Source organism: Lepidothrix coronata, unplaced genomic scaffold, assembly GCF_001604755.1.
Source record: "Lepidothrix coronata isolate B3197 unplaced genomic scaffold, Lepidothrix_coronata-1.0 Scaffold66, whole genome shotgun sequence".
Taxonomy (NCBI): Eukaryota; Metazoa; Chordata; class Aves; order Passeriformes; family Pipridae; genus Lepidothrix; species Lepidothrix coronata.
In genome coordinates this window covers 859,823-931,911 of record NW_016690246.1, presented here as the reverse complement: position 1 = coordinate 931,911, position 72,089 = coordinate 859,823, and the positions used below count along the sequence as shown (strand labels likewise).

The following is a 72,089-nucleotide window of genomic DNA, read 5'->3' as shown; positions in this document are numbered from 1 at the left end:
CTGGCACTAGTCTGCACAACAGCCATGGTCAGCTAATTTTTTTCTACTATGCTATCTTGGTGAGACCAATTACAGCAATGGAGAACTACAGACAGGTACACTGGAAGGGCTGTGAATAAACAGCAATTTCAACATCATAGAATCATAGAATCATTAAGGTTGGAAAAGACCTCTAAGAACACTGAGTCCAACCATTAAAAATATGTATTCTTGGACCCCAGTTCATGACTGTCATGGTACTTCAGGGCTTAAACTCCTACTGGAGCCCAAAGTCTCAGCTTTTCCCGATTGCCTACATGTTGATCATCTTCTACACCTCCCCTGGAGAGGGTCAGCTAGATTCCCATCTGGGAAAGGTGAAACATGTGGGGAGTCCTGGGTCATGCTTGAGCTTTTCTACTATAAGTAATATGGATGCAAAATGGCCCAGACTCCATGTCTCTGAAAACAGAGACATGTCACATGTGGCACCTAGATGCCAGTGTGGTTATAAAAACTATGTCAGAAACATCCTTAAAAATGTAATGAGTAAGCAATGATAAAATAATTTACTCGTCAAAATATATATATTGTACTTTCCGTATATTGTAGCTAATGCTTTGTTGGGACTGGGGAGTTGTAAGCTGCAGAATAGTTAACTGCTGTGTTACTATTATAAGTTGACTATCCTGCAACTGGCAGTTCCCTAGTTGGCAAGATAAAGTATTCTGCTTTGCTGAGCACGTATACTATATCCTGTTTTTCTAAAAATATTATCTAAGTGTACTCATTAGAAAAGGAAGAAGAGAACAAGGATCAGGGAGTCAAGGACAAAGATGACAAAGAAGAGCCAAAGAGAACATCTAGACACCATTCCCATACCCAGCTCCAAGGACATTAGAGCTAATTAAAACTACTGATGGGAAGTACCTGGCAATTAAAATGGGCCTACAACAGAACCAACCAGAACGAAGCCCGCGAACTCAAGCCCAATGAAGAGCTAACAAGTGACGGCTTGCAGGCCGTTGGAGGAGCAGAGGTGTCTCCAGGCCGCCCAGCGCACTGATTTGCTTATTTGCACTTTATATAAATCTTGTAATAAAAATTGCTGCTATATTTTGATTTGGTTTATTTACCTATAACAGTTTTGGTGCCGTGACTCGGATCTGAGCTTCTGGGGCAGTGGGACCCCCTCTGGGGCGGGCACCCCATCGCTTTTGGATGGTCCTGGAGGGAGTCCTACAGCACCAGCTCTGAAATTCCAACCGAAAAGATTTAGAAAAGGCAAATAAGCAAATAAACTATTGCAGTTCCCCATAATCTCTGTGCACAGGCCCGGACGTGGGGTTGTTTTGTCCAGTTGGGGACTGTTCAGTGAGGAACTGAACGAAGACTTACTTGAGGAAGGAAGGTAAGTATTTGTAGCCCCTTTTGGTTGGGAGGGGATCCCGGAGTGTTAACGATTGAGATGTCCAGTTGAACGAGGCGAGTGCAGGCCCTCTAGTAGTGCAGTTCTCGTAGCCCGTGAGGGAGCGAGTCACGAACGAGGGGAAGCAAGTGAATTGAGTGAACGTGTGTGTGTGAAGGTATTCCGGAAGATGGGACAGAAGAAGAGTAAATCTTCTGTTCCCATGGGTGGCTGTAAAATTATTCAGGACAGTCCTAAGGTTGAGGAAAAACCTGAAGAGAGGGCTGAAGTAAGTGCTCATAAAGAAAAGTCACAGGGTACTCCGCAAGATAGGAAAAGGTCAGAAAATGAGTTAGTGGCAAGGTTACCGAGCATACCTCCAGATAGTCCTTTAGGGATCGTGATTAAGTATTGGAATGAATATCCCTCCAGAAAAGGAAAATCAAGAGAAAAAAAAAATGGTGTATTATTGTATGGAAATATGGGGAGGGAAGCAAATAAGGCAGGATCACCTGTATTGGCCAGTATATGGTTCCTTTGAGGACTGGATATGTCAGGCTTTAAATGTGTTGGTTTGTGCAGGGATCGTGGGAGGATATTAGAAAGAAAATTGAAAAGTTGGAAGACTGGCAAAGTAGAGAACTAGATGAGTTGTTAAGAGAAGCTCAGCAGGTGTATGTAAGAAGGGATGAAGAAAAGGAGGAGGAAAGGCAAAGGAGGGAAGAGGAATTACAAAGAAGGCAGGAAGAAATGCAGAAAAAGCAAATGGAAATGCAGAGGAGGCAGACAAAGATTTTAGTAGCAGCTATAAGAGATGGACAGAGGGAAAACAGAGACCAGAGACAAAGGATCCCTCGTGGGTCCAATAGACGTGAGTTGTCAAGAGAACGTGAAAGACAACCTCTAAGTGAATTAGAGTGCCATTACTGTGGGGAAAAAGGATACGTAAGAAGAAACTGCAGAAAAAGGCTGCAGGATGAGTAAATTTTTAAGGAAGAATGAAGAAGTCAGGGGCTCTACCTGCTGGGGACCCAAAAGAACACCGAGCCCTTGATAAAACTTAAGATAGGTCCCCAGCAACAAGAACTCGAGTTCCTAGTGGACTCAGGGGCAGAAAGATCAACTGTTCAAAAACTACCCTGGGGCTGTATGGCTTCATCAGACACAGTCCAAGTGGTAGGGGCTAAAGGAGAACCTTATAAATTGCCTCTTATTAAAAATGTGGAAAAAGAGGCCCAAAACAAATACGCGTTAGGAACATTTTTGTTAGTTCCTGAGGCTGAGTATAATTTATTAGGAAGAAATCTGATAATAGAATTGGGAATAAATCTAGAAGTAAAAGAGCAGAAAATACAAGTTAAAATATACTCCCTCACAGAGGAAGATGAAAAGAGAATAAATCCTGAGGTATGGTATACCTCTGATTCTGTGGGAAAATTAGATATAAAACTGTTTGAAGTCTCTATTCGGAATCCAGGGGAGCCTATAAGAGTGAAGCAATATCCTATCCCAAATGAAGGGAGAGTTGGACTTAAGCCCACCATAGAATGACTTTTAATGCAAGGATTGTTGGAACCATGTATGTCACCTCATAATACACCCATTTTGCCAGTAAAGAAACCTGATGGGTCATACCAATTAGTGCAAGATCTAGGAGAAGTAAATAAATGGACAATTACCCGGTTCCCAGTAGTAGCCAACCCTTATACTTTATTAAATCAGCTATCCCCTCAACATAAATGGTATAGTGTAATTGACTTGAAGGACGCTTTTTGGGCATGTCCTCTTAAAGAGGACAGCAGAGATTATTTTGCTTTTGAATGGGAAGACCCTGACTCTCATAGGAATAGCAAAAAGAATTCTTGAGGGATGTTTAACTTGTCAAAAAGTAAAATAAAAGACAATTGAGAGAAAAAGTCCAGGGAGGACGAGAATTGGCTAAAAGACCTTTTGAAAAGATACAGGCAGATTTTACTGAATTACCCAAGGTGGGGAGGTATCAATATTTATTGGTTTTAGTCGATCATCTTACTCATTTTGTTGAGGCTTTTTCTGTTGCACGGTGCACAGCCAAAACAGTAATCAAAATTCTGTTGGAAGAAATTATCCCAAGATATGGTATTGTGGCAGTGGTGGATTCAGATAGGGGAACACACTTTACTTCTAAAATAATTAAAGAAGTGATGGAACTTTTTGGAACCAAATGGGAATACCATACCCCTTGGCATTCACAGAGTTCTGGCAGAGTAGAGAAAATGAATGGAGAAATAAAAAGGCATTTGACCAAATTAATGATAGAAACAAAAATGAATTGGGTAAAGTGTTTTCCCTTAGCTTTATTACATATTCAAACCCAGCCACGGACAGATACAGGAATTTCTCCTTTTGAAATGATGTATGGAATGCCATATGACTTTGGGACTCCCATAGAAAATCCAAAACCAGAAGATACTCTTTTAAGAGAATATATTGTTGAATTAATGAAAGGAGAAAAGAATTGAGAAAGAAAGGGATGGTGGTACAGAGACCCCCTTTAGATATGACAATACATAAGTTTCAGCCTGGTGACTGGGTATTAATTAAAACGTGGAAAGAGTCCTCATTAACCCCTCGCTGAGAAGGACCTTTTATCGTTCTCTTAACCACAGACACGGCAGTCCAAACGACTGAAAGAGGGTGGACTCACGCCTCACGGGTCAAGGGACTAGTAAATGCTCCCAAGTGGACAGTGACTTCAACAGCAGGGGACCTCCGAATGACAATAGAAAGGACAAGGCCAGTAAATGAATGACTATGAAAGTGATGTAAAATCCAGTCTGTATCAATTCTTCCAGATATCCCTCGAACAAAAGCTACGGAAAGTTCATTATTCATCGTGGAGAGAGGAAAGAATTCTAATCAAACTGGAGGATCTGTACTATATAAAATAATTGGGACACCTATTGTATTACCCTTTTTTTGTGAACTAGAACTTGATTTCCCAGAACCTCCTAGTCCCCTTGGAATACCTTGTGTTAAACATCCCTATCTTGGTCATTTTAGTTGGTTGATTTGTGAATGCATAAAGTGTAATAGGCAGTGGCGTTGTTTTTCACTTAAGGGAAATCCACATTGCCCATGCTGTAGAAGAAATAGAACTGAAAATATAGATTGGAATGGATTTGGCAGAGAATTGTTAGCCAAAGCAAAAGACCACAAAATATTTTGTGGGTGGGAATTATTAGTACCTGAGACTTGGGAAATACATGAAGCCGATTGGGAGGAAATATTAGAAAGGTGTCGTTCAAGGTTTTCCTGGAAATTAGGAAAACCAGGCTGGAGAAGATATTTAGGGTTGCAAGGGGTGCTTGACAAACTTAATAATTATAAAATCTCCTCCTAAGTGTAGGAGAAGTCCCAGGTTTTTTTTAAGAAATAAAACACATGGGCAATGCATGCATAAAAATATGGAATAAACCAAGAAATAGCCTGAGACAGTGGAATAGAATACGGGAAGTGTTTGAAATTGAGGTACATTTCACAGGCAACCAAAGGCTACTCAATTAGTAGATATTAGTGGAAGTTTAGCTTGATTAGAAATTGAAGCCCAAGTTCAGAGACAAGATTTGCTTGCTATAATAGAATACCATATAAGGGGTTTTATAAAGGAATTAGAAGAAAAAGGTATAGAGTTAGGATATGAGCCTTTAGTAATAGAAGATTTTCTTAGGTGGGCTCCGGTCTGGGAACATGATCAGTGGGAAAAGTGGTACATTACTGATGCCCGAATAGTGAGACCTTAATTTCCTAACTCACACATTAAAATACAGAAGTCCTATTCCCAGTTGCAATAAGTTTGGCAAATAAACTAGCATTTCAAGTTTTAATCAGTGGCAGAGAAATATTACAGGCACAGTCCTGAAGAATATCTCTGCTGCCAAGAAGATCTAATACCCCGTTGCTCCTTGCAAAGGAGTAGACGAAGGGAAGGCAGAGAGGTAATACGGTGGAGTTGATTTGCCTGTAATTGATACCACTGATATTGAAAGATTAAAATGGCCAAACTCCCTGTCTTTGTCGTGATCCTGATATTTTTAAGAATTACAGTGGGAAATTCTCACCAACCATGGAAATGGAGCATTATCTGGTTAGATGACACGAAGATTATTAAGGAATTGGTAACTACAGGTACCCCTAAATTTCAGTTGAACAGTTGTGAACTAGTAAAAGAAGTAGAGACTCATTGTAAAATTTTTCAATGAAAATATGAATAGCAATATAAAGAGAGAACAGTCTCCCATGTTAGAAGCAGCGAGAGGAGTTGTCGCAAGATTTGACGAGCAAATTTATGAATAAATAAAAAAGGGGGGAACTGTAATGAGTAAGCAATGATAAAATAATTTACTCGTCAAAATATATATATTGTACTTTCCGTATATTATAGCTAATGCTTTGTTGGGACTGGGGAGTTGTAAGCTGCAGAATAGGTAACTGCTGTGTTAACTATTATAAGTTGACTATCCTGCAACTGGCAGTTCCCTAGTTGGGAGTATTCTGCTTTGCTGAGCACATATACTATATCCTGTTTTTCTAAAAATATTGTCTAAGTGTACTCATTAGAAAAGGAAGAAGAGAACAAGGATCAGGGAGTCAAGGACAAAGATGACAAAGAAGAGCCAAAGAGAACATCTGGATACCATTCCCATACCCAGCTCCAAGGACATTAGAGCTAATTAAAACTACTGATGGGAAGTACCTGGCAATTAAAATGGGCCTACAACAGAACCAACCAGAACGAAGCCCGCGAACTCAAGCCCAATGAAGAGCTAACAAGTGACTATGGGAGGGGAGTTGAAAAAAGTATAAAAGTTACTGTTTGTCTCTGTTGAGCTTGCGGGCCGTTGGAGGAGCAGAGGTCTCTCCAGGCCGCCCAGCGCGCTGATTTGCTTATTTGCACTTTATATAAATATTGTAATAAAAATTGCTGCTATATTTTGATTTGGTTTATTTACCTATAACAAAAAAATGTGAGCAAAGCAGTATCTTACAGCCAGAATAAGACAGAAACCAAGCACAGAGACAGTAATTTCCTTATAAGTTCATAAGCACAATTAAACACAAAGCCCATGTGACAAAAAAAAGAGGCTATGGAGGCATACGCATAGGATGCTTGCAGAATTATTTGGCATTGGCATGCATCTTTTCTCTTTGCTCCATGAATCCATTTCTAATTTAAAATAATTTTCAGTAATATAAATGAGATGATGCAGGATTTGTGTGGAACAACAGCAAATGATTGCTAACACATTAGAGCTAAATCATGGGTATGTTGTCAGGACACTACTCACGCAAAAGTCATTGTTGGAATATAGGAGGGGAAAGAGTAATTAAGAATTGGGTTTTTTTTTGTGACATTAGTAACTTCTGGTTTAATTGTGAGTTAAGACTAACATGACTAACCTCTATTAAATAGGGAAAATGAAGGATTTAACTGAGATTAACTTGCCCATGAAAAATGTATTTGGTTGTCAGATCTCTGTCCTAGGGGACGTACATCTGTTAATTAAACCCCCCATAGTTCATCAGAATGGCAGTCCTGCAGCAGAACTGGAGTGTGTGCTGGGACTGATGTGCCTTAGCAGGATCTCTGCTCCCAGAGAAGCTGCTTTGGGCTGGACTCTAGATGGCTGAAGTGGCTTGGAAAGATGTCATGGTGCCAGGAGTTTCCTTCCTTTGTGTGAGGAAAAGAGAAATATTGCTTTCAGCTGCTATTTTTCATCTCTAATAAAGCTTGAGCTGGTAACGAATGCTCTTTGTATTTTCCAGAGCCAGAAAGGAGGCTCATGCTCTTTTCACAGGCTCTTGGATTTCCTCACCATTTTTTTCACGTTCTAACAGAAAATGAAACACCATAAATGTCATGTAGTAATTGAATAACAGTAATGTGCAGAGAAGAAATAAAAGAAGAACATAAAGTAAAACGAAAAAATGAAAAGCTTTTTTTTTTTTTTGGTAGTTAATTGCAATGACTGATGTTATTAGACAGAAACGATAAAAGATCACTTGCTTAAAACAATAACTGAATGTCAATGAATAGTTCTGTCCTTACATGTTTGTAAGCCTGGGCTTCCTTCCATGTTGTTCTTCTACAGAGGAAAGGAGAAAAGCCAGCCCATGACAGACACTGATCTTAGCGACTGACTTCAGTTCCTGGTCCAAGAAGCCCAGATACCTGAAATGTTCACATCCTTAAGGAGAGAGGTTTGACCTCAAGAGGAGGTCTCAAATGGAGATAAGATTGTGTGGAAATCTTCCTGATGGGAACCAGGACTGGGAAAATGACAGAAGAGAGAGAAATCTCGTGGAAATTAGATTTGAAAGTTACCTCTGAACAAGATAGGAAATAAGTCTCATTATAGATTTGTGAACTGGAGGTAGATGGATAAGCTGTATTGGATAATCCTTAAAATTTGCACATCAGAAAAGTCCTTTAGAGGTGGACTCAGGACTCAACCGGGAACTTTGGACCTTTAGAGCAGGAAAAAAGAACAGGTAGCAGGAGAGTAGGTGATTTGTAGATGAAAGAAAACTATATCTACGCTTTTCCAAAGAAGTCCTCTTTCCTGTAAGTTAAGTGAGACCTTTGGATATCTGGCAGCCTGCTCATGGCAGCAACAGTAGCTTTAATCTTGTTGTGTATCTGAACATCTAAGTGACAATACATATGCATATACAGAGAAGCTCTGTCATGGACACACAGTAAATGTGATGTGCTTTACACACTAAGCACTTGATTTGCACCTGCACAGTAAATACAGCACATTCTAAGTGCTCTTCTACTGCACATATGCACAATGTCCATGCAGAACACACATTGGAGAGTCTACTCCTACAAAACCTAAAAATACAACTTCTGGCAGAAAACTTCTGGTATTACCTTTTGCCTTGAATGCCCTAATTTTGGATGAGGACATACACAAAACTGTCCTGGCTTCCTGATCCTCTCCCTGGAGAAGACTATGCCCCTCATCCTTCCAAACCCCAGTGCTGCACCACTCTGTTTTGTGGATAGAAATGTTACAGTTCTCATTATGTGGCTAAAATGCTCATTTGTAGTTGCAGAACCTCAACAGGTGGTTCTGTACATCATTTGTGTTACTGTAGTATAAGGAGGCTAAGTCATGAACCATGTCATCCTCCCTTCCCTATGCAGGTACCACATAGACACAGGACTCAGCCCTGCCTTACCCAGCTTGTTGATGAAAGAGGAGATGAGAAACAATAAATGGATAGCTACTGTAATCTAATTTTATTTAGTGTATAATCTGTTATTATCTGGTACACTGTACATGATGCTGACCATTGTCTAAAGCTTGCGAAATCTCCAAGAACTGGACAACTATTGAAACTACAGTTTTGTTTGCTTACATTCTTAGTGCCTAAATAGAACAACTAAGCTAGGTTTAAAAGTAGTTTTTAAAGTAGTTAAGGCTATTGGAGAAACACTCGTCAGTAATTACTATTCCTAAGCAACAGGTAATTTAGGGTAAGAATCAAAATGGATACTCAGCCCTTAAAAAAATTGCCTGTTATTTTGCTATGATCTGCATGGGTGCCTTTTTTTAAATAAGCAAATGCATTTGGAGTTTCCAGGATGTGGCCATATACAAAATTTATCTTAAAATGCATTATTCGACCGCATTCAGGAGCTGACTCATAAAAATATAACAACTTCTATTTCGCTGAAAGGTGATACTCTAAGCATTGGAAAAAAAATAGGTTGTTTGAATGACTGTCATGGTCAAACAGAGGACAAAGCCACTGTAACAGATTCACTGTAATTCTTATCTATAAGTCCAGATTTTTAAGAAAAGAAATGTGCTCAGAAAGAAACATATTTTTTTCCCTGATTATCTCCTCAAAAGTCAGCATCTCTTGTTAAAGAATTGTTTCGAGTTGAGGTTAAAAAAAAATTTGGTGCCATCAAGTGGAAATATTCTGTATTGCTGAGAAGAGCTGGCAATGTGGCAGTGCATGGATTTCATTAGACATACATACCAGCGCTTTAAACTATTGCAGTGGAAATGTTTTCCCCATCATACACGTTTATATTCTGGTCTCAAATTGGCAAGAAATCCCACCTGTTCACATGTTTTAGGAGTTAGCATCCTCCTCTCTTATGCATGGCAAAAATATCTTGGTTTTTGACAAATCCCATTTATGGCTGTCACTAAAGGCTATTCCTCTCTGGGTTTGTGATTTTCCTGCTGTCATGTAGCACTGTGCTGCTGGCAAGAACGTTGCTTGTTGCAAGAGCACAGTGGTCGCTCTGAGGAAGCTCTTCTGCAGAGCCAGCCAGCAGTCAATGCCATGTGTTGAATTTGTTCTAATGTCACATTCCTTTGCATTTCTAAATTTTTCATGGTAGACATTTTTCTTTAAATGCAAGATAACCTGACAGAATTGAAACTCTCTCTGACAAGTCCCCTTGCAGTGGTCCTTATTGTTTCACTGCTGTTCTGGAAGTACCCTACTTTCACACTGGAATTGGCAGAGCATAGCACCCCTTGGAGATGGATAATGCATGACATAGCCTCAGCTGCTTATTCACTGAACACCAATGAAATCCCTCGTCTCCATTTTAGAGAGGAATTGCACAGGATAAACTTCAGATCAGCATAGTCAGAGGTTTCAGAGACCTGTGCCACTTAAAAATATATTCATTTCCTGCCCTCTGGAGGCTTTGTTTTCAATATCAAGACATCTGGATTAACCTAAGTAACTCACGTGTTATTTTTACTGAGTTTTTCCATGGCTACCCCAAATTTTTTAAAACCCAAACTTTTAGATATTTGTTATTTTAAAAACTTTCATTTATAAAATCAAGTAATTTTATTTTGGAATGTTAATAATAATTCAAAATAAAAAAATAATTTTCACTTTTGCTGAACCAAGATTATCTCAAACTGAATGATCAAAGTCTTTGAACCGTTTTGGTAAGTGAAATACTGGAATATAGCTTTCACTTTGGTATTTTTTTTTTTTCAATTTCTGAACCGTTATTACGCCAAAGTATGTTGTTTCTGTTATGTTCAAGGAGACCACTCTTGCCATCAGTTATCACATATAAAGTATAATGTATTTTTAATGGTTGGACTTGAAGATCTTAAGGCTCTTTTCCACCCTAAATGATTCTTTGACTCTGTTGTCAACTACCATATGTCTTCCAGGAAAGTAAAATTGGTGGATTGTATTATTTTAATTAAATTCAGAAGACGGTCTCTCTGTATGCACAGTGCAGACACTATACATATATACACATATGTATGTATTTATTAAAAAAATATTCTCGCCACAGTTTGGGAAGCCTGGCAAAGTGCTCTCCTGAAGCATTACAATATTCCATCAGATGTAGGCCAGAATATTATGTTATATTCTGCTCTGGAAAACAAACTCTTGTGTGTCATTGCCATGTTTTCATCCCCTCAGGCACATAGCAAAGGGTCCAACTCATGGATAAGGGTATCACTTATGCTTTTGTCACCATAAAGTTTAGCTCCTGCTTTTTTTATTTCTCAGTGATTTTTGTGGATGTTGTAAATGTATAAAGCACTCTGCGTGAGGCCTGGAAACCAGAACACAGTTCTAGATCACCAGATGCCAGGTAAGCTTCTGGAATGCTCCTGCTCTGTTTCCTGGCACAGGGCTCTGGGGAGAGGGATGCCATATCACAGTACTGTATCAGAAAAACAAACTCCTTAGACAAAGGTTGCTCTCAGAGGGGCTGTTTATATACATTTGAAGGGTTTTAGAAGTCCACTACATTGCAAAGTGGTTAAAAGGATATAGATAAAACTGAGAATTGGGCCCCTTGGATCTCAAGGGAACAGTATGACTGTACTTGAAACACTAATTTACTTAAGCATTTCGAGCATTGTATCTGGAGCAGAAACTAACTGTATGTAGGTATTTAAGGAAAAAGAGCAGATAGGACATGATCAATGCTTCAAAGGTCTCATATGAAATGTATTTAACTGTGTATTTATTACTTATCCTTGCCTTCAGTGTCTTACTTATTGAAGTCTTCAGGGATATTGCTGTAAGGAAAGCATGTAGTTGTTTTTTATGCATATAGTAACAAATATGTAAACTGTAAGTCCTCACATGTATTTTTTAGGGGTATCACGAAGGAACCGGTTTTTGTCTCAGGCACCCGGGCAGATTCCTGGGCATGTGGAACTGTCTGCAAGGTAAAAGGAAGCAGGTCATAAAATTCACATAGCAAATAGTGGGATTAAAAAGATGGGAAAAATCTTCATGGCATTTAATTTTTTAGTCTAGATCCTGCCTATGGCCCTCAGTGGAAAGCTGTTTTTCATCTGCATTGGACTCTTACAGATGGTGGAGTGAAAGGAATCTCAATTAATGGGAAGGCAGAGCAAGCTTTGTTGCACTTAAAGACTATTAGGATCTTACCCTAATATACGTTAATTTACAGTTAACACTTGTGTAAGAACACTTATTATTTTGGAGAAGAACAAAGAAAAATAATACATCAGTCCAAGCTTCATCAGGTGACAATTTTGGGAGTGTAAAGTTCACATTGTGAAGAAAGAAGATGAGATTAGTATGATTTATTTATTAATTTGTCTTAGTATCTACCTCAGCTTAACAATACCACTGTGATAAATAAGAGCAAGCTTAAGGCAGAGCAAGAAGGAAATAAAACAATGCCAGGGATAAGATCTCAACAAGGAAAAATACTAAGAGACTATAACAGAGAAGATATTAACTGGAAAGCCAAGCCTGCACCCTGCACTGTGAGCTTGAGAGGAAGTGCGTGTGCAGGTCTGTATCCAAATGAAACTTGTCCTTCAGCTCTTGTAGGCTGGGGACACCAGGCTTGAGGCAAAAGGCTTTCAGTGAAAAGGAAGTACTGCCCAAACTAGCAAAGACAGTTGGGGATCTTTCTGCACAGAGAAAGAAGACGTGCAGCAAGGCAAATTATGAGATGCAGTCTGTGTAGACATGCAAAGAAAGAGGCTATACTCAAAAAATCTAGACCAGGTTCAAATAATTGTTCTGCTATATTGAGATGAGCAAGCAGGGAATTGCACCACATCAGACTGGTTTGACCGAAAACTTGTGAGTGAGAAGTAGTAGGTGGGGGAAACAGTAGCCAGTGGTATCAGAGGAGAAAGATGTTGAAAGGAACTGCGTTAGTGAGCTGGTGGAACATATTAGGTGGCCCTATTTCTGGGAGATTGTTCTAAACCAAACCTCCACTTGGTAAAAACCCTTCTTGCTTAAGCTGGAAGATTTGCTATTCCAAGTGGCTGAAACTGAAACAGAAGCAGCTTGATGATTGGAAAAAGCCATCAAAATTAATATTAAGACCAAGGAGGTAAAAGGTAGATGAAAATGCAGTAGAGTCGTAATTATATGATGGAGGAAGGATGGATAGAGAGTACCCTTGGTAATCTGGTGACACAAATACCAGACAAATGCTTTGGATGGTCTTTATGCTGCTAATTTGAAAATGTGATTCTTGAACCATCCAAGGGCAGCATAATACCCAGCTTCCTGAAGATTACCTTTCAGTCCAGGATGTACAAGTGGCTCAAGTCTCCATCCACTAGCTTTTGTTAAAGCCAGAAGCACTGACTGTAGAGAAGACAATTTTGGTCATGCTGAATGTAGATGGTTTCATTGTCTACCTCTCTGGCTAAGGCTTTAGTTTTATAGATATAACAACAGAAACAGGCCAGTTCCCAGCACACAACAAAGGGCAGCCAGCTCCAATACATTTTGTTAATGCAGGGCAATGACACAGTGGGTATCTCTGAGGGTGCTGGTGCTGAGGAAAGGTGAGGCTGTAATGTTCTGCCTATCTGTAGAAAGTGCAGGGCTTCCAGAGTTGCCAACGGTAGAAGAAACAAGACACTGACAGACTTGCAACTGGGACAAATGCATGCATCTTTCTATGTCTAATCTTACTCAGGTGCAAAGATTTACTTTCAGGCAGGTTTCAAGCAGTATTCCACTCTTCACAAAGGCTTTCTGAATTCCTGTTTTCTTCTTGGGTTCACAAAATGTCTAGCTAGCTCCTCTGACTATCTCAGAAGGGATGTAGAAATTACCATGGTTTCCATTAGTGTATTTCCATCCAGTCACAGAAGTGGCATGTAGTTCAAGTTGAAAAGTGCTCAAAACCTTTAAAGATTTTGATCTGGTAGAGCAAAGTAGTTAGTATGATGGTAATGTGGATAGCCGTAATTCTACCACAATGGTGATTCCAGTAAAAGTACTGCAATTATGCTCTGTCCCTGACATTTTCCTACTAGACAAAGAAAACAATAGAAGCATGATAATTCATGATATGCCTCTTTTCATCCATTTACATCCTTTTTTGTTCTTTTTTAGTGCACCACAGAAATAAGGAATGCAAACAACTCATTAGATGATGTCCTGATTTTTACACATAGCTTCTGGTGATGTAAGAATTTTCCTTCTAATTTAACCATAGTCCAATCTACAGGTGAGACACTGAACAAAGCTGAAAACCAGATTTAAAGAGTAATTTCTGCATTTCAGTATGCATACAAACTGAGTTAAAGAAGAAACACATTCAAAGAAATGTTTTGACTAATCTTTTCCAAAGATGTTCCCAAGCTGCCTTTTTACGACACCCAGAAATCACATATGATTTGAAAGCCAGCTGGCCCTAGATGTACTGTCACTCTGATCACATGCAACAGCACATTAGAGATCTAGTTTGGGACATTTTCTCGTTACTGGGTAAAATTTTGCTTACATCCTGTACTTCAGGACCTGCTCCCACATGTACTTCTCAATGGAAGTCAAACCCCACCATCCTGAGACAATAGCCTAACATGCTTTTCTCTTTTTAAATCAGCAATTGTGGCTTAAGCAGATATCTCCTTTCCCTCCTCCCATCCCTATTCCACTTTGTTCTCATGCCTGCACACATCTTCAGTTGTTTAAGTCTGCTGAGTTGTACTGGAGAATGACAAGTATCCTCATTAAAGAAATAGAGAAATAACTTTTTTTTTTTTTTTACTAGTTCAGTTCTGTTTTATTTCATGGCTATAGAGATAGTTGTGCTAGTCTAGAACCTGTCACTACATGTTACATATTTCCTACTATCTTCATGGTTTTGTAAGTCTAATTAATAAGACCCAAATAAGATTTTTATGGAAGTATGTTTCAGACAGGTTATTTTAGCTGAGCTGCTGCGGTTTCTTGCAATGAACCTAGTACTTGTAATGAGTCAGTTCACTAATTTGATATCACAGACTGTAATATTCTGTGTTTAGGTTTATTTGCACAAAATACTTATGTGCGGTCTTCAGGATTATGAGAATGACTTAAAAAGGCATCTCAATTTGATGCAACCATCCGAGCATGTCCTGTGAAGACAGAAGTACCAATTTTACAGTGAACATGAACATGTATGATGCTACTGTGAATTCTAGCATGTACAAATGTGAACAGATATACCCCACATCTTAGGTGTTACTAAAATTAGAAGGCCTTTCTTTGGGAATGCTGAGAAGGCAGTTCCTCCACCGGCAATAGGAATGTAAATATATTCTCTACATGACTGTAGGAACACAACATTGTGCTGTTCAGTGATGTCTAGTATTCTGCTGGTAGGTCAGTATTCACAGTAGCAGTCAACAGCCACTGCAGGTAGTGGCTTTTGAATAAAAGGTCATGTTTTTCAATAGCCTTATTCTGACTGAAAGCCTGAAAGCTTCTTGGAACTTCTTGATCTCTGCAGTATAAAATCAGAATTAAATGAGAAACAGGAGTTCGACAGGTAGATACACAGTCCGCAAAAATCTCTTCAGGATGCCAATTCCCCAGTTCACTTAAGACCTGGGGAGAAACCCTAGCTCAGCAGAAGTTGCTGTGAGTTTTTCATTGACTTCAACAGATTCAAGATTTATCCTTGATATTCTAAGAATAAAATCTATGAAGTCCACCTCTCTCTAGGTGTTCTGAGTTTATTGTTACCATAATGGAAGTCAGCACTTCCCCCACAGTGCAGAGTAAAAAGCATTCCAGCTGGGTAACAATCAGACCTTATAAATAGGGTTTTTCAGGCAGATGGAATCACAATCCACCCAAACCAGGAGGTATTTATCACAGAAAACAGCTCTAATTCCATATTAGTATGTTTTGTAAACTCCAAATTCCAGATTTGTTTTATTCCTTTTAAGCCATTCTGCATTCCCTATCTGGAACTCAGTACAGTGCCGGTGGGATTCATCTTACCTGGCTTTACATTATCACAGCATGAGTCCATGCTGGTTACTTAGGCTGCCTTTTTCTCTATGAAGCACAGTAGGCACTTTCAGAGTGCAGTTCACCTGGTCTGTTTTAGATGCAGGAAGAGAATCAAATTATGCCAATAAAACTCTTGATCTGCCTTCAGAGGGATGGCAAATCCACGGCAGAAATCAACTCTCCAAATGGTACTTTGGTAGAGTATCTAAGTCACATCCTTATTCATTCTGCTCCTCCTGCTTGCACTTAGAGTTGTGCTGCTGGATAAAGCCAGAGTCACCAAGTACATCTCTATGAATAAAGATGGATGATCATTGGTTTGCTGATTGTTTTGGCGCAGCCTGGAACTTCAATTCCCTAGAAGAACATTCTAAATTGTAAATTAAAATGTACCTCAGTAAATTAAAATGTACAAACCTCAAGAATTTCAAATTATACAAAAAATACTCTTATATAGTCATGAAGGAATCTCAAAATAGAATTCTTTCAAACAGAAATGTTTTGAAAGTGAAATGCTTTGGTGTTAAAAAAAGGTTTTAGCTACTGTTTTTTAAAATCCAGGTCTGTGCTTGCAGAGCTGACTGGAGCTTCAATTCTGCACATATCCACACAACACTATAATTAGGAATCAACCTATCCTTCTCATCTACAGGAACCAATCCTGTAGATGTCTAGATCATGTCACGGGACTCAAAAAGGACAGCAGAAACTTGTACAAAGTTTTTAATTACCATCACAGTAGTTAGGGTATTCAATGATGACTCAGATATGAGACCCTTCAGTTATAAGTAGTCATTTACAGACAGTAACTTCCAACATAGCTAAAAGAGGCTCACCTTAGAAACCCCAATTTGCTAGTGCTTACACTTCAGATGTGCTTTTAAAATCAATGTTCTGAATGACACTGCAACTTTCAAAACAGTCCTCAAGTTACTAGTAGAGTGCTCTAAGCATTTGGTTAGTGGCCAAACCAGAATATGCAACATAGGGGAGGGTATCTGTGTAACATTCCCATTTGAAAGGTACATGGCCTGGCAAAGGTGCCAAACTCCCAGGGAATGTTCACAGCTGACACTCTTGGCAAAAGAAGTCCTCTTCTTTCCGAGCAGCATTAAGTTCAGGCACAATGCTTCCTCCTAGCATGATCTGAGCAGCATTAAGTTCAGGCGCAGCGCCTCCTACTCCTCGGCATGTTCCTCCGAGCTGCCGGCATGCTTCCTGCTCAGTTCCCGTAAATATCTTACCTCTCCATGCATTTCCTTGAAGCGCTGGGCCTTGCAGGAACGGGGGGCGCCGGGCGGGCGTGGCTGCGGCGAAAATGACGCCGCCGTGTCCCGGCCATTGGCGGTGCGGGAGGTGTATCCCGCGGCCGGCTCGCGGTTGGCTGCCGCGCGGGGCGGTGGCGCCGCTGGACATCGGCCGGAGGAGGGGTCGGGACTGTCCGGCCGTGCCTCCCGCTGCCCCGCTGCCCGAGGTAGGTACGGCGCTGCCTGGCGCTCCCGGTGTCAGCGAGCGCTTCCCGGTGCCTGCCGCCCTCCCGCGACCGATGCCGCCCGCTCACACCGCTTCTCCCGCTGCCCGAGTCCGCTCCCTTGCCTTTCCCTGCCGCTCTCCGTGGGATTTGTTTCCCTCCCACGCGTGGTCCCTGCTGGGGGGAGGCCCCTCGCTGTGCTACTCGGCGCTGGCTCAGCCCCAGTGATGCTCGGAGTGATGTGAAGCGCACCCGGCACGGGCGCTGCGGCCCCGCCGTCACCCGGCGTGCTGGGGAGGCCGGGGAGAGTTCCCCAGCGCTGCAGGCTTGGAATGCTGAAGTTACTTTCACTTTTACAACGGGATATGGGTATCTCTGTGGCTGAGCCTGAGCACACACGGGGAGGTATGCAGACGAGCTTCTGGCCTGCCAGAGGTCACCCGGCTGTTTGCTCACTGCCCCGACTCCCACTGTTTCAGGGCAGGGCAGTGCACTCCCGCTGAAAAGAGGCGCTTCTATTCTTGTGGGACGCCTCTGTGTGAGCGAAATTTGCTTCACTGCAAGTTTGGGTATGAGATGCAGTGTGTTGATTATAAGCTACTCTTATTGTTACATTTTAGTGTGCAGTTACAGTGACATGGCATGTCAAGGCTTCCTCGTTTTTGAGAGGTATTGACATGCTCTTTGAGAATCCTCCTATTATGCTGAAAAGCAGTGTCACAAAATAGCTCCAACTTCTGTACAGTAACCTCTGCTGATAGACATATCTAGCAATCCTAGGAAGACCACACTTGGAGCTAATGTAGATGACTCTGTGCCTCTGTTCATGCATTCCTTTGTGTGCCAGTTTTTCTGTTTCAGCAAGCCTGGAGTTAAATAGGACCTCTTAAGTCTTCAGATGTATAGAGATTTTACAAATTTGAGGCATGAGGACGAACAGGATTTTCCAAGCGATTTGGATACAGAGATTAATGTAATTATCAGTTAAGATTGAGTTGGAAACAAAGTTCACATTTTTGAAGCCTCTATCTTTGACATACACATCTTTTAATTGCATAAGTATTTTAAGTCCTTAGGCTCCTGGATATTTGGTGCTGGACCTGAGCAGAGCCCCTGCTATTTACAGCAGAGCTAAGTCATGGCACATATGTTTCCCTGGTAGTGAAGAGGAGGAGACAGAAAATAAAAGGACATTCCTTTGCATGGGAATCCATCCTAATGAAGGTTTTCCATTTTGCATAAAATTTGTATTAGGGCTCCTGGGCACACATATGGTGACTGCTGAGCAATAGTTAAGGTCTTGATCTTGTCTTCCATTTTTGGCTCATGTAAGAATTAGTTATGTAAAAATACTTAGTGTTGGTCTTACATATTGGGTTTTCTCTTTTAATCAACTGCTTGCATTATAACCTGTGTCCTGCTTTCTTTCTGTGTGGTTGTTACTTCTGACTGTTTGTGATACAAGCCTTTGATAAGTATTTGACCTTTGCATGTTATGGTGGCATATTATGGTACCAATATAATTGGTAACTTTAAGTTTCCAGCATTCTTTTTAAGCCTTGTAATTAAAAACTTGATGAATTGAACACATTAAAAGCCTTCCTTTGCAGTAGTAAAAACAATTAGTGAAATTGAAAATTTGTCTGTAAGGACACCCCACCAGACCAAGATGCAACAAAGCACACTGAAAGTAAATTCATGTCTCACAAAAGTAGGATGTAAATAGAGTATAAAGTATCTGGTTTATGTTTTACAGCAGATGCTAAAGGAGACCAGAACTTTTGCACAAAAAATATTTGAATCATACATGTACATGTATTATTTTATTACTTTGTCTTTGCTGCCATCAGGCTTTACCATGCTCCGAGCCTTTAGTCACACAAATGGTAGGTGCATGTTCCACCATACTAAGTGTTGGCATCATCGTAAGTCTGTGCTGGCAATCAGGAGGGAAGATGTTAATGCATGGGAAAGAAGAGCACCTCTAGCACCAAAACATGTTAAGGAGTTGACAAAGATGGGATATAAGGTCTTGGTGCAACCGTCAAACCGGAGAGCCATCCATGAAAAGGTAAGGTCCCATTTTGAGAGAGATAAGGAAAACCATAGTTCAGTTATTAACTATAGTACAGGAAAAATAATACTCAGAGGCTATTAATGAGAAAACATATAAAGAAATAAAGCATAAACATGTAAACGTTGTTGTTAAATGAGGAATCATTATGTGCTAGTAGAAAGAAAAAGGAGTAGTTTGTTTAGCCTTTTAATATAATGTTGACAGAGTGGTGGGGTTTTGGAGTTGTTTTTATTGATTTCTTGTCCTGTCATCAGTCTCCATAGAAGTTCTAGTTGTTCTTGAAGTAGAAACTTGGGAATTCATTTAATATTGGTGCTTTTGTCTTCTGTTTGTATGAAGGCAACAGCTCTAAAAAACCTCATATTTTTTTAAAAGAACAAATTCGGTGAATCTTGTTCTTGCTTCAATCCCATTCCTCATGTAAAATGAGAAGAGAGGGGGTTTTTTCTTTAACACTATGAGCTTGAGGACAGAGAGCTTTTACAGTTCTTGTAGCAGCGGTAATACTCTGCTGTAAGATATCTGAGAAAACAAAAATTGAAACATAAGTAGGGAATTAGTGATCACTTGCACATATCACCTTTTAATTAAGGCACAGTGCTGGTTTTCACCAAAGCACAGATCATATTATGCAAAAATATTCCTTCAGAAGTTGCTCTTCAGCTTGGACTTAGCCTTATACAATTTTATAAAATCATGTGTCATCAGTCTTCAGATTAATTTGTCATATTTCTCTAAATTATTTCCAAGTATTTCAGCACATTATAAAAGACTCTTCATTATTGCAATGCTACAGGATACTTTAAATTTAGTAAAATATCATTTTTGTAGTATTTCTACATTTAAGATGAAGGATTTTAATTACACATAATTATGTTTTGGCCTTGTATAATAGGATAATAGCATGGTATTTCAATTTGATACTTGATACCTCTTTATCGAAGAGATTTATGAGTATAGCACATGCAGTTACTTGTTTCTGCTTTGTAGAATCATCAACTTTTCCTCTGTTTTAGTTGCTGAGATCTGAATATGAAAAAGCACAGAAAAATTTACTTTGATTTTTCTCTTTCCTAGGAGTACATCAAAGCAGGTGCCATTATTCAAGAAGATATTTCTGAGGCTTCTCTGATAATAGGTGTGAAGAGACCTCCAGAGGAAAAATTAATCCCTAAAAAGAACTATGCCTTCTTCTCTCACACTATTAAAGCCCAAGAGGCAAACATGCCCCTTTTGGATGAGATTTTAAGACAGGTAAATTGTGCCATAGTAAAGACCCTTGACAGTTATTATGAGGTGGAAACTGAACCTGGTGCTTCAGTGTGATCAGGAGCTTGCTGCCTAGTCCACTTACTTTCAGGACGCGTATTCCAGTAGTACATTTGGCTAATGAAGACTGTTTTTAGTATCCTTTCCTGGAGCTGAGTATTTCTTGCTCAGAGAATCTTGTGCTTGCAGTCTTACTCTGTTCATGCACATAAGGCAGGTGAGTCGTGAGCATGGTGTGCTCAAGAGAGGCTCTTTCTATCTGAGTTGTTGCAAAGTTACTAAGCTGGAGCGTGTATTGGTCATTACAGAGGAAGGCAGACAGTTCACTCAGAAAAGAGCAGTCCTTTGGCAGAGGATATGAATGGGCCTGCAGCATCTGGAGTGGCACATTGGCAAGCTCTGTGCCAGAGGGCACGGGCAGTGCAGAGACTCTTTAAAATAAGAATTCAACACAGCCATTATGTTTTTATTTTTATACTTAAATCTTGTTATGATTTAGTTGCCTTTCTTATATTACCCATCAACCTCTATCACGAAGGATGACAAAAGCATGTGAAAAGGTAGTTCCTGGGAGAACAGTGTGCCACTGACTGCATTCACTGAAAAATTTGATACTCAGTTTGCTGTGTATTTTCAGGAAATTCGACTGTTTGACTATGAAAAAATGGTTGATCATAAAGGAATGCGAGTTGTGGCCTTTGGAAAGTGGGCCGGTGTAGCAGGTATAGTGCATAAAGTAAAGGCAGGCTTGCAACAAGTAACTTCTTGTAATACTTCTGGTTGTTCTATGTTTCCTAAAAGTTGAGGCTTGCAGTGTGTTTTTAATTACATTTTTAATTCTTGCTTTTAACAACTTTTTTCCACTCTGATTTGTTCCTCCTCCTTTCATGAGACTACATGTCAAATAGTCCTGTGGATTCCTGACAAATCTGATATTTTATGTTGTCTTGAAGTCCTGTTTGTCCATTGAACTAATTTGAAGCAGATGAAATACCAAGAGATCAACTTACTAGGTTTTTGGGAAAAAAAGGCTGCTGTCAGTCCTGAGAGCTTTAACAGCATGTTTGTCACTCTGATATACATTTACACTTATTTTTGTGGGGCATGGTTCTCATTCCTTTCTACTGAACTTTAACTCTGTTTCTTCAGAAGACTCTTCTCTCCTTCTTTGGAATCTGGTGATGTGGATGCATCTCATAAAAGTATATCTGAGTACTAAATGGTGCTGAAATGCATAACGTGGGCCAAGAGCAGGTTTAAGGTCACGGACTGCTACTGAATTTCTCATTCTCTGGTTTTATTAGACTTTCTTTAGAAGTATAGTATTAAAACATGGGAAGAAGATCCAGGATGATTTTAGGCTTCAGTCAGTCTCTTCAGTTTCTAACTGCATATTCCTAAGTAACACTGGTGGTCTGATTTTTATTTTTTTTTTAACAACAGGAATGATCAACATTCTACACGGATTGGGTTTACGATTTTTAGCCCTGGGACATCACACTCCCTTCATGGTAAGAGTATATGTGTATATTTTTGTCTTTAGCAAAATGACATTTGGGCATCTGCTAATTATCTGTATTTGAATGTGGAAAATATCTTGATGGTTCTGTCCCTTTGATTTCAGCACATTGGGATGGCACACAACTACAGGAATAGCAGTCAGGCTGTGCAGGCAGTACGGGATGCTGGATATGAAATATCACTGGGATTGATGCCAAAGTCAGTGGGGCCCTTAACATTTGTGTTTACAGGCACTGGTAATGTTTCTAAGGTAAGAATTGTCTTCAAAATGAAATGCTATATTATTGTTAATAGAAATCCTTGGCATTTGATAAGTGTCAGGTTAAATGGGCTGATGGGTTCGTTTTGATTGCTTGGACTTCACATTTTCCTTTTCTAGCAAGAACTTTTAAGTAACATAGACTAAAATGTTTAAGGTGAGATCATGCCTGACAAGGCTGACACACTAACTTCTTATCATGAAAAATGGATTAAATCTTACTGCTTCTCTCTCCTTTCTCCCCTGCATGATTTCTGTCTCACTCTCTTCCCACTGTTGACTCTGGTCTCACAAGGTATGTTGAAGCACCCTAATAAAGTATGGGGGAAAGAGTTATTTGAGTTTTTATATCTGTATAGCATTGAATTGGCTTGGTGGACTTTAGAGCTATTTTCTGTGACATGGGGAAAAGGCTTATTCCTGGCTTTAGCAACAAAGATCAGTTAACAAGGCTCCATCTATAAAGTGAAATCACTGACCACATAAATGTGTTCTTTCTAGACAAAAAGATGGTATGTTTGAAAGGCTTATGTTTGTGGTCACAGCTCACTGGGGAAATAATCTGGTAGTTCTTGGCCTGGTTGATGAGGAGTGGCTTCAGGGGTCTTCCCTAAAGAGAAACTGCTCCTCAGAGTGCAGTTAAACTATCTATTGTGGCTGAGTTGAGGCCTCCCAGCTCAGCCATCAGAAACATGAACCAGGCATTGGATTGTGTATTAGGCAGTCTGCAGTAGTGTGGAATGATGTAAATTTCTTGCTTCCTTGGCAGCTTGGTTTTGGGTAAGCAGGGGTATATGTTAAACACTGTGTCCATCTCTGAAGATGTTCTCTGTCAGGACTGTCAAACTGTGTGTGACATTTTTATATATGTTTTCAAATACCAAATAAGTGGTGTTACATTACATTTATGCTCTGCTTATTCTAAATCATACTTCATCGTTTCAGGGTGCTCAAGAAATGTTCAATGCCCTCCCATGTGAGTTTGTGGAACCACATGAATTAAAGGAAGTTTCCAGATCTGGAGGTATGCTGTGACAATAAAGTGTTTGAAAACACTGGAACCCTTTTTGTGCAAGTATAACAGCTATTTTATTTTTTTTTAACTTCAGACCTCAGAAAAGTCTATGGGACAGTGTTAAGTCGTCACCATCATCTTGTAAGGAAACATGATGGAATATATGATCCAGTAGACTATGATAAACATCCAGAAAATTACACTTCTCGCTTTCACATTGATGTGAGCATCTCTTGTGTTCTTTTATGAAAGGTTTTCCAGAGAGTGTTAGTAGTTACTAAACTTTTGCATATTCATCATTTGAGAGAACATTAACTTAAAATGCTAGACCAGGGGCTTTCAGATTCTTAAAGTACTAAATAAGAACATCAGGCATCTGTAACTTTCTTTGCAGGTTGCACCCTACACAACTTGTTTAATTAATGGCATATACTGGGAACAACATACTCCTCGCTTGCTAAGTCGACAGGATGCTCAGAAGCTGCTGGTGCCAGTTAGATCTGCTGATGGTTCAACAGAGGGCTGTCCTGAGTTACCACACAAGTAAGACACCTCATTTCATCATGCAGCACCATGATTAAGTCGTATGGTTAGGCAATTTCACCACAGTTTCTAGTAAATTATTATGTTTCTTACATTGTTCCTCTTGCATGTTTTACAGTGCCCCATTGACTGTGCTTTTGTTCTTTTGTGCTTTGCAGTCTTGTTTTCACAGTTTGGAGTTTTTGAAAACATCATAGTACAAATGATTCACAGGCATCACCTGTCTTTCTGCAGAGGTAGTTCTGCCCTTGATCCACGTACATAATCCAATATAAACAGTGTGGTATCTGGGAATGTACCTACTGCTCCAATATTGCTAGAAGTTTCTCTGCCCAAGCAGAGTTTTTGGGAAAGTTCTTCCTACTGTGTCATTTAGCTTGTACAAGTCCAATCAACTGTTCCTTAACACCAGCAGATAGTGGAAATGTTCGCAAACCTGAGACTGGAGTGTGGGGTGCAAATCAAGGGTTAGTCTCCTTTCATTGGGGGTGACAGCCAGCCTTTGTCTAATAGCCCTGTGTAATAGTTCTTTGGGAGACTGGCTCAGTCATGGAATTGGGGAGAACATATAAATGTATTCTGGTGAGGAATCGGGTCTTTGTCTCTTGTCTGCCCACTCTTGATGCCTTTCTTTCTCAGAGACAGCTCGAGGGATTTGGCAGATGGATAATGAATGAGAGGTGTTGGCAGTACATGGAGTAGAGAGAAAAAATGGTGGATGAACAGATTCTCCCAGTCTTTGAGAAGTTACACATGAAATATGAGTGCTGTTGATGTGAATGCAAATCTGATGACTACAGTAGGGCCAGATTTCCATTACATTTCCAGATATCATTGTTTGTGTTTTGTTGACTTCTAAATTGGTTAAGATGAATGAAGCTACAAGTCAGATACATTTTCTCACATTTCTTTTATTTCCTGTTCACTTGTGGCCTTTTATACCTATCTTTCTTAGTAATTCGTATAATGCTCTATTCCATTGTCTTTTTTGTTTAATCACTTAGACTTCTGGCAATATGTGACATTTCAGCAGACACTGGAGGATCTATAGAATTTATGACAGAGTGTACAACAATTGAGAATCCATTTTGTATGTATGATGCTGACCAGCATATCACTCATGACAGGTGGGAGAGCCCTTACTTATTATTGCTTTCCAATGTAATTTTTACAGTGAAATATTATATTGAAAAATCATGTGCTTAGAACACTTCTGAAAGGTGGTACCTTTCAGGTACAGAGAAGTAGTTTAGAAGAGCTGTGTTCTCTCTTTCAGTGTTGAAGGCTCGGGGATTCTAATGTGTTCCATTGACAATCTGCCAGCTCAGCTTCCTATAGAAGCAACAGAGTACTTTGGCGATATGCTTTTCCCATATATTGAAGAGATGGTAAGGTCTTATGTGTCCAGCAAGAAGGTAAAAGACTTGGACTTTGGTCTGGTTGTTTGTTACTTTTCTGGTCTCCTGTATACATTCAAATGGAATCTGCTGTAGAACATAACTGACATTGTACTTCAAAAAAAGAAAAAAGGTTTTGAAGTCAATCCTTTCAAGCACAATATGAACGAGACATTAATGACCTGGATGTCTTAGGGATTTGTCAAGTACGCTTTCTGTAGGCAGGAAACAGGCTCTGGCAGGTAGTTCATTGGACCCTGCAATAAATGTCTAAGTCTGATTTTCTTTGGCACTCAACATTCACTTACAGTCAGACTGCTGTTTGAATTCCTGTATTTTCCTAAAAGTCAAGTGACATGAGTATGGCCAGAAGAATTTCAAATTTATAAGATATTGGTATTGTTGCATGCATTTAAATGTTGCTTGAAATCTTGATGTTTTACTTTGAAAATATAATGTGTAATAAATGACCTGATTTGAAATAACTTATCTCCACAGCTGTCATCAGAAGGCTCAGAACCTCTTGAAAAACAGAATTACTCACCTGTTGTTCGAGATGTAAGTTTTTCAATTTGACGCTCTTCTTGTCGTCTTCTGCTTTGAAATACATAGATACATAAACCTCTCAAAATTTGTTTCATATACTTTCAGGCANATATGAAAAAGCACAGAAAAATTTACTTTGATTTTTCTCTTTCCTAGGAGTACATCAAAGCAGGTGCCATTATTCAAGAAGATATTTCTGAGGCTTCTCTGATAATAGGTGTGAAGAGACCTCCAGAGGAAAAATTAATCCCTAAAAAGAACTATGCCTTCTTCTCTCACACTATTAAAGCCCAAGAGGCAAACATGCCCCTTTTGGATGAGATTTTAAGACAGGTAAATTGTGCCATAGTAAAGACCCTTGACAGTTATTATGAGGTGGAAACTGAACCTGGTGCTTCAGTGTGATCAGGAGCTTGCTGCCTAGTCCACTTACTTTCAGGACGCGTATTCCAGTAGTACATTTGGCTAATGAAGACTGTTTTTAGTATCCTTTCCTGGAGCTGAGTATTTCTTGCTCAGAGAATCTTGTGCTTGCAGTCTTACTCTGTTCATGCACATAAGGCAGGTGAGTCGTGAGCATGGTGTGCTCAAGAGAGGCTCTTTCTATCTGAGTTGTTGCAAAGTTACTAAGCTGGAGCGTGTATTGGTCATTACAGAGGAAGGCAGACAGTTCACTCAGAAAAGAGCAGTCCTTTGGCAGAGGATATGAATGGGCCTGCAGCATCTGGAGTGGCACATTGGCAAGCTCTGTGCCAGAGGGCACGGGCAGTGCAGAGACTCTTTAAAATAAGAATTCAACACAGCCATTATGTTTTTATTTTTATACTTAAATCTTGTTATGATTTAGTTGCCTTTCTTATATTACCCATCAACCTCTATCACGAAGGATGACAAAAGCATGTGAAAAGGTAGTTCCTGGGAGAACAGTGTGCCACTGACTGCATTCACTGAAAAATTTGATACTCAGTTTGCTGTGTATTTTCAGGAAATTCGACTGTTTGACTATGAAAAAATGGTTGATCATAAAGGAATGCGAGTTGTGGCCTTTGGAAAGTGGGCCGGTGTAGCAGGTATAGTGCATAAAGTAAAGGCAGGCTTGCAACAAGTAACTTCTTGTAATACTTCTGGTTGTTCTGTGTTTCCTAAAAGTTGAGGCTTGCAGTGTGTTTTTAATTACATTTTTAATTCTTGCTTTTAACAACTTTTTTCCACTCTGATTTGTTCCTCCTCCTTTCATGAGACTACATGTCAAATAGTCCTGTGGATTCCTGACAAATCTGATATTTTATGTTGTCTTGAAGTCCTGTTTGTCCATTGAACTAATTTGAAGCAGATGAAATACCAAGAGATCAACTTACTAGGTTTTTGGGAAAAAAAGGCTGCTGTCAGTCCTGAGAGCTTTAACAGCATGTTTGTCACTCTGATATACATTTACACTTATTTTTGTGGGGCATGGTTCTCATTCCTTTCTACTGAACTTTAACTCTGTTTCTTCAGAAGACTCTTCTCTCCTTCTTTGGAATCTGGTGATGTGGATGCATCTCATAAAAGTATATCTGAGTACTAAATGGTGCTGAAATGCATAACGTGGGCCAAGAGCAGGTTTAAGGTCACGGACTGCCACTGAATTTCTCATTCTCTGGTTTTATTAGACTTTCTTTAGAAGTATAGTATTAAAACATGGGAAGAAGATCCAGGATGATTTTAGGCTTCAGTCAGTCTCTTCAGTTTCTAACTGCATATTCCTAAGTAACACTGGTGGTCTGATTTTTATTTTTTTTTTAACAACAGGAATGATCAACATTCTACACGGATTGGGTTTACGATTTTTAGCCCTGGGACATCACACTCCCTTCATGGTAAGAGTATATGTGTATATTTTTGTCTTTAGCAAAATGACATTTGGGCATCTGCTAATTATCTGTATTTGAATGTGGAAAATATCTTGATGGTTCTGTCCCTTTGATTTCAGCACATTGGGATGGCACACAACTACAGGAATAGCAGTCAGGCTGTGCAGGCAGTACGGGATGCTGGATATGAAATATCACTGGGATTGATGCCAAAGTCAGTGGGGCCCTTAACATTTGTGTTTACAGGCACTGGTAATGTTTCTAAGGTAAGAATTGTCTTCAAAATGAAATGCTATATTATTGTTAATAGAAATCCTTGGCATTTGATAAGTGTCAGGTTAAATGGGCTGATGGGTTCGTTTTGATTGCTTGGACTTCACATTTTCCTTTTCTAGCAAGAACTTTTAAGTAACATAGACTAAAATGTTTAAGGTGAGATCATGCCTGACAAGGCTGACACACTAACTTCTTATCATGAAAAATGGATTAAATCTTACTGCTTCTCTCTCCTTTCTCCCCTGCATGATTTCTGTCTCACTCTCTTCCCACTGTTGACTCTGGTCTCACAAGGTATGTTGAAGCACCCTAATAAAGTATGGGGGAAAGAGTTATTTGAGTTTTTATATCTGTATAGCATTGAATTGGCTTGGTGGACTTTAGAGCTATTTTCTGTGACATGGGGAAAAGGCTTATTCCTGGCTTTAGCAACAAAGATCAGTTAACAAGGCTCCATCTATAAAGTGAAATCACTGACCACATAAATGTGTTCTTTCTAGACAAAAAGATGGTATGTTTGAAAGGCTTATGTTTGTGGTCACAGCTCACTGGGGAAATAATCTGGTAGTTCTTGGCCTGGTTGATGAGGAGTGGCTTCAGGGGTCTTCCCTAAAGAGAAACTGCTCCTCAGAGTGCAGTTAAACTATCTATTGTGGCTGAGTTGAGGCCTCCCAGCTCAGCCATCAGAAACATGAACCAGGCATTGGATTGTGTATTAGGCAGTCTGCAGTAGTGTGGAATGATGTAAATTTCTTGCTTCCTTGGCAGCTTGGTTTTGGGTAAGCAGGGGTATATGTTAAACACTGTGTCCATCTCTGAAGATGTTCTCTGTCAGGACTGTCAAACTGTGTGTGACATTTTTATATATGTTTTCAAATACCAAATAAGTGGTGTTACATTACATTTATGCTCTGCTTATTCTAAATCATACTTCATCGTTTCAGGGTGCTCAAGAAATGTTCAATGCCCTCCCATGTGAGTTTGTGGAACCACATGAATTAAAGGAAGTTTCCAGATCTGGAGGTATGCTGTGACAATAAAGTGTTTGAAAACACTGGAACCCTTTCTGTGCAAGTATAACAGCTATTTTATTTTTTTTTAACTTCAGACCTCAGAAAAGTCTATGGGACAGTGTTAAGTCGTCACCATCATCTTGTAAGGAAACATGATGGAATATATGATCCAGTAGACTATGATAAACATCCAGAAAATTACACTTCTCGCTTTCACATTGATGTGAGCATCTCTTGTGTTCTTTTATGAAAGGTTTTCCAGAGAGTGTTAGTAGTTACTAAACTTTTGCATATTCATCATTTGAGAGAACATTAACTTAAAATGCTAGACCAGGGGCTTTCAGATTCTTAAAGTACTAAATAAGAACATCAGGCATCTGTAACTTTCTTTGCAGGTTGCACCCTACACAACTTGTTTAATTAATGGCATATACTGGGAACAACATACTCCTCGCTTGCTAAGTCGACAGGATGCTCAGAAGCTGCTGGTGCCAGTTAGATCTGCTGATGGTTCAACAGAGGGCTGTCCTGAGTTACCACACAAGTAAGACACCTCATTTCATCATGCAGCACCATGATTAAGTCGTATGGTTAGGCAATTTCACCACAGTTTCTAGTAAATTATTATGTTTCTTACATTGTTCCTCTTGCATGTTTTACAGTGCCCCATTGACTGTGCTTTTGTTCTTTTGTGCTTTGCAGTCTTGTTTTCACAGTTTGGAGTTTTTGAAAACATCATAGTACAAATGATTCACAGGCATCACCTGTCTTTCTGCAGAGGTAGTTCTGCCCTTGATCCACGTACATAATCCAATATAAACAGTGTGGTATCTGGGAATGTACCTACTGCTCCAATATTGCTAGAAGTTTCTCTGCCCAAGCAGAGTTTTTGGGAAAGTTCTTCCTACTGTGTCATTTAGCTTGTACAAGTCCAATCAACTGTTCCTTAACACCAGCAGATAGTGGAAATGTTCGCAAACCTGAGACTGGAGTGTGGGGTGCAAATCAAGGGTTAGTCTCCTTTCATTGGGGGTGACAGCCAGCCTTTGTCTAATAGCCCTGTGTAATAGTTCTTTGGGAGACTGGCTCAGTCATGGAATTGGGGAGAACATATAAATGTATTCTGGTGAGGAATCGGGTCTTTGTCTCTTGTCTGCCCACTCTTGATGCCTTTCTTTCTCAGAGACAGCTCGAGGGATTTGGCAGATGGATAATGAATGAGAGGTGTTGGCAGTACATGGAGTAGAGAGAAAAAATGGTGGATGAACAGATTCTCCCAGTCTTTGAGAAGTTACACATGAAATATGAGTGCTGTTGATGTGAATGCAAATCTGATGACTACAGTAGGGCCAGATTTCCATTACATTTCCAGATATCATTGTTTGTGTTTTGTTGACTTCTAAATTGGTTAAGATGAATGAAGCTACAAGTCAGATACATTTTCTCACATTTCTTTTATTTCCTGTTCACTTGTGGCCTTTTATACCTATCTTTCTTAGTAATTCGTATAATGCTCTATTCCATTGTCTTTTTTGTTTAATCACTTAGACTTCTGGCAATATGTGACATTTCAGCAGACACTGGAGGATCTATAGAATTTATGACAGAGTGTACAACAATTGAGAATCCATTTTGTATGTATGATGCTGACCAGCATATCACTCATGACAGGTGGGAGAGCCCTTACTTATTATTGCTTTCCAATGTAATTTTTACAGTGAAATATTATATTGAAAAATCATGTGCTTAGAACACTTCTGAAAGGTGGTACCTTTCAGGTACAGAGAAGTAGTTTAGAAGAGCTGTGTTCTCTCTTTCAGTGTTGAAGGCTCGGGGATTCTAATGTGTTCCATTGACAATCTGCCAGCTCAGCTTCCTATAGAAGCAACAGAGTACTTTGGCGATATGCTTTTCCCATATATTGAAGAGATGGTAAGGTCTTATGTGTCCAGCAAGAAGGTAAAAGACTTGGACTTTGGTCTGGTTGTTTGTTACTTTTCTGGTCTCCTGTATACATTCAAATGGAATCTGCTGTAGAACATAACTGACATTGTACTTCAAAAAAAGAAAAAAGGTTTTGAAGTTAATCCTTTCAAGCACAATATGAACGAGACATTAATGACCTGGATGTCTTAGGGATTTGTCAAGTACGCTTTCTGTAGGCAGGAAACAGGCTCTGGCAGGTAGTTCATTGGACCCTGCAATAAATGTCTAAGTCTGATTTTCTTTGGCACTCAACATTCACTTACAGTCAGACTGCTGTTTGAATTCCTGTATTTTCCTAAAAGTCAAGTGACATGAGTATGGCCAGAAGAATTTCAAATTTATAAGATATTGGTATTGTTGCATGCATTTAAATGTTGCTTGAAATCTTGATGTTTTACTTTGAAAATATAATGTGTAATAAATGACCTGATTTGAAATAACTTATCTCCACAGCTGTCATCAGAAGGCTCAGAACCTCTTGAAAAACAGAATTACTCACCTGTTGTTCGAGATGTAAGTTTTTCAATTTGACGCTCTTCTTGTCATCTTCTGCTTTGAAATACATAGATACATAAACCTCTCAAAATTTGTTTCATATACTTTCAGGCAGTGATTGCATCCAATGGCTCACTGACACCTAAGTATCAATATATCCAGAAACTGAGAGAGAGCAGGTAATGTATAGCTTTTTACACCCCCCCCCTTTTCTGCATTCTGTCTCCCCTTTTGTATTTATTTACTCTTGTGGTTTAGTGGAATGCATCTATATTGCACTGTGTCTAAATTTGATGCTTGATGATTTCCCTATTTCTTCATGCACATTGCCTAAATCATTAACGTGTTGATAACTTATATTGAAGTTGAGAAAATTATCATTTTTATCTTTTTTGGGTTATGAAAACTTTTTTACCAGAGAGAGGCAGAAAACAGCCACATGCCAGTATTACTCTGTAACTCGTCCTTTTGAAATGGATGTAACATATAGTCATTTGAAAGGAATGGCTGAAAGCAAAAGGCTCTTAAATATACCTTGAATCTAGTTACATCTTGTGTGGCTCAAGTGCTGTGCTGTGTAGTGTTGTTCTGTGACTGAATGTACTCAGGAGATTCTGTGAGACTCTCAGATTTTCATTGTATTCCTGCAGCTACAACTTTAGCTACCACTTCGTCCAAACCCTGTCTCAGTAGTTATCTGCCAGTTGGTAGCATTGAGTGGATTAAGCTAACAAAAACATAAACAACATGGACATCCCTTCCCTTCCCCTTGCTCCCTGCTATTAACAAGCATCTATAATTTACCTATGAAAAATGTTAATTTGACAGTAAGTGGGTACCTCTGGCTTCATGTTCATGGTCAATGAGAGCTGCACTGTACATGATATAAAAGTTTAAATTGGTCTGACCATAAGCACTGCATGCATTATGCACTAAAAACATAGTGTGTTGACTTCTGCATCCCAAACCTCTCCACTTTCCTTGGGGAACTTGGAGATTTGTGGTCATGAACACGTGCATGATGTACTGTAGGTGCATTTTCCACACAAAGTAACATGCTGTTTGCTTCTCAGAGGCTTCAGTTTAGAATGATTTTTATGTGCTGTTTGAAAGAGACCTCCTCAAGATATTGTCTCAATAGCAAATTTTCTTATTCCTCACACAGCCTAATGATCTAATTTTTTTGCTTCCTCTATAATCCCTTGCATGGTCTTGTGCAAACTACCCTGAGAATCTGGAGACTTCATTCCAAAGGGGGTTTCTGTGGGTAGATTTTTTATATTTCTGCAGATCTGTGTGTGTATTGTATATCATGTTCATTTGTTCATTGGTATTGTACACTTAGCTGTTGGAAAAGCAGAATCTGCTAACAATACCCTCCTTTACTTTGCAAACTTTGGGGATGATGCAGATGAAAGCAGGGTTTTACAGCTTGAGGTGTGATGGTTTAGGTAGAGATAGGCTCTTGTTTAAAGCCTATAGGAATGATGTGCCTTGTTATTACTGTAACATAGTATGCTGCTGTGTCCAGTTCAGTTTTTGAGGGCTCTATTTAGACTAATTGCTAATACTCTTTCAAGTCCATGAGCATTTCAGAAATAGGACAGTCAGACTGTATGAGCTGAACTGCCTTGGGTACCACTAGAATGCAAAAGCATTTTGATTTACCAAATTCATTTTCGTCTTTACACCTTTACTTGCTTCTTAACTCCTACTGGTTTCCCATCCACAGCTGCAATGGCATATCACCGTGTGGGCCTCCAGTATTACTGTTATTTGTTTATAGATCAACATAACTGAATTATTTAAACTCATATATAGAGAATAGGCATAATCTGAAATGTTTTTTTCTGGACCCATGTAGATTCTGTTCCCATAATTGATGAGTCATTTGGCAGCTCACATTTTTGACTGTCCTAGAGTAGACATGCTGTGTTTGGTCCAAGTGTGACCTCATTCTAGACACTGGAAAAGTTTTTAATAAATATGAAAAGTTTGATTGCAAAATTCAACTCACTTTCATAGAGGAAGTCCTTCCATTCATCAACACTCCAAGCTGCATACCACTTCTGCTCTCTAAAGGGTAGAGAAGTATTTTTCTCTTGCCCTGCCCACGAGTGTGTAGCTGTGGAAGATATTCTATTAGAATAGGTAGTAGTAGTAGGAAAGTCCTTGGGTGATGGGCTTAGAAGACTTTCTGCGAATGTATTAAATCATGACTTGACTTTCTATAAAAAGAATAAAATCTGTAAAACTTTTATGAAGGTAAAAATGTACAGTAATCCATAGTAATAATTTAGATAGATTAGAAAGTTTTACAACTTAATGCAAATTTAAGCTAAAAGGAAAAATAATTATAAACAACCAAAATGTGTTTTCCTACTATAATTTATGTGTTTCTGAGAGCATATTTAAACAACTGCAGCATTAAATTATTCTAGTTGGCAAATAAAATGCAAAATCTGATGTGAATATATTTTATATTGAAAGTCATCAGGAGATCTACTTAAATTTATTTATGAGAGTACTAGCAGTTTGGTTGAAACACTGTATGATGATTTTCAAATCTGAGTCTTTGTCTGCAATGATGATTTCTTAATTGGGCATTAACTTTTATTTGACTTTTATTGACTATCATGTTCCTATGATGGACTAATATGAGCCTAGTATAACTTACACAAAATACACTTTCACCAGAATGGTTTTGCGTACTGTAAGAGTTACCTGTGATGTAAAGGGAGCTAGATAGAGACTGAAATCCCTTTCTGATTGCCCAGCATGACATAGACAGCTTGGTGGTCCTCCCGTGATCAGGTTACAGGAATTTGGCCATTGGAAAAGATGCAACTGAGGAAAATTTTGATGAACAGCCACTAACAATTCAAGAAGCAGCAGAGATGTTGATGGATTGGTCATGTTTATGTTAGGGAAAAGAAATTAGAAGTTGTGCAGCAGAAGAATGGAAGCAGTACTAAATGGTGCTGGATCAGTTAATTAGGAACTTGACTCTCAGTCTGAATAGAGCTCTTGGTTTGTAGACTTACTAAAATATACTTCTGTTAACCTTAGCAGCTTACAGTTTCCTTCTGTGTGGTTTTTAATTTTGCCTGTAACACCTTCTAGGGAACAGGCTCAGTCGCTAAAGATGGGTGATAAGAAGAGGGTTTTATTGCTCGGATCGGGCTATGTTTCTGGCCCTGTACTTGAATATCTCACTAGAGATTCCAACATTGGCATCACAGTTGGTACGTAAGAATTTGTTTATTTCCATTACAAGATTGTGTCTTACTGAAACCTGCTAATGTGACAGAACCTTTCTCATAAATAATAAATGGATGCTGTACTGAGAACAGATAAAGAAAATCTTTGTTACTATGCACAGCAGAAAAGGATTTTGTAGCTTTGTGAGCATTTTGGGTTTATATAATTGATTTGAAAATTACATAGCCATGTTAAAAGTTTACTGTTTGCATGTGTAATCTGTAGGGAAATTAGAGGTATTTTTTCCTGTTTGAGGCTTGGGATTGTTTTTGTAGTTAGTAAGTCAGCTGGTGTTTGGCTGTGTTTTCAGCCTCAAACAACAAGAAGATGAAAAGGTTTTTATGGACATCTGTATGAGTGAAGTCTCTGCTGTTTTTATAACTGGTGCCCTGGTGGTAAAACTTCTCTGACCTTCCCATGAGCCCCACACACCTGCTTCTTTATTCCTCTGTTTTGATTTTATCTGTAGCATGTTTCAGGCTGGGGATCTCAGTAGCTGTTTTCTGTGCTCTTAATGATGACTATCCTGATTCTGTGACTTCAGATTTAAAACAAAGGCTGTATTGACTGAAAGATACTTTACTGGGAAGTGGTTTCACTTAAAACTTACAGTTATATTTCTGTTGATTTTTGTTGTTGCTTTGATTTGTGTTTTTCCCTTCATGCTATTTTCATACTTGGCTGCTTTTGGTACCCTTCATGGTGATAACCATAGTACTTTTAACCCCTGGGAGAAGATTTACCAGGAAGAAGTGGGGAACTCTAGGAAAGCTGCACTCCGGTTATCAGTACTGCCTGAGGTGGTGAACAGGGAAGGATTACAGCAATGTGCAGTGAACATCCCCTCATCAGTATAGAGGCTGCATCTAGTTCCTGCAATACAGTAGCAGGAAGGGAAACTAGGTGAACTGGAAGATGTGTTTTGCCAAGCACTGAGCAAACATAGCAGGTGCCTCTTATCTGGGTAGCTTAAAAACATGCAATTTCTACAGCTCACACTCAGAAGGAAAGAGACACAAAGATATTACTTGTTTAATATTTGACAGGAGGCAAGTAGGTGCAGAAAGCACAAAATGCACATCACAGTGCCATGTTTGGTTTCCTACTGTCAGGCTACACCACTTTACATCCAAACGTTGGAAACCTTAATTGGGAAACCTTCATGTAATCAACTTCTTTTAGTTTGAATTTGTGGATGACTTTGCCTAGCACTTTTTCTCAGCACAATTTTACTAGTAGAGTGCAGAGAATCACAGTCCAGCAATCTTTATTTCCTATTGAGTGTGGAAAGGTCATAAGGAAATAAGGTCCTAACTTAGAGGCACAGGTGCTTTTAATTCTCCATAACACTGTGCCCCACCTGCTTCCTTCTTTGGCCACTCCTTATTCCTGGCTGAGTTCCCTCTGTTTTGTGCTGGCAGCCGTGGTGAGATGGGGCAGGAAACCAGTGAGATGTGGCAAACACTGGCTGCATTATCATGGATCTCTTTTTCAGTTCTGCATTCCCTATAATGGTAGGGAAGTGAAGGCAGGCAAACACTGGATTTATTCCCCTTTAGTTATAATATTATCGTATGCATGGTTGGTAGGAGTAAGCCATAGGGAAATATTAAAACTAATCAGATTGAATCTGGGCCTTTTAGTAATATTTGACCTAAGCTAAAGCATAATGCTTCTATCTTTGTTACATTAAAAGTGGTGAATGATGTGAATTGTTTTTGCTTTAAACTATTAAACTGTTCTTCATTGTAAATAGGAATTCTGTTAAAGTGTATGAAAACGGAGTGTTTGAAAGATTTCTTTTTAAACCATATTTATCTATAAATGTATGACTATGTAGAATGAGGGATGGAGTAAGTTTTTCTAAGCATGTGTTTGTTTACTAAATCTGTTAGTTAGCTGTGTTGAACTTGCATGTTCATCTAGACCTTGAAACTAGCTAAGGTTTTCTTGTCTCACTTAAGCCAAACAGAGCCTGAAAAAGAAAAATAAATTTTCCTCTTTAGGCTTTTTTCTCTCCTGGACTTCTAGTCAGCTTCTTGCTTTTCAGTGAAGTAGTCTGAGCTTTTGCAGAAATAGATACTACCATCAAAAACTGATTGAATACTTCACCTCTGAATTGAATTGGCCAGGTTAGAGAAGTAACTATTTTAGAACCAGGCAAAAATATGTACTACATAGTGACCTAAAATACTTTAGGCATCAGGATAAATTGTTACACTAATTGAAAATGGTTGTTTTTCAGCAGGATGATGCTAATCCAAACATGGTTTACTTTTAAAACATATTGGGCATACAATTTTTCTGCTGCAATCTTCCCTCAAGAGTCAGTGCAATACAATATTTCATTACAGTGGAAAAGAAGGGAGATAACTTCTGGTTTTGTGTGAATAATTTGTGTTGACTTAGTCTGCTGATAGGAAAACTGCAGCTAAAACTTTTGTCAAGTACTCCAAGGAAGCTGCTAGTAAGTTGCAAGTCTGTTCTCATTACACAATTTAGCAGTTAGTGGTTCTTTACTTCTGAGAGTAAGTAATCCTTGTAGATTCTTATTCTTGAGTTATAACTGGTTTGACACTGGCAATTGATAATAAAATTGACTATTTAGGGGAAGTAAAGTGTTTTATGCCTGATTTCTCTTCAACTGTTAGTGAAGCAAAAACGTCCATGCAACTGTTTGTCTTTGGGAAATATAGCGCAATTAAACATGGGTATGCTTAGGACTTAGCTTTGTCTTTAGGTAATGGTTTATGCATTTTACTTTTAAAACAGTATCTGTCATGAAGGAGCAACTTGAGCAACTGACAAAAAAATACAGCAATGTTACTTCAGTTCATATGGATGTCCTTAAGCGTGAGGAAAAGCTGTCCTCTCTGGTGAAGAAACATGACCTCGTGATCAGGTCAGAATTCTGTGTAAAACGTGATAGGCTCAAAACTAAGTCATGCTGCTTCTTTCTCCTAGTTGACTGATCTAAATCAATTCAGTAACTTTTTTTTTAATGGCCAAGAACTTGGGTCATATTTGTAAATGTAAGTAGTTGTAACTGGCCAGTGCCTTCTCATGTACCATGGCATTAGGACTTTAGAAGGGATTTTGTCTGCAGCATCTCTTCTGAAGTGTTCACTAGTTATGTGGACTCCCTTCCACAGGCATTTGTGTGAGGGGCTGGTTGCATCCACAGATATATGTGTCCCTGGGATCAAATGTGCATGTTCACAAGAGGAGGCAAAATTCTGACACCTTGGTCATTCCTCCTGAATATCCCATTAAGAAAGAATTAATTCCAGGTATTGATACAGGGAAGGAAATAACTTCATAGTCCTTACCTTTCTGTTCCTTTTGCCGTGGATGTCATGAGTGTTGTTTTCATTCCATGTAGAGCATGCTTTTCACAAAGTACTTCACGAAGAGCTTTGTAATGCAAGCTTTCACAGGTGTGGTTTTGCAGCCATACCTGTTTAGAAGGTGGCTTTGATATTTCAATTATGTAGGTATGAAACTGCTCAGGGTATGACTGTTTTTTTTAGCTATTACTTGAGCTCTTTTGTAGGGATACAAAAAATATTTGTGAGTGTCTTTCTAGTGACAGCATAAGTAACTGGTTGAATTCTGATGTTGCATAATTCTCCTTCATTTGTAGTTTGCTACCTTATTCAGCGCATCCTTTTGTTGCTAAGAAATGTATTGAGAACAAAGTGAACTTGGTAACAGCCAGCTACTTAACACCAGCTATGAAAGAACTCCAGGAGAGGTAGGTGTGACAGTAGCATCTCCCTGGTTTTGCTTTTTTTTTTAGCCTTTTCTGAATATTTTGCAGTCTGTTACACCTGCAATGCTTGGTGTGAATTAGTGTTTTCTGTGTTTTTTTCTCCTTTCCTTTCTGTGCTGGAAGACTAAGTACTTTTCCCCAAAGGTGCATGTGACAGAGAGGAGCAATGAGTGCATACCCCAACCTCATTATACTAGTGCTCTAAACACTGAAATGTACTTTCCTCCATGCATCATCTTATTTCATGTTAATGTTCCTTTTCCTCTCCCCTCAGACCTGTCAGGATCATCTGATGTTCAAGTTGAGCAGCTGGGCTGTGCTATTCTAACAGCAAGCTTGTTTGTCATCCTTTGCCTTCCCCTAATAAAAACTCATTCTTGGCTTATTGTATCTACAGTAATCTCCTTCTTCGTGCCCTTCTTTTGGATAGGCACACTGTATTATTCTCAAATTGGTGACAGCTCTAACTATTGTAATGTTTCTGTTGTCCTACTTACTATGTGCTTGGGAGTTGTTTTGGCATGGGGCTTCATCTAGGTGCTCCTCTCAGTCGTGATACCAGAAAATCTGAAGCACATTCAAGTGAGATGAGAACTGTACATGCTGTGTCTTTACAAAAGATAAAACAGAAAAAGCTAGACAGGTAGAGAACCAGTGTTGCAGACAAGGAGGGAGATTTAGGGGACCTCCTCCCCTTCTTGCTGACGTCATGGCATGCTTTCAGGAAAAAAAAAAAAGAAAAGGCACTTCTCATTTATCAAAACACAAAGTGATTTTGAAAGTAAAATAAATCCTCAGTTTGTGGTGATAAATGAGCTCCTCTGGGAGTGTCGGCACCTATTGGAAAAAGAAAAGAAAACTCTAATACTTTTAATACTTTTAATTTGGGAAAGTAAGCCTTTCAATCCCTCTCACCTGCGGGACCTCTTCAGGACAATTAGGACTATCTCTGTGCTGCCCTCTGCATTACTACCTTCCTGCATTATGGCACTGTCCAGGAGAGTGCGGGATGTGGAGTAGCTGTGAGGAATTTCTTTTTCCACCAGCCCTTAGGTCTTGCAGTGGAGTAAGAGAATCAAAAGTTAGAAAGCTCTCAGACAGTTGTCATTGTTCAGGTTTCAGCACCTGCTTTTGGTTTTTTTGTTTTCCACAAGCTGCAAATAGAGACCAGAATTTACTGTGGGGAAGATTCACTGGGCCTTTGTTGGACAGATTTACCGAATAAAAGGCCAGTAATAATGAATATTCTGACGGCTCTGTGTTTCTGTTATTTTTAGTGTAGAAGCTGCTGGTATTACAGTTGTCAGTGAAATGGGTTTGGATCCTGGTCTTGACCATATGTTGGCAATGGAATGCATTGACAAGGCAAAAGAAGTTGGTGCTACGGTAAGGTTAGCAGGTAGTTCTGCCAAATTTCTATTAGTAAAGTTGTTTTTTTAACCCTAGCCGAGGTGTAACAGACTCTGGACATTTTACTTTTTCTGGTGCTTGGAATTTGGTAGCTACTAATGTGTAACTGATATATGACAGATACTGGACATTTTACTTTTTCAACTAAGATGGCCATGCCCCAGTGTATGTTTTGGTTTCCTCTCCTTTGTGGACAGTGTCTGCAGCGGGACAGCTTGACACTGCTGCTCAGTGAAATTGTTTTGTTTTCCTCTTTTTACTATAGATTCTTCTGATTTGGCCCATTTAGGGGATAATGTCAACAGAAATTTTAAGAACTAATGGGGATTCTGCAGGGTAGCTCTGTGCCATTTGCATCCTGGTCTATCTTGTCTTCACTGTTTCTTTCCTGTGGATAAATCTGACAGGTTATATCCTACACTTCTTTCTGCGGTGGCCTGCCAGCTCCGGAGCACTCTGACAATCCTCTGAGATACAAGTTCAGCTGGAGTCCACAAGGAGTGTTGCTGAATACAGTTCAGTCTGCCACATATTTAAAAGATGGAGAGGTGAAATAATGTGAATATTTTTATTTAAAGCCAGACAAAGAAGGTGGTATTGGGCTAAGAAGGGAATTGGAATTTGTAAGGAGCTATTTACTTTCAAACCAGTGTCAGTCAGGTGCCTAAGCCAGTTGCATACATGACTTAGTCCCATATTTGGAGCATGATGGTGACTGACTGCTATCAGCTTTATTCTTACTTACTACATGGAAACTGATTGCAAGGAGGGAAGGTGTTCTAATAACTAAAGCACTGGATTGGAGTTGGTTTTCTGGGTTCAACTTCCAGACCTGTTGGGTGTTGCTTTTGCCACTTAATTGCCCTGTCTTTGGCCCTGTGAAACAAAGGTGAGAGTGCATCCTTCTACTTGCTTTTCTATCTAGTCACGTTTGTAAACCAAACAGCTTCATTTTGTAATTGTGCAGTGTATAGCAGAATTCTTGATTTCTTTTTCTTTTGGTGCAACCTGTAGTACTGAGTGAGTTTTGTGAAGTGTTTTTTTATGTGTTTTATATATGATCTGTTTTGCTGTTTGTGCAGCCTCTCAAATGGCACTGCATCTGTTTTATGGAAAGATTGTAGCTGATTTGTGCAAAGCTATTGCAAGCCATTATCACAATTCCTGTTTCTAGTACTGTGTTTCTACTGTCACTTGCTCAGAGTAGTTACTGCAATACTGCCTTGTATAACCACTGTAAAGTTTAGCTAATTACCTAAACTCTTTTATCTGCAAAACTTAGAAATCTTTTGAGATGTTTTATCATGACATTCTGGTGCTCTACTGTAAGAAAGGAGAAATTCAAGGATTGTACATTGGATCATTATTTAAAAAGTAAAAACACATAGTTAAATGTTTAAGACGAAAGGGTTTCATGGAAAATGTGAAAATGTTTCTGATTTAATTCTGATCTGGTTCACCTATTGCTAGGAAAAATTAGATCATGCATGTAAATGATTCATTATGAGAGCACTGGGAAAGCTTGTCAGTAAATTCTGCAATTTTTTTCTCCTTGCCACTAAATACTTATCTGTCTGACCGTTGTGTAGGATTCTTTCACACACCTGTCTTGTCTGGCAAATACAAGATGATCTTTTGGCATAGCTACAGGCTTCATTGCTTTAGTATTTCTTCTAGAAGTATACCTTGCCCCTTTGCTCAGAAGTCAGAAAATGAGTTTTCATTGATGCTGCACAGCAGATCTGGGCATTAGCTGCTTGAAGGAAGCAGGGTTCAAGGCTGTGGCTGGGAGTGATAATAGACCTAGTCAATGTCTTTTTTTGTTTCCCTTCAATAGTGTATTCTCTCTGTGCTTTGTAGCCTCAAGTAAAGATACACATGGGCAGCAATTTCGTATCTTTATTTTAATCTTTAAAAAGAGAAGAAACCACCCCCACCATACTGTTTATATTTGCCTTCTCCTCCTGCATAAAAAACCCGCAAGATAATAAATGATTTGACCAAAAAGCAGGGAGCATATGGGGCAGAGTCTCCCTTCACAATTTAGATTGGGCCTTTGTTTGCACCTGAAACACTAAGCATGTTTCTTCTATTTTTGAGCATACTTTATCTTTTGTGTTCTGAAATAAATTGAATAGTGCCCCAAAAGAATACTTGCTTATTTACTCTTGTTAATATTATAGTAATTATTTAATATTATATTAATTATTAAGTATATTAATACTTGCTTATTTACTCTTTCAAAAACTTTAGATTATCAATATTCCAGCTGGAGGAGCATTACTGGATTCTGTCACTCCAATGGATTTTTTCCCAGGATTAAATCTTGAAGGTTTTCCTAACAGAGATAGTACAAAATATGCTGAGCCATACGGTATTCAGACAGCTCGCACTTTATTGAGAGGCACCTTAAGATACAAAGTAAGTTGTTGGTGTTATTATTAGCAATTATTGTTTTCCTCAAGAGATGAATGTTGTAATTTCAAGAAAACTGTGTATTTAAAACTCAGCCTTTTATAGCTCTGCACTTGCTATTTATGAGCTCTTCACTATTCCAGTTGAGATAACTCAAAGCACGTATCTCTTTTTTTTTTAATATAGCTTTACTTGCTGTATTTAACAGGTATTTGTTGCAAAGAAGAAAAAAAGTTTTACTCATTTTAAGCAACTGGTCAGTGGGCTTTGCATAGTCTGTATCTGTGGGTTTTTTTATTCTGACTCTGTATTTGGTGTCAGATCAATAGAAGATTTTTAAAAAATTAAGTAATTCTGGTGGGTTTATGTGATGGTTTAAGTGGTTTTAAGAACTGATCTATTCTTCTTTATTTGATAAAAATTTGAACTTACAGTTTTGATGCTTATATTCCCATGAAAAACATAATGTAAAGATCTTACAGAAAATGATGGTTTTCCATGAAGCTGAGAAAGTTTTTCGTTAAGTGACTAGGCATCTTGAATTTCAGAAGCTTTATAGTTTTGGCCAGCTAAGTAAAATATTAAGAAATAAATGTGTTTGCCTTCTAGCTGATCGACTCTTTTTCTTTCATTTGTTAGGTGCATAAAGCAGAATCAAAACAGAATCTTTTTTCTTTCAGATTTCCTTTTTTTAAATTATATTGTCAGTCAATATACATTATGAAGGAATAAATCTAAAGCCATATTGAAGGTTTGAAAAAGCTTTTATGGATGTCATAACATGTCTTTGGAATGATGGTTTATGCCAAGGTTTAAGTTACTGTTATTTGTCCATGGCCTGAGGAATGTGTATGTCCTTTCTGTCATAATTCCTTCATTGCAATACAACAGGATTTTTTCTTTATTTCTGGGAGGGAGGCAGGTTTGCTTAGCAAAAGAAGATGTAAGGCCAGTGTGGGGGAATAAGAGTTACAAATTGCACTAGCTCTCTTATTGTCAGTCTAGATACAATCTCTTGTTCAGAAGCTAAAAATATGTGGAAGGCATCTATCTCATAATGGAGTCTTAATATGACAGTATCTACTCTTCCATTTTGTGCCTGGTAAAATTTTCTTCTTTTGTAAAAGTGTTAGCACAAGGAACTGCAAAAATGTCAGAGTGACATGACGAGTGGTTGTCAATGTGCTGCAAGAGTGCTGTTTCTATTGTTTGTGCTGCTTTCTTAGTGCCCAAAGCAGGCCCAAGCACTTTGGGTTGGGGTGATGTTGGTAGGGGTGTGTGGAAGAGCTTGCCATACCTCTACCTGCGTGGTACCTGCATCCCAGCACGTGGTGCTGAGCAGGGCAGAAGGTATTGTTGGCCCTTTGCGCATGCTGCTGTTCTGCAGAGCTGGAAGCAATCTGTTCAGCGCAGAAGCAATCATCTTCTCAAAGTGCCTTTTAAAGAATAGGTTTAGAAAGATAATGGACTCAGTTTAAAAACAGGTGTCACACAGAAGGATCTCACTGCAAGGCCATCTGAGCTGATAACCTAGTGCTGATGGAAGTGGCTCCTAATTATAATTAGCCCTCTTTCAGAGTGCTTTATTTCCACCATTCTGCTTTTTTAGTGTTTCTAGTCACTTGCATGTAAGTGTTTTCAGGTATGCAGCAGAGGTGTGGCAGTGTTAAGGGGATACAAACAAAAGGAAGCAGAAATCCATTGAGACTTCTTTTATTGTGCAGCCTATTGCTGCTTTTGCAGTATCATTCCATTGCTGTCAAATCCTTTTAAATACCATTCTACTGCCGTCCTGGTAGTCTCTCTGATATTCCTGAAGGAGAGAAACAAACACACAGGATTCTTATCTTTAAAATCATATCTGATTTGATCTGTGATACAATCACAGTGGTGTAAGACTGGAGTGAGCAGAGTTCAGCATTGGGCTCTCTGTTTGGTAGCTTGTTTATGGGCCAGCTGGCTGATACAACCCTGCCTATAATGATGTGCTGGACTTTGAACTAGTGCTGGCCAGCTGAGCCCTTTGATCTCAGGAACCAATGGTACTTGCCATGGAAGTATTTATGACAGAATAAGTCATTAAAGAGGGTATTGAAAAGTAGGGAAGGGGTGGAGAGGGCCTGGAAAAGGCAGTAACCCCACTGGCATTGACTTTTTGTGGCTAACTTGCCAAGAGAATAAGACTTAACACTGCCATGGTTTTGTCTATCATTACATTCAAACAAAGGAGAAATACCTCATTTTTGAGTGTTTATTATATTTAACGATGTTATTTTTTTATTTCAGGGATACTCCAAAACTATGGGAGGCTTTGTAAAACTAGGATTAATTAACCCAGATCCTTACCCTTTGCTAAGCTCAACCACACCACCTCTAACCTGGGTAAGTTACTCTGATTACTCTGCCTTCTTTCCTCTATTTTATCCATAGTTTTCTTACTGCTAGGCTTGGATGTACTTAGCATTTCTGAATCTCGTATTGCATCCTGGTCTTCTCTGATTTTTGTTCCTGGAAATTTGAAGACTTTCTTCAGTAGGAATGTAATATAGTGCTGGAACAGGTTCCCTGAGAGACTTTGGAATCTCTGACATTGGAGGCTTTCGGGACTTAGCTAGACAAAACCATGGCCATGTCTTTATGAAGTATCTTAAATTTTCTGTTACTCACAGTCTAGCCCTCAGTGCTGTGAGTTTGCTGTGTCCATATCGGTACTGGCACATGATCTTCAGTGTGAAAGTATGTTTTAGGGCATCAAGAAATAAGAGATCGTGCATAAAGGAGTATATTAAAATATTATTTTTCTGTTAAAACTCCATACAGCATTTTTTATGTCTTCTGTTATGCTGCTTTTCTGTCTTGATTTTGGTTGCCTTCATCTTTATCGCAGCCAAGGCATGACTCTGATGTGCTGCTGTTACGTTTGACAATCAGCATTTTGGTTGGCTCTGTGGAGAAAGCAGGGAATTTCATATTTCAATATGGGGTAAAGAGAGCTTATTACTTACCAGGTCTGTTTGTCTGCCTTCTGAGAAAAATTGTCTTCCCTTTTGCAAGCCCCTGAGAGAATAACTGTTTATTACTCAGGTGAACAAAATTCAGATCTGTCTTCATCTTTGTGCTTTTTTAAGCACTAATCTGGAAAAAGACACCAGGCTTGTGCTGTGTAATGGTCTGAGGACAACACAGTATTTTTCTGATGACGTCATTATTTCCAGCTAAGAATGTCTTGACTGTTCTCGGAACCAAGAAAGCAGAAGGTCAAGAGTGCAAGGTCTTCCTTGTCTCTGACTAACTTATAGTAGTTCTCATTTTCCCAAACTCAAGGAGTTTTTGGACAGCCATATGAGAATTACCTTTTTTTTTTTTTTTTGATAATTTTTGTCCAGTTTGAATTTTAGGGTTCAGTTTGAGGCTAGTCTTTCTAGCCTCAGTGAATAAGTATACAGTGTTATGTAATCTGGGAAAATAACTATAAACTCATTACTCTCACTGCAAACATTGTCTTAGCAAGGTTTTTATGTTTTGGTAGTTTCCCTTTATCTCCTCTGCCTGGGAAGCTCAGGCCAACCTGAGCTTCTAAAGAGACTCTGCAGTTCTTTCTTGCTTCATATCTTGCTTATAGCTCTCTTTATTATCTGTCTTGCTGTGAATGAAGGAAGCAATAATTAGCATCTAAGTAATGGCCTTCAGATACGCAAAAAAATCTTAAGAAAGCTCTTTGGTAATACTCCCAGGATTGCCAGAGCCTTGTTCATCTCATCAGTCTGTTTCCTTCATTTTGAGAGGGATGTTTTTCATTTCTAATCCAACTGAAAGGTATCATATCCTTAAGTTCCTGACTCTGGCAGTCTCCAGGTGTCTTCTTTTTCGTCCTAACATCCTCCCACTGTTCCTTGTTTATGCAGATTTCTGTGTTCTTTCTGTACTACCAGAGGAACTGATAAGATTAAAAAGTAGGGGGAAGCAGCTGAGGGGTGGGGTACAAAGTGTTTTACAAAAAGATAGGCCCTATTCTCACCTGCCGTGATTAAGATTTTCACACTTTCCCTTACACATAACCTGTCTTGTCAGAAGTCCTGAATTTTAACTGAGCTTAGTGGAGCAGTGGGTTCCCAAAACCTTGACTGAAAAGGTGTGGGAACAAATATGTTCATGAACCTTTTTTTTTTTTTTAATGCAGAAAGAGCTCATGTGCAAACTGGTTGGAATTAAGTCTCCTGTTGAGCACCATGTTCTTAAAGAAGCTGTATTTAGCAAACTGGAAAAGGACAAAAGTCAGCTGGAGGCAGTAGAATGGTAAAAATGTTCCAGTGATTTTTGATGTTTTAAAAAAAAATAAAATGTTTGCAATTCTAGTCATTTTGGTTCATGTTGAGACTGTTAAACTGGTATGCTGAACAAGCTGGAAATTATAAAACTCAGATGAAGCTGTTGATAGGCAATGATATAAGCCTTTCTCATTTCTTCTGCCAGGCTAGGTTTATTGGGAGATGAACAAGTTCCAGCAGCAGATTCCATTGTGGGGGCTCTGGCAAAGCATATGGAGATGAAGTTGCCCTTTGGTATGTGAGAAATTATTCTCGTGTTTGAGTGGAGCAAGTCCATATCTTTTATCAGCCATAGTTAGATTAGTTTGCTCACTTTCATCAATAAACCTTCATGTTCGGGTTTTTAATGTATTGTGATGTTCTTTACTTCTCCAATTTATCCTTTTCTTTCCCTGTTATGTTTTTAGTTTCATCTTAGTATTCTGTCCTCCTTAATAGTCCTTGCCTTCAGTCACTTCCTTGATACACATGCTGTCCATGTGTAGTGCCTGGCTCCTCAGGAATCTCATCTTGATGTACCTGAAATACAGTTTGTGCGCTTTTCTCTTAGGTACTGGAGAGAGAGATATGATTATTATGAGAAATGAAATAGGTCTCAGGCATCCTTCTGGTCATTTGGAAGACAAATTTGTTGATCTGGTTGTCTATGGAGATAACAAAGGACATTCTGCAATGGCTAAAACAGTAGGATACCCCACGGCTATTGCTGCGAAGATGGTTCTAGATGGTAAGTGGCTATGCTGACTTCAGTATCAGTATCGCAACCCTCTGTATCTTTCTGCTGTAAAAAGCAGATATATAGTGTTTCTGAAGTGTATACATGTATTTTTTTTTTTTAATTTATCAGAATCTTCCTGTCTTCTTTACAGGAATTTTTAATCTGCATGTTTGGTTGTTCAGGGACAAGTCTTAATTTCCTGCTTAATCCATAAAGATTTTAAGCAATTTAATCTTAAACTGGTGTAGAGGAAACCTTTAGCATGATAAATTACAATTGATTATGCCACAGTGAAACAGGTTAACATACATCTGTGCTGAACAAACTAGCTAGTTTTGGGATTGACAAAATTTGAGGCTTATCTGATCATGTTGTATATATATAAACAAGAAAACTTCCTAGTCATTACTGTGTTGAAAGAAATAATATTATTTCCCTGTTCTTGCATTTAATCTTTAGAACATTGCTCTTCTCATGGCTAACCAAAATGAACAAAACTATGGGTTTTTTGTTGTTGTTGTTATTTTAAAAAGTCCCAGCAACTCAAATTTTTAAGGTTTAGATGCTTTTCACCTAACTGCTGTGTCACAGCTCTATGAATTAAGTTCAAGCTGTGTATGCCACAATGTGTTCCAAACTTTTTTTCCTTATTTTTGATACAGTAGTGATGCTGTGTGGGAACCTAATGCCAGGATTGATAGATCTGCATGTTTAAATATATGCAAAAAGAAAAAAAATGAAAATTTATATAATTGCATATTAATCTTTGCATTTGGGTTGCCCTTGACTGAGCCCCAGACTCAGCCACTCTGTCATTCCTCCTTCTCAACAGTATGGGGAGAAAACAAGATGAAAAAGCTCATAAGTTGAGATGAAGACAGAGGTGACTTACTCTTTACTGTCATAGGCAAAACAGGCTCAACTTGGGAAAAAATTTATTTCCAATTAAACAGGTTTCAATAATGCAAAAAAAGAGACAAATTAAAACAACAACTTGCTTTTCCCAGGCTCAAATTCACTTTTCCATTCACTTCTCAACTTCTTCCCTCTCCCCTGAGCAGTGCAGGGAGCTGCGAAATGGGAACCTGTGATCAGTCCATAACTGCTTCTCTCTGCTGCTCCTTCCTCCTACTTTTCCTCTGCTCCAGCAGAGTCTTCATCATACTCTGATCCAGTGTCTGGAGCACCTCCTCCCACTCATGCTCTGACATTGGTGTTGCAAGGCTGTTTCTCACACTTCTTTCCTCACTGCTGTTCAGTGTCTTGCTCTTTCTTAAATACGTTTTCCCTGAGGCACCTCATCTGTGGCTGACGGGCTCAGCTGTGCCCTGCGGTTGGAGCTGGCCAAGTCCAGCACAGCAACCCTGATCTTGCCCTCAGAAGCCCCACGCTGAAGTTACCAAAGCCTTGCTGAGTAAACCTAGTAGAGCCCTAACTCTGGGCTAACTCACTGGGTTTTTTCTACCTTTATTTCAGGTGAAATAGTTGCCAAAGGCATGGTTATACCCTTGACGAAGAATGTTTATGGACCAATACTTGAACGTGTTCGGGCAGAAGGCATTGTGTACAGTACTCACAGTGTTATCAAACAGTAACTGGAAGCAGTGGATTTAACCAGGTCTTGGCTTTGTTTGGTTCCAACCTCTGCCGCCCCTTTAAGAATCTCAATTTGAACCAGCTAAAGGCAGCACCTGCCATTTCATACACAGATGTTGCCTTCCATAAAACCTGCTTTGATGTAGAAACTGTAGATACTCATGAATTTTGGTATTTTCCTCTGAAAATTGATAAGCTTTCATGTATGCGTTTCAGCATCGATCAGATCTTTCCTTAGACCTTTTTCTAAAATATCTTGGAAAGGTTGGGTTTGTTTTTTCTTTTTTTTTGTTATAGTTTATCTTCCAGCTGTATAGGGTTATTAAGACAAATTTAAGCTGAAAGAAGTATCTATTAGTGGATTCTCTTTTGGTGGGAAAGTCTAGTTAATGAATTCCATTGATGAAGTTTGCTTGTTCATGTGGTAAAAAATTTTCAGAATAATGGAGATGAAAGTGATATTTAAAATTTTAAGTCTGATTGTTACTTCCCCTTTAACAGTATTTTTGAATATTTTCACAATAACAATATGCAAGAAATACTTTAGAAATTCTGCAGTACTAGCAAATAAGAACCTGTTAAATCTTAAAAATGTTCAGTTCTTAAATATTTCAAACCTAGATCTTAATATTTTTTTAATCCATTTATAATGAGTGTAAATATAAATTAATTGGAGGAGGGAGGAAGTTTAAAGCAAGCTTCCTCCCCATACCCTTTCCTGTTACAGAGTGGAAGCTGGTTGCAATATGTTGAAATACCTGCTGTTTTGTGTTGCCTTGTGCTGTGGAGAGAGGACATCAACATTTAGCTAGGCAACTAGGAAGGGCATTCTACAGTTAATGCAGAAATATAACAGTTAATGTGGTTAGAAGCTGCTCCATATGATGTTTAGTCCTTCCACTTACACTGTGTGCCTTGTCCAGGTTAAGTACTGTTACAAAGGGAATAGATTGTGTAGTATATGCAGCTTTGAAATGCAGTAGGCTTAGAATTTTTAATTGCCACATTTTAAGTTAGCTTCTGCCCTTCTGCTATCAGGCTTTTCAAGTATTCATTTGGGAGCCTATGCATATACTCAGTACAGTGCCACTTTAGACTGATGGGAGTTTGCCTGTGGGCCAGCTCACTTGCTGCTGAGTGCTGTGCTGCACAGATGTGTCAGCCCCCCTCTAGCTGCAGTTTAACCACATCAGTCCAGAATTGAACTTTAGCCCAAGTGCAGCTTCTCTGTAACAAAGCAGCAGTTGCCTCCTTCCAGTTCAGGGCTGCTTCTCTGGCTTTTGCTTAGGGATTTCTACACCACCTTGCAATGCAAGCATGGCCTAAACTTCACAGTTAGGTCTGTGAGGTGTAATGCTGTGGGCAGATAGTATTTGCACTGGTACCTGTGCAGCTGCCTAGAACTTCCCTTTTCTAAAGCTGAATACTGATGCTGGAAGCTGTCTGCTTTCAACTTTGCTCACAAGCGCACTTTGCTGATAAAAGCACAGCCTTTTACCTCCTGAGAACCATAGTGCTGTAATTACAGTTCTGAGGTGATGGAATTCCAGGTGTTGTTTTGCACAGTAGGAAAAGCAGCCATAACAGTAATTCAAGTTTTGATCTGCAAATTTTGCTACTCAGGATTTGGATTTTCTTTGTGTAAATGCAATGAAGTAGCAGCTGCAATAGTTAGGTGAAAGGAGCCAAAGGGAGAAGGAAGAATGAAGGGCGGAGTATTATTCTCAAAGAGAATACTGAACCATTGAATGCTTTTGTCATGTCAAATTTGGATTCTTTTAAAGTGCCATGCATATATCAGATGACATTCTGTTACAGTGCCATGCATATACTGGACGAAATCCTGGCTCCACAAAGTTGCTTCACTTCTCACTGACCTTACAGGCTGTTGGTCTGTTGTATGGATGGTGTAGGCAGCTGGGCTAAGGATGAATGCAGTGAATGTTCTTCTCTCTGCTGCCTCCTCCTTCTCCACGTAGATTAAAAACCTACAGCTAAGGATTAAAGTTATACTTGTGTCTGCTGGTCCCTTCCAGCCCAGTGCTTGGTGAGACCAGGATTTTACTTTAGAATTCTCTGATCCCCCCCTTAGCTCCCAAATACAAAACCATGGAGTTGTGACTCTGTATATGTGCATGCGCTGTACTTGCTTTTCTGCCTTGGAAATGCAGTATGCGAAGAAAATTGGAATTTTAGAAGTATCTAATATTTTTAGAGCACTAAAGAATGAGCACTACAGTGTTTCCTTCAAGAACACTGCTACTATTTTTGAAACATTTTGTATCGAAGTATATTTCTGTTTCCCAGTGCAATGCTGCATTTTGTTTTCTACATTTAGACTTAAATGAATTTATTATTCTTCTTTTTGTATGAAGATTATACTTTTCAGTTCTCTTTGCATATTATTGGAAAGATAATTATATCTAATACACAAGATTGCTTGAAAAATAAATTTGAAATCCTCTCTTTTGTTGTCATGTCATCTTTACAGTCTAATGAGATGTACATGAATGGGATTTGGTTTTTCACATAGATGGTTATATTGAAAGGGTGTCTACACATTTTCTATGTGCATGAAATATGTTGGCATACTTCTTGCTAGACACACAGGAGAAGATTCTTCAAGAATTGTTTAAGCATTCCCATCTATATAATTATATACATATATACATAGACATGTATATAGACATCATTTTCAGCTATAATCTTAGTAGATTAATTTTGCTTAGTAAGTTTTGTTCTTGGGCACAAGGACAACTACTAAACTGGAAAGCTACAGAACAGTAGATGTATGATATCTCCCTTTGCCCCAGGAAGGCATGAAAGTGTGGTGTCTCACAGCCTGTCTCAGCTTGAGGGCCTTGCTTAGCTGAATACGTGGCTTTGCTATCACTGCCTGGGCCAAAAGGCTCTTAAGCTCTTTGTTCACATCGGGCTCCAAGGGACAGGTTGTTTGTAGTTGTGTGTCTCTCATTTTTTCATTTTGGAATTTATGCTAGTGCCAGCTCTTCATGACATGTAAGATCCCAGTTTCTTCCTGAGATGGAGGTGCTCGAGCCCCATTACACTCAGGCTGCCTTTCTTGCCTCTGTTTCACACTCTCTCAGCCTCAGATATTCCTACAGGGGAGAATTATATCCCTTTGAGGGACTGGAGTACAAAAGTGGCACTGCTGGACAAAGGGAGTAAGCTCATAGCACAGTAGCTGTTTAAGGTGGAAAAAAATGGGCTATAGTTTAAGGTGGAAAAAAATCAATCAAATAATTGATTATGCTGGAAAACTAAGAAGAGGAGAGGAAAAAAAAAAAAGAAATTTAGCTTTAAGTGTCCAGCAGAATTTATCAAGGCAAATCAGATCATCTCAAATACACTCTGTCTAAATTACAGTGTAAGAGTTGTGACTTTCCTGAAAAAAGAAAATGAATTCCATAAACGGAAAGGTTTTATTGCCCACTTGGTTTGGCTCTGGAAGGAAAGAGTGCAATTTGGAAACAGAGGGAGTAGTCATAACATGGTCAAATGTTCTGAGAGAGATTTGTCTTCCCTCTTGTCCCTTTGAAAGATCCTAATCCAACAAAGCACAAACCTGTGAGAAGTGGATGGTCAGACCTGAGGCTTGCTGCAGGGAAATAGTGAAAACTAAGACTGTAACCCAAGACACTTGAGATCCATCTAGTAGTTGTGTCTTTGTTTCTGTTTTTAACCGCAACAACACAATATTGCTCCTCTTCTCCCCAGCCCTGCTTTGCTTATGCTTCAGAACAATTAAGAGAGGAACAAGTTTAACTTTCCTAAACTCATCTTGGAGCAAGTGTTTACCACAGAAAATTTCATCCCATCTGAAATTACTCATTGTCCTAGCACTTAGCAAAAAACTGTGCCAGGTAAAGCACTGTGATAAACATTGCTAACTAGTTTTGTCAACTGATCTTCGAAGTCCATACTAAGGTCTTTAGCTAATTTGTTGTACTGATAGCAATGAGTTTGTATGACTCCTGTTGATCACTTATTACTGATCATTGTAAGGCTTTTCCACAAGTATTAAATTTCAACATCACAATCACCAAAAAGTTGGTGATGTTTGGTATTAGTAAATTACTTGTTTTCTTTTTTTTATCTTTTTTTTAGCCTCTACTCACCTATGATTTCTTAGGAGAAAGCCCACTAATCAAGTTTTCCTTGTCACACATGACTTGGAGCTTTGTTAAAAAAAAAAAATAGATCTTAAACTGATGTTGTTTATTAATATCTTACTTCTTGCAGGAGATACATAACATCTTCTCCACACTTGACCCAGTTTGAAAAGGCGGGCTATGTGTCTTTTGAGTCTGTAGCTTGGATTACAAGAAAAAAAATTAATTAGAATATGGCCTTTGTCTGAGAGACGAACTGACACGCATTTATTAAAATCTGTAATCCATCACAGTTGAAGATTATAGAAGATTTTTTTTTTACGATTCTTATTTTTTTCTAGATCAGAACCAATATGTGTGAGTAAAGAGATTATCCTAAGCACTTATGTTTTAAATAACTTGTCAGCATGCTAAGATGATGAATGTGATTACAAACATCTAGAAGAAACCTTGACTGACAGCTGATTCCTTGGATTATAAATTTGAAATGTCTGCAAAACATTTAGGTTGAAAGGAACAGTTATATCAAGATTGGATTTTAGGAAGGAGGAGTCCTTTTTTGCTTTTGGTCCATAGTGGCTTGAAAAACATAGTAGAATTAATTTGCCTAAAATTTAATTTTTATATACAACTGTATGAAACTGTAAATACATTAATAGAAAATAATTTCATGCTTTTTATTTTGATATGTGAGGCAACAAGCCAGTTTTCTTTAAAAAAAAAGGCTGAAGAAATAGCACATGATCACTATAGTCCCTCTTGTGTGCTAATGTGCAGAAGTATAGTATCTGCTAATAAGGTTATGGAATATGATTTGAAAATAGCCATAAAATCACAAATAATTTCTCTTGTACAGGCACCCCTAGCAATTAGGAAATCAAAAATTGTATCATTTTTGAATGAGAAAGCAAATCTGTATAATATCACTGTCCCTGTTAGACCAGATGTGCAAATGGAGTGTGTCAGCCAACCTAAGAGCTTTAAAGGAACTGGTAAAGAACCCTCAGGCCACTTGGAAAAAGAAGATCCTCCCTTTCTCAAAGCACAACCATTAAACACCTTTGTCTGCACCAACTTTGTGCCTGAACACTGTGAAGAATGTGTATGTGTAATTCAACAGTCTTACAAAAATGTGTATCATTTGGGACAATGCACCCATTCTGTACATTTTTAACTCTTGTCACTCCCCAAACCCCACAAATATTATAAGAAAATAAGTCTAGATCCTATTCTTCAAAGGCATTTTAACTCAGCTAGGGATACATCACGTGTTTGCTTGCACTTAGGAGTCATATATCAGCCCTGTTCTTCCTGAACTTCAGAATTGGCAAATATGCAGGCATGACAAGGACCACAGGAAAAAAAAAGTTGTAAAATTTTTATATTTTATATTTTGAATAAAGATGTCCTGCCTCAGAAAAGTAGGTTCCCTCTGAGTTATTCCATGAACTAATTATGGCTTTGAACTAAAGAGATGAGTACTGCTATCTGCAGGCACATGGCTAGCACCCCCTGACCTGAGGCTGAGCCACCTGCACAGATCCTGAGAAACTGCTGGGCATCAGAGGGGAAGCTGCTGGAGAGGTAAGAACAAGCAGCTGGCAGGTTTTAAGAAGAATGACATGAAGTCTGGTGGCACCACACAGGTGGTTCATGGGGAGTTATGTGAGGGAAGGCCAAGCTCTGCTGGAGACATTCTGGAAAGAAAAGCTTAAAAGGCCAGAAATAGTAGGGAACTGTTGGTAGTACCATGTATGGCTGAGATGATCTAAGTGGCAGCATCTGACATTACACATTTGGATATGGCTATAAGAAAACTAAGACCCATGAAGGTAATTAGGTAAGAAGGTTGTTTATCTACTAAAAGATAGAGAAGGCTGAAGAAACAGAGGGATCAATGTGGATGGGGAAATAAGCATGGGAAAAAGGAGAGAAGAGGGTAAAAGATGTTTGCATGTATGTGTGCTAGTTACTGGGCAGTACTTTGCCCTGTGCCTGACCACTGCCCTCTGTCCTGTTTCCTTCTTAAGTTCTAGTCCTATTCTCTGTGTCATGAATTCTGTTTCTACCATCCTCTGGGTGTGTATGCATGCGTGTCTCCCTGTGTGTGAGCATGTGTGTGTGTATGCACGTGTGTGTGCCCTGCATGCTCCCTGGCTGCGCCCACACAGGGACATTGGGCTGAGACAGGAGAATCGTCCTGCATGCAGCTCTGGGGGGCAGGAAAGGGGGAACCTCTGGGGTCCTGAGACCAATGTATTCAGCCACTCCATAACCTCTGGGACTGCACTGCTGTGGTTATAAAGAGAAGTGGGCAAATGTAAAAGAGAATTTAAGCACATTAACATTTTACCACAGTTCTACAAAAAAACACCTATCTGTTACATGGATTAGACAACCTCCAGTGGTCCCTTCCAACCTTAAGCATCTCCGTGATTCTGTTATACGTTGTTTTGTCTACATGATTTTATTTATTTTTTAATAAAATAGGATGAGCATGAAAAAGTCTCTCTTACTGCTAGGTGTTCTGTCATTCTGTGCCATTCTGTCTCCTGGTCTAGCACCTTCGTTTCATGTATCAACAGTATGAGGATTTTTTAAAGTTTCTGCTGTTTAGATTTCTCTAAACTTAAATTTATTTTAGCTTTGTTGCAGCTTCACCTATCCTCAATCCTACACTGCTGAGGGGGTCTAGATCTATCTGCTGACATGCTTAAATCCTTCATACAACCCTACTTTAGGAATCAGTCAACTAAAATCTCCAAGCCCACATCAGGCTCATCTTTTCCTATGCTTAGTTTTCATCTAAGGTAGGGTCCATTAGTTTCTGTGGCATTCTACTCCAGAACAGTATCTCTGTTCCCAGTCTTTCTATGTAGCAACTGTATATACCAAAGTGAGAAAATAGTTGCTCTCATAGCCTGTGTTTGTTTTAAACAAATATGTTATTCTCCTCCAGCCTCCTTGGTGCTGCAACCTTCAGTACAATCACTATCTTTTCTGAGTTCAGAAGCTTACAGAAAATAATTGAGTGGCCAACTTGAAACATTTTTTGTTCTTTCAGTGACTACTTGCTCTATTGCTTCCCGGAGTTTGACTGTTGCCTTGCCAAAGGAGGCAGCAAAGATCTCAGCAGCTGAATGAATGATCTGAAACAGTCAGCATGGAGAAGTCTTGGGAGGGGGCAGCTAAGGCAATTGGGAGGCCTGGGATAGCCCATTAACCTGTGAGTGACCAGACTAGGAGATGAGCAAGGAGAGGCCAAAGAAGGAGCTAATGTGGGCACTGAGGGGACAGGTGGGAGTGGAGCAGAGATTAAATAATATGAAAGTTTTCCGTAAGTGTCTCCTGAACTTGCAGATTCCATGGGAAGTGCAGCTGCCTGCAGTCAGTGATAAGTCCTTTTTCTTGTAAGTAAAAGCTCTCCAACATGACAGTGAAGACTGTGTGGAAGTATAGTGGACTTTACTGTACATGAAAGACTGCTCAGCACAGACTGTAATATTTATATTTATTTTTTGCAATGCCATAGGTAAAAACAATTTAACAATGCCAAATACAGTGTTATTCTCATAAAAACTTCTCATTTCAAAACAAGTGGTTTCTAGTTCCCACAAAAAGTTAAAATCACATGCAGCTATATGAAGGTAAATTGCTTAAGATGCACAATTATATATCAGAAGACTTTGTTAAAATAAAAACATACTGACTACAACTTTTTAACAAGGCAATTACACAGAACTAGAAAACTGACTCTGTAGTAAAATATAAAAATCTACAATTATAAATATAAATTTGGTCCATGGATCACTACAGAAGTAGCAGTATTTACAGTAAGTATCAGATTACTATTCTAAATGTCTAATAGAAGTCTTAAAATGTTGAATGTTATGTAGAACAGTATTTTATTTACATTCTACTATATTAAAAGTTATATTTCTAGCAAATGTAAATTGTTATAAATACAGCAAATAGATCAAATACTAAACCCATTGCATGTTTGTAATTGAGGATTCCCTAACATCTATAAATATGATAATTTTAAGTTAAAAGTAAAGCCAGATAAATCAAAAAACTAATACTGAAAAAATCATACCACAATTCAATTCTTAGAAACACTGTAAAAGTCAATCAAGTTAGTCCAGACATAACAATGTATTACAAGTAATCTTTCAAGAAAAGGCACACATTGTTAATGATAAGAGTTCCACAGTAAAGTTGTATGTAACAGAAAAGACTGTTGGTTTGAGCAACGGCTGGGATTTGATTATATATAGAGAGACTGCACAGATTTTCCCCACCCAAAGTATAAAACTGAAAATAATAATGGTAAACTACAGGTGTGACTGGTGTGATGTAGTGATGTGTACGTTTAATTTGATGTGTTAATTAAACTAAAGATTCTAAACTTTCAGCTGCATTTCCATCGGGTAAAGCTGAGCCATTACTGTCCATAGATGCCGAAGGGTTTTCTTCTTGCCTTGTGCTGACAAGGCTGAGAATAGCTTTGTACAGAAACTGGTACTGTTCCTGGAGAAGAAAAGAGGATACAGTCAAAATTAATTAACAGCTGATGTATCAGTCACACATCTGTGCACATGGAGCACAACTGTGCTCCACAATTTATTATGTTACTTACTTAGCAGCTTTATTGATTTTATGACTAATGATTCCCCCTGTACATGATGTAAAGCAGAACATTAGGGAATATAGTACAGGTAGGGGAGAAAGCTGTATTTTTAAAGAAATATTATATGCTGAATCTGATCCTTGTTAAAGTCAGTTACAAATCTGGGGGAAGAATTAGGGCTACTGTTTGCCTGTTGGCTTTTTTTGTAATTTTTTGTCATCTGAATTCTATCCACGAAGATTTTTTCTTTTCTTTTTTCTTTTTGGTGCTTGCAGTTACTGTTCCTGTTTTTGAAGATCCTGCCAGGAATAAGAGGTAGAAAGACAGACAAGACTGTGAGAAGATTCATCAAGGAGGCCACTGTCCAAGAAGGGGCAGAGGATCTCAGTTGGATGCATGGGAAATAGGGAGTGCCAGAAGCCAGCTGGACTGCAGTGTGGGCTGGGAATGAGGAAACAGTTGGGATGGTCTGTGCAGGGAGAGCAGGCACAGCAAAGGCTGTGCTGGCAGTGGATGCTCTGAAAGGGCAGAGGAATATTTTGGGTATATAAGGATAAAGAATTTCTGTGAGGGAAGAAGTGTGGAACAGTAAGACAGACTAAATAGGGTGGGATTTGGGGTCTGAACTATTAGCTTGGGTTAAGAGATATGGGGTAGAAAGAGCCACAAATTTGAAAATCTGCAGTAAGAGGATGGGAATCTGGAATCTAAGATAAAGGACCTAGGTATTTGCTCTAGGATCCTGGGGAAAAAGGAGTGAAATGTCCTGATGGTTCTTCTGAGGTGGAAAGAGTTCCACTTTCACTCCATTGTCTGCCAGTCTCCTCACTCTGGGCTACCCAGGCAGGGCAAGGTGTGGACACATTTGTCAATCCTGTGTTATGTTCTGTTTTTGCTGTCAAAAATTGGATAATGCTAACCCAAACATTTTACTCCTAAAGTGTTCTCCTTATTACACTCATTTGTAACTCTAGCAGTCGGGTATGTAATGATATGACCAAAGAGGTGGGATTCATAATTTTTATTTCTGTGATGAATTTTAATTTGTAGGACACTGCCTTAGCAAGTAATTCTTATGTATTGTACTTTATACTTTTCACATTTTTTTTCCTTCCTGCAGGCACAGTGACAATGGTGTCAAGTGACAATTCAACAGATCATGAAAGATCAAGGTCCATCCTGAAGTGGAAAACTAAGGTAACTACTTTAGGGTCTACCTGGAGCACAAATTTATTCCTGATACATTAAAACCTTAGTTTACATGACATAATACAGATTTTATGATCATGGCAGCAGCTCTGCACATTTTGAATATCACCACTTGATAACCACAAAATAGGTTTTCACAGGAAATTCTTTGTTTTGGAATAGGCAGCAGGTCCACTACAGCACCTCTGGAAGACAGTTTTGAATAACTCATGCAGAAACTAAGAGGTTAGTGGTTCAGTAATGTTGCTCTAAGATCTAGAGCTAATAATGTCCATATAGGGAAAAAATGCACACATTTTGCCTATTACTTACAATGTCTGTAAAGACTCCAGGCCTCATCAAATTTATCATCTTCGCTACATGGTAGACATCCACTGAATTCTCATTTTCCAGTTGATGCATCAGAGTTGTCAGTGCACAGAAAGTTCCTGCTGTCACCCCTCCATGCCTTTATAAAGTAAAACAAAACAAAACAGAAATCTCTAGACACTGAATCAAGTTTTACAGATGGAGAAAATACAAAATCCAGGGTAAACAGATAAGATGAATTTCTGTCATGTGATCTTTGCAATTTCTGAAATAGGTCTGCCTAGCAGTGGCTTAACAAAACTTTCATGGCACCTGGCTACAACTTGAGTTATTTTTCTACAATCCCCTTCTAACCAAATCTGGAAGGCCTTGGGTCCTTCAGTATTTCAACATTTCAGTATTTTTTGTCATTATTGAACAGTTGGAGAAAGGTAAGGTGCCTCATCTAAACAGCCTTACTTCTTTTAGTAAGAAAATGAGGTCCTGACTGATTTCCTTTCCAATGTCCTACCTGATAACTATCCAAAGTATGGCAATAATAAAATTGAAATGAAGTATGATACAATAAAAATGTTTCTCTTTGATGCAGCTGAAACAGAAGCAGCAGCACTGCTGTTAAGTGCAGACTTCATGCCTTGTTTCAGCAGCTTTCACTCTAAATGAGGTGAAATGATGGTTCTACAGAAAATCAAAACAAACAGAAAGCTGCATTTCTTACTCATCATGTACAATCATGGGCCCATCACGGTTGGAAGTTTCCTCTTTGATGATGCTGATCAGTTCAAAAGTTTTACTAATAGGACTATCAGGATTTGGCCATTTTGGACACTGAAAATGCCTCACTTCAAGTACATAGTCATCCTAAACGAGAAAAAAAAACCAAACATAAATCAATTTTGTAAACTATTGTCTTTATTCTTTTCCTTCACCCTGGTCAAGACTGGCTCCAGCCTCCAGATACAGAATCCCACTGCTGTGGAAGTTGGAATACGCTATTCCCCATGTGATCATATTACCTACAGAGGTTACTTCCCCCAGGGGTGTTTCTAGGGCAAGGGTTTTTATCACTCATTTACCATAGAAAATGTAACAAAATGTAGGCATTATCTTTAACAAATCAAGTTATATGTTTATGACAGTGTTACCTGTGTAGCTTCTAAAATAAAGTCTTGGATTATGAGCTTCTCCTCGTTAGACAGACACTTGTGTTCTTCAGCAATCATAGTGACTTTGAAACTCTCACAGTTTATAGGCTCATCTTTGTTTGGCCAATATACAAATTCATCTTCAGCCTCCAGAAAAAAAAAAAAAAGGAGACATAAAGATAAGTAATGTTGAGCTCTTAAAATACAAAATCCATCATAATAAATACTGTGTCATATATTATCAATCCAGCCAACTAGATTTAAACCGACAAATCAAAACTTGATCAGGATTACAATCATGGCAAGTGATGGTTTTCAGACATCTCTGTAGTGATCCTGACCAAAGACCACTGTACCCTGTGGATCCACGTAGCAGTCAACTTGCTGTGTTACACTGTGCCATGCATCCAGCCTGGCCTTCAGGCTGTCCTGTGCTTTGCTGTGCAGTGCACAGGCCATGGCCACAGGATAAACTTAGCTGGTATATTGTAACATAGGAGCCTGCAGGCAGCACTTGAGTAGTCTTGGGATTATCTGAAAGTGCAGACTTCTCATAAGAGCATCCTTTCTGTTTGACAGCAGAAATGATGAAAAGAGTTGTTTTTTATTTAAGAAAACCCTGTAATAGTTTGAATGACCAAAATGGTCAGATGGATACAATCCAAGTTGTTTTCTCATGTCTGGCATATTTCAAAATGGTAATACTAGTAAAATTCAAACATAAACCCATAACCATCAGCCACAAAACTCACCATATTCTGGCTATCAGGAAGCATGACTATTAGCTGGGCATTATGGTCCCATATCATTCTCCAGAAATCCTTGATAGTGTGTAGTAAGGGATGCTGGGTAATAATGAATTCATTACTTTGATAATAACCCTGCAAAAAAAAAATCAACAGGCTCAGAATTGATGCCCAACTATTAATGCTTAAAGGAAGCTTCTAGTGGACCAGAAGTCTAGAAAATACATTGCACAATTGTGTCTTCTTTGGCTTCCTGCAAATATTAGAAAAAAAATTTCCATTGCAGTGTTTTCCACATGAAAGGAGTAAATTCAATTACACTGAAATAATTTTTAAAACCTAAAAAAAAATATAAAAAAAAGGATAAAAGAGACAGAGGAGACTCGAATGGCCAACTCAGAGGAGCTGACTACCTGAAAAAAATATAAGAATACATGAAAGATCTGCAAAAATTCCAAGCAGTTTCTTAATTTGTACAGATGTCTCAAATTAACTTCTTACCACAAAAGAGAGTTCCTTTGCATTAATGCACCTGATGAAGGATCATGTACATATACCACTGCAGAGAGCTTTCCCATCTCTTTCCTGAATGTCCAGGAGGCATTAACTCCTCCCTCTCACCTAATGAAGGGCAAAATGTTGAAGAAAACCCAGAGAACAAAATATAATGGAAAGCTGATGAGCTATGGTGTCTTGGGCTATGCTAGTTGCAAAGGCTCTGTAAGATGAGCAGGTAGGAAGGCAAATCACAGTACAGCCATTAAAAACTAACTTGTTAGTTAACACTTTAAGTTTATCTCACAAGATCCTTCCATAGGCGGCATTTAGCTTTACCAGGTTTTAAAACTATGATGGGATTTCTATTTTTACAGATTGTTAAAATGCAATGCACTTAACCAAACTTAAACCCAGTAATAATGGTAATAGTATTTCCTGGGGGAAGTAACTCTTTCAGGCAGAGCGAATAATGAAAGAAAGGAGCTTTCAAAATCAGGATTGTGCCACCCTAACTCAGACACATGGCAGCTCTGAAAACAGCTATGCATTATTTTTCACCAATATGTTAACTGACTTACCATAATATAGGAAGCATTGATGTAGTCTGTCCCTTCACCAGACAGTGATGAGATACCCACTCTAGATCTTTCCACTGTAAAAAAAAGTTATGAATCAGTAAGTATGTTGCAATGACTCTTATAACATTACAGCAATTATTTCACTTATCTCACAGTGATGATAACACTAAGCTCCATCAATCTTCATCACTGAAGTACTATCCAGCCATCTATTTTGTTTTTCTATGTGTAATTCCTAAATCACTTCTTCATTATAAGTACTTTACAGAACATTGTTCCACACAAATGCAAATGTCTTCAGTTCTTGTTGAGGAAATTTTGAAGGTTTGACACACGAGGTTCATAAACATTTTGCCACCCAGAGAAGACAATTTGAACAAACTTACCAGGAATGATAGATGAAGTTCGGTTCTTTTCTCTGTTACACTGTTTGAGTGCAGTTGAATAATCACACTGCTGTGTGTTAGACTGGCTCAGTAGCTGAAACAATGAAATGTAAAAGAACTCAGGTAACTAGATAAAAGCCATTCTTTCACAAGTTGCACTAAACAGAAGGGTGCACATATTGCAGGTTCAGTGTCTCTCTTAACTTTAGGTATTGTGATAAATAATTGTGATTCATGAAACAAATGGGTGATTACATCAAAATAAAACAAGCGGATTGTAAAACTTAATTACACCCCCATAAAGAAATAAAACAGACCCTTACAAGGTCAAGGGGCCCTAAAACCTCCCTACTATCCTAAGAATAAAATATGGTAGAACTTTAAATCTTTTAGGCGCCTGTTCGTCCAAGAATGCATGAATTACGACCGGTTGTAAAGATAACCATTTAGCTTTAGCTGTAAGAAAACCCATATATTAAATACTTAGCAAAAAACTGTAAAATGTATATGTATATAATATAATTAATATGCAAGAAGTAGCTAAGATAAATGCCAAATGTACACTGTAGTAGGGGTGCAGATTTGGGAAACTTGTCTCCACTTCTGTCACCCAGCCGGCTGCTTGCTTTTACCATATAATAAACTCCTATTCAAAATCTTATAGCAACTTGAGACTTTGTTTATCACAGGTATCTAGTTATCTGGCTAAACAACTTAGAAAGTCATCAGAACTTTTTTCTTCACTGTTCTTAGCAGTTCAAATGACTCTTGAATCTTAGATCAATGAAAATGTCTTTGAAGGTGGAGTCTGTCTTTAACCAGTGATGTACACTGAGGGGAATACACTGATTGATCAATATAGCTCATGACATTATTTCTACAATGACATCGTTCCAGACTGTTGTTTTACCTTTAAGATCTTCCTGCAAAGGTACATAGTTAGATCTTCCAAAATCTACTTATTGGCCTATTTTTTTTTTTAGATCCTTTGTTTAAGAGTAAGCAAATAATTCTTCTGTCACAACTGACTGCATGCATTTGTTAAATTAATGTGAATTTAGGTTCAGCAGCTAATGAAAGTTGTGTTCAGAAAGCTAATGGAAGTTGTGTTGAGATACCTACTTTTAAGTAATTCAGGCTTGCAAAGATAAAGATTTTTGTTACTATCTCAGAGAGCTCACCTTGAATTGTTTCTCCAGTCTGGTCTTTCCTGTTGGTCCAGGTATCAAGAGAGCATTAACATAGGCATGAATGTGGGTCTCAAGGACTTCTGTTTCTTTACTGAGTATTGCTTCAACCAATGCATCGTGAATGAAGATGTATTGCTCCTAGGAAAAAGAAACCAAACGTGAGCTCTCATCATTTTCAGATTCCCCTGGTTATCTCTGGTTAAGCTGCCACTTCTGATGTGGTCACTGTTTCTTCACGGGGGAGCTTTCTCAAATGCTGTCCCCTAGAGTGATAACTGTCCCTTTGCAGTGACAGTACACATTTAAAAGCACAACTGACAATTTCACTTGCAATATATACGTATACACATATATATATCATATAATACAGTACCAAATCCCCACCACCTGTGATATCTCATGTTAACAGAGAATAAAATAGAATTAAAAATGCAAGCATAGCCTTGAGTCAAATTTTCAAGTCAGTCCTACCCCTAGTTTCTATAGCTATCCTCTGTTTCCTCTCTCACATCCTTTGGAACAGGTGTCCTAGCTGTTGATTACCTTTTATTCTATTGAAAGGCACTGGGGAATCTAACCACCTATTCTTGAAACCTGAAGCAGACTTTCAAATGCCCTGCTGTTGCCCTTATTGTTTTCTCTTGGTCTTTCGCTGTTCTATATATAATCTTCAGTTTAAAGTATCTATAGATAATTTTCTGTCTAAACCAGCTTTTGTCCTATGTTTTATTCCCTAATATAAACTGTTTGATGAACATCTGATAATGGTGTTTCCTTAAAAAACTCCATGGCAAAAATGCAAGTCCTGCCAAGAAAGCACTACTTCAAGAAGCATGATTTATATAGACTTCCTCCTAAGTCCTTCCTAATAAACAGACAAGAACCAACATATAGGTAATTTCTAGTGCATTGCTCTAAGCAAGCCTAGAAGGATGTCTCTATAAAACCATGGGAAACAAACGGGAAAATCCAGTCTGGTGACTGGTTGCCAGTCTGTCTGGTAGTGCCAAAAAGAAGACTGCATCATCTCTCCTTCTGCAAACAGAAATAGTTTGTAATAATCTCACGCTATTTATATTTCATTCTTACCTCAGTCTGCACCAAGTAGTTCCTTTGGGTACGTATGTGTTTTAAGAATCCAAATATGTTGATTGTCCCTTCATGCTGAATTTGCTGCAGCATGCTGTCTAACACTATGTATGTGCCTGTCCTTCCAACGCCAGCACTATAAAACAAAAAAATAGTCTTGAGCCTGAAGTAAAACACTAATGAAAAGAACTGGTACTTACACATAGCTTTTTCAACAAACTGCTGCGTAGGGAAGATTTTCCTTTACAAATGAATTTATTTTGCTCTATAGATACTTTGTGAAAACTTCAAGGCTGATAATAATATTTTTCACTGTGCAAGAATAGGTCTAAAGATAATTTTTTCAAATGATGTTTAAACTATTGGTTGAAATAGAATGAAGCGGTTTCCTGCAGGTCTGCAATTTTCAAGCTTCTGATATTCCTTAGGATACTTTGTCAAGTATACCTAGAAAGTGTGGCATATGTCAGCATTTGGGCACAGTTAATGTGCTCAAATTCTTCTATGCTGAAACCACAATTTAAAAGGAAAGTTGCATTATGCCTCCCATTACAAATAAAGGAGATTTCAAAGATCTGGACTGAAGAAAACCCCAGAAAATGGAAGAGCTACTGAGTATATCTGTAAAAGGATAAAGCCTAAGTCCTATCCAGATACAGCTAAGAGATGGCAAGTAATGGTTTAAAGTCTTCTTAAAAAGGTAAAATGGAAAAGAAAAGGTTAATAAACTTATTCCTGTTATGAACTCTGATTGATTTAGCATAAAACCAGCTTGTAAGATTAAAACCCACCTTTTACTTTCATAAAATATCTGGGTAGGAAGTACAAGGTCAAGAGGTCAGTTTTTGTGATCTATTAATATGTGGGAATTAGTCAATTGTAATTCCCCTCTAAGTTATGAATGAATGTTACGTATACTGGTACACGTAACTTGAGAGCAGCACTGTGCTGAGTCTGCATGGTTCCTTACAGGCAGATCCGAGCTCACTCCATACATGCTAATTCAATCATCTCATTTCTTCCACAGATGCAGCACATAGCATAGGTAGGGTGAGCTCAAATTGCAGTATTGAACTGTCTAAATAAACATTATATGAAACTGGAAGGTCCAGGTTATTAATACACTGTTAGGCACAAAGAAGATTACCAGATATCATCCGTACTTGTTATGAAAGACAAAACATGGAGAGCACTAAAACATAAAAATAGCTAAAATAAGTTTAATGAAGCTCATCATCTGTATCTTCAATAGAGCCTGTAAAGATAAATAAAAGTTACATTTCTAACATGAGATCACTCCTTTGGAATTCCATAGTGCATGGGATCAGGTTAGCTAAAAGCTGTACAGACGGAGATGAATTACACCTATGACCCAGTGGAGAGGTCTGACTGAAGCCACACAACTTACCAATGTTCATTTTTTAAAAACTCAATTTAATTGACTCATAATGTATTGCTGATCTCTCAGCAATCTCAGACTTGACATTTTGGGCTATTTTAAATTTCACATGAAAAAGCAGGATGTAGATAGCAGCAGAACAACAAAATGTGGAATTTTCATTTTCCAAGCTAAAAACAGATTTGTCAGATTAGATCATACCACAAATAAAATATCTTCATTTGCAGCATTTGTGAGGAGACTTTACCTGTTGGCTTCCTCAGAGTCAGCTCCAGAAGGACAGAATTCATGAGGAGGTTCTCTTTCCAAATGTTCCATCAAAGGTGAGGTACTACAGTGGAAAACCAGAACCTGCTTATATATTTTACAATAACCTGGTCCTTCACGGGCATTGTGAAGTCATTCCAGGACCTACAAACCCTTTTTAACCAATTCTCCCTGAGCTTCCAGTTTTAGTGAGCACTGACAGGACACCTGCCTGCACACTGCAGCACATGCAGACCTCAAACCATTCCCCAGAATGCTCCTCCAGTGACTGCTACAGCCCAAAGTAATGTTAAAAACAGCAGAGTTGTAGTTCAGACAGGAATACAGTGAGTCTTCTCTTGTGGACAGAGCTCCTCTTAGGATTACAGACTATCCCTGCACCAAAGAAAGCATGAGCCAGAAGCATCCTAACAATGTATTTCCAGAAAGGTAACAATTTTTGCTATATATGTATCTGGTAAGCTTATAGCATTCAAGAGAGTAGTATAGAAATGTGCAAAAAAGTAAAAGCATTTTTGCAAAAAAAAAAAAAAGAATACAGTGCAGAGCAGCCTCATCTTGTTTACAGAGATTTATAGAAGTGGCACAGACAGTTGATTAGTTGGCCTTACCAAGGAGAAAAATATCAGCTAAGAAATTAATCTTATTCCATCAGGAATTGCTAAATGCGAGAGTGAAATTTGCTTAGCCAACCACTGAAAAATTCTTTTTTTCTGCAAAACAAAAGTGGAGTGAACCTTACAGCAGTAAGAACCACACCTGCAATGAACCACAACAGGCCCGATGGCGTGGCGCTTTGCATGTGACGCCTTCCGCACAAAGGTGAGAACAGGCAATGTATATTCTGGAACACCCATGTCAGGCCACTGGGTATAATGGTACTGAGTTACTACACGTCCACTAGACCTCCCTTTCTGGGAACCCTGCAACAGAAAAATAATTCCATATGTAAGCAGCCCACATTGTCATAGTTTTATTTCCGTACCTGATAGTTGTTGAGCTAGAACTGTCCCTGTTTAGCTAAAAGCATGCCACCTGGCTCTGAATATTCCAGCTTTCAAAGAGAAGAGGAAGAGCTTATGCTTCTGTCCCATTAACTTGCCCACTGACTGGAAAAATGACCTGGCACTGTCCCTTAGAAAGCCACAGAGAAAGATTAAGAGCAATGGAGGGATAACAAACTACAGACGCTCTTAAGAGTCACCAGCTCTTTCTGTCACTCTGCTCCTCTGTTGGCTGAACAGAAGGAATAAGATTCACTTCACCCAGCTTCAGTGATCTACAAGGCAAATAGCCTTGTGTAGGCTGCTTTTCTAAGCTCCCTCCCTCAATGGCAACTCAGAGGCAGGGATGCGTTCAGAAAGTAGGTCATCTCATTCAAATATTGTTTCCTAAAATAGGCAGAATAAATTCATTGATAGTAAATGCTGCATGTTATGTATTAATTATACAGGGAAAGTGAGAGAATAAATGCCTCAGACATTTATGTGGCCAGAATAAATTTAGTTTTCAGAATCCCCCTCAAAGTAACCAACATCACAGTGCTGAGCTGAGAGCATGCTGATTCTGATTACAATAAAACAAGGTCTGGATTCACCTGTCATTAAAAAGGAAAATGGAGAGCTGAGGTAGATAATTCAATTCATACAAGATTTTCTTCCAGCTGCTCTCTTTCTGCAAATGTATCATCCTGCTCACCAGGCAGGCAAAGTCCACATCAGCTCTACAGTGCTTTTTCCCTGATGGTCCTACATCACACCAGTACTACAGGCCAGTGTCTTTTCAGTTTGTTGATCTCATCAAATTAACTGAAGTGGACAAGCAACTTGGCTAGCTGAGACCTACAGAACTCAGCTTTACATAGACAGCAGCAAAGAGCTGCCAACTTCCTTAAAAAGATTCTGAGCATCTTTTAACATTTCCTTTTGCCCACTTATGTTTTCAGAATGCCACAAACCTTTTTGATTTTGGTGTTTCTAAGAGTAAAATTCCTCACAGTGTAATAGGCAAGTACATGAACACTCTTCTGAGTAACCAAGAAGTTCCCATATTCTTCACTGCCTTCGGCAGGCCAGTACTGGTCACATTTTCTCTGTTAGAAAGCAAATGAAAACCAGAGAAAAAGAAAACAAAATGTCAAACTAGTAAACTGAAATGTTCCAATTTAAGTCAAGCATAGTCAAGCACAAAACCATATAGGGACTCTCAATATACCCAGTTTATAGTAGACACAATCTTCTGTACAGAACAAATAACATTATTTTGTGTTGTAAAGAGAGATGGCCGTGCAAAGATGCTCTTTATTTGGAATACTCAAAAAAAGAGAGGTTTAAATCATACTATCAGAATTAAAGAGCTCTAATAATGTGGAACTTGCCATTCTATAGGCACTCTAAAAACTAAAGAAACTAACATGATCTGTAGGAAAACCAGGAAGACATTCAAGTCAGTAGAATTGTATGTGGTTTTTGATTAGTTTATAGTATGGGCAGAGTATATATCTATATGATCAGCAAGGCTGAGAGTGAGCCTCTGTATGATCAGAATATAGAGTAGAGCTCTGTGATGTCCAGTGTTTTGGTTGAGTAGTTATATAGAAGAGTGCATGTTTATTGCATGCTGTTATAAATGAAGTGGTACTCTTGAGTGCAGCCCTTGTTCTGCAATTGCTGTCTGTATCATCTGATAGATGCTTTATAAGTTGTATGACAAGATTTACATTCATTTTAGGCATTGCTGCCAGTGTTTGGCAACTGTGATGCAATGTCTCCTAATGTGATCCCAAGGTACTTCCATCACATGACCAGAGGAACACACACCTCGTGATGGGGTTTGACCTCATTTTGTCTCACTGGACAAACATGTATCTAGTCATGTAGTAGGAAAGCAACTGTGGGTCCCACGGGATGTTAACAGGGAGCTGCTAGTGAACATCCAGAAAAGTTCACCTGCACTATGTTCTTCTTCTTTCCAGGATCTTTCTCAGAAACCCTGAGAAAGAGAACTATGGCAAGCCGATTGCTAGCAAACGTGGGACAAGGTTCCACAGTCTGTCCACTCATATATAAGAAAAGTCTTTTTTCAGTATAAGACTTTTTTTTTTTTAGTTAAAACATGGTATTTTCAAGGAGATATTGAATCTATTCTTAAGTTTCATTCTACAAATCCTCAACTTTATACTTCTATAGCCAATCCTAACACAAGCAACTACTACAAACTATTGCTCTTTGCTCAATAAATGCCTAAATAAGTTTTTTTAAAGAGAGTCAGGAGTTTGCTACAGGTAAATCTATCAACATCAGATAAATAAATAACAGACAAAGGTACTTATACCCTTCCTTTCTCAACGAGATTAGTTATCATCACAATAACTTCTACGTTATGTTCCCATATCATTCTCCAGAAATCTTCTGCTGTCGATTTTAGTGGCCCTTGAGCTGCAATGTAGGCTTTTGGCTTGTTGTAGCCCTAAATTGAAATATAACAAACGTCACTTGTCAAATCACTGTCCATGAGCAAAAGGAGGTTGGGAGGAGTACATGACATTTTATATATCTATTTTTAAAGACTCACAAAAGCTTTTAAGCACTTTTAAATTTGTAACTATCCAAATCACAGAAACTCTGTGGTACCAGATGACATATGAATACAACTGCTATGTCAATGTTTATCATTCCAACAAATAGGATACACACGTTCAAGTTCCCATGTTCTGGCAGAATGTCGACATGATAATGATTATGAGACATCTGTTACGATAGTGGTTTAAAAAAATGAATCAAGACCATTAACATGTAAATAACTAGGTAATGAAAACTGGTAATGGTGCCTTGGTGAGGCTCTTAGCCAAATAGCATCTTCTCATGAGATTATCTCAGACAGAAGAATTAACCACTCAGATGAAAAATACTTCTAAAATGACTCAGTGACAGAACATTTTTTGTTTCAAAATGCCCTTAACTAAGCTGCAGCTGCTACAATATCAAGATGGATTCAAAAAAGATTTGGAGTTTTACCTATGCTTTAACTTTCTAGGCTTAACTTGGACCATGAAAATTTTTTTTAATAAAATCTGTAGCATTGTGATCCTTTTAAAAAATTAAATCTATTCATCTCCATAGATAATTTTCTTACAGAAAAGTCTAACAAATGAATAGGCCGGCAGACAGAAAAAGACACTTACATCGACGTAGTTGGCATTAATGTAATCAGTCAGTTTTCCATCCTTTTCTGCAAGCTGGGCTAATTTAACCCTAGTATGATCATCTGTAGTAAAACAAGGGAGAAAATAAGCAGTTTCTATAAGAATTATATTCTTTCTGCAAGAAATGCCCTTAAAAATATTGAAATATATTTTACAATACATAAGATTAATACAGGAACAATCACACATGCAAACATCCTCTGCTTAGGTATGAATCAGATTCAAAATTCTAGTTATAGAAAAATAAACTATTAATCCAAAGTTTGAAGGGATTCATAATTTAGTGGCCTGAACACCAGCACCTTGGTCATTTTAGGCACTGTGATGTATTTCCCCTACAGCCTCTATCTGCTACCTATGGAGGTGTGTGGGTGTTTCCTAAGTCCTGTGTCATGACTGCCAAATCTCCAGAGTAGGATGTCTCAAAATGACAGCAGGCACCAGTATTGAGGAACAATAATTCCAAGTTAAAAGAGCGGACACTGAAGAACAATGGGACCTTGAAGAAACACTGGTCAGCTGAAGAACTTCAGCAGTGGCAACTTCAGGGCGAGCTGAAACTTTCTGCAGCCTGCACTGATCGTAAGAACCAGACTTCAGTCAGTTACAGAGGACAATTCTTGCTGCTTCAGCTGCCCTAAGCTCCCTACGCACTGCCCTTTGCTAAAAAAGTTGCTGGGCTGGCACCTTTTGTACGATCTGCTACAAACACAGTGGCAGAGAGAATCCCTGACATTTTGTCCATCTAGAGGTATCTTTAGCAAGGTGGAATGGAATTTCTTGCTGCTGATTTACATTGCCTTCTGCCGAATGCTGAACATAGATTTAATTTAGAGCTTCTTGTAATCAGAACAAAGTTGAAATGCTGTAAAGAGTTAAAACGAATGTTTTGAGCCACCAAAATAATCAAAAACCCAGAGGCAAAAGCTTCAAAGAGAGATTAACAAAACTGAGAAGAAAAATCTGGGAGAGTGATGCAATAGTGTGCTGGCTAATGAAGCTGTTCTATTCCACTGTTGCAGGGCACAATACAACATAAACCCAGTACATTTATGTTTATATGTGTCAGTAAATATATCCAGGGATTGTGTAGATCCTAGAGAGGATAAATCATCATTATTCTAGATCAAAGATGGATTAATTCTGGTAATCAAAATACAGCTTCTTTGGCTTCATAATGGCATTATAATGAAACCTCCCAACTTCCTTTGGGTCATTGCAGAAGACAAAAATATGTCTTGAAAAACATGCTGTGGTGGGGGGAAACAGTTTTCCCCCCTGAAGTTATAAAATGGTAAAACCCCAGGGGGTGGTGACCCTTGAAGTTTTGAGGTTTTATCCAATGAGCGCTTCTGCAAAATATAAACATATCACAAGCAAACGGAAGAGAAGCTTAGTTGTAGTTG

General features: G+C 38.7%; 2 protein-coding genes across 2 annotated transcripts in view; one reads left to right on the top strand and one right to left on the bottom strand.

Moving 5' to 3' along the window:
- The first annotated feature begins 18,894 nt into the window (after window positions 1–18,894).
- Window positions 18,895–51,365, top strand: AASS (aminoadipate-semialdehyde synthase). Its single transcript, XM_017818180.1, has 23 exons — window positions 18,895–19,221; window positions 20,305–20,481; window positions 21,134–21,218; window positions 21,940–22,007; window positions 22,121–22,267; window positions 23,222–23,300; window positions 23,386–23,513; window positions 23,686–23,834; window positions 24,839–24,961; window positions 25,111–25,222; window positions 25,730–25,789; window positions 31,512–31,579; window positions 34,524–34,645; window positions 37,434–37,563; window positions 38,305–38,415; window positions 39,711–39,819; window positions 40,251–40,391; window positions 42,097–42,264; window positions 44,545–44,640; window positions 46,439–46,554; window positions 46,732–46,820; window positions 47,137–47,313; window positions 48,781–51,365. The coding sequence occupies exons 1-23, from the start codon at window positions 18,910–18,912 to the stop codon at window positions 48,897–48,899; spliced, it is 2,886 nt and encodes a 961-aa protein (XP_017673669.1). The 5' UTR covers window positions 18,895–18,909; the 3' UTR covers window positions 48,900–51,365.
- Window positions 51,366–56,527: 5,162 nt separating this feature from the next.
- Window positions 56,528–72,089, bottom strand: part of PTPRZ1 (protein tyrosine phosphatase, receptor type Z1) — a 138,586-nt gene continuing 123,024 nt past the window's right edge. Inside the window, 14 exon segments of the mRNA XM_017818153.1 lie at window positions 56,528–57,563; window positions 59,185–59,320; window positions 59,900–60,042; window positions 60,327–60,473; window positions 61,079–61,207; window positions 62,149–62,222; window positions 62,535–62,628; window positions 63,716–63,862; window positions 64,814–64,949; window positions 66,460–66,543; window positions 67,239–67,402; window positions 68,437–68,571; window positions 69,813–69,947; window positions 70,663–70,745. Coding sequence (XP_017673642.1) covers window positions 57,423–57,563; window positions 59,185–59,320; window positions 59,900–60,042; window positions 60,327–60,473; window positions 61,079–61,207; window positions 62,149–62,222; window positions 62,535–62,628; window positions 63,716–63,862; window positions 64,814–64,949; window positions 66,460–66,543; window positions 67,239–67,402; window positions 68,437–68,571; window positions 69,813–69,947; window positions 70,663–70,745 — 1,748 coding nt within the window. The 3' untranslated portion in view covers window positions 56,528–57,422.

Bases quoted from the DNA above. Each gene is read 5' to 3' on its own strand.
- AASS (XM_017818180.1), top strand. From the start codon at position 18,910: ATGCTAAAGGAGACCAGAACTTTTGCACAAAAAATATTTGAATCATAC. The intron at 23,514-23,685 runs GTGAGCATCTCT...CTTTCTTTGCAG, and splicing joins CTTCTCGCTTTCACATTGAT to GTTGCACCCTACACAACTTG. The intron at 40,392-42,096 runs GTGAAATAATGT...CAAAAACTTTAG, and splicing joins CATATTTAAAAGATGGAGAG to ATTATCAATATTCCAGCTGG.